The sequence below is a fragment of the Beta vulgaris genome, chromosome 8 (assembly GCF_026745355.1).
Source record: "Beta vulgaris subsp. vulgaris cultivar EL10 chromosome 8, EL10.2, whole genome shotgun sequence".
Lineage (NCBI taxonomy): Eukaryota > Viridiplantae > Streptophyta > Magnoliopsida > Caryophyllales > Amaranthaceae > Beta > Beta vulgaris.
Genome location: NC_079209.1, coordinates 30,903,845 through 30,975,933, shown reverse-complemented (window position 1 = coordinate 30,975,933; position 72,089 = coordinate 30,903,845). Strand labels below are relative to the sequence as shown.

General features: G+C 37.8%; 1 protein-coding gene, 1 long non-coding RNA gene and 1 other non-coding gene across 10 annotated transcripts; all 3 read left to right on the top strand.

Annotated features, from left to right (window-relative positions):
• Positions 1 to 24,839: 24,839 nt before the first annotated feature.
• TRNAA-UGC (transfer RNA alanine (anticodon UGC)) lies at positions 24,840 to 24,912 on the top strand. The gene has a single exon. It is a non-coding gene; the product is annotated as a tRNA-Ala (tRNA).
• Positions 24,871 to 49,977, top strand: LOC104883067 (uncharacterized). Of its 8 annotated transcripts, none has more exons than XM_057391108.1 (13): positions 24,872 to 25,066; positions 25,149 to 25,248; positions 25,352 to 25,460; positions 27,296 to 27,384; positions 27,529 to 27,585; positions 27,719 to 27,827; positions 27,914 to 28,015; positions 28,335 to 28,399; positions 28,777 to 28,880; positions 28,958 to 29,022; positions 29,490 to 29,544; positions 48,176 to 48,273; positions 49,594 to 49,977. In XM_057391108.1, exons 1-13 carry the CDS (start codon positions 25,009 to 25,011, stop codon positions 49,702 to 49,704), a joined length of 1,122 nt encoding a protein of 373 aa, XP_057247091.1. In that variant the 5' UTR covers positions 24,872 to 25,008; the 3' UTR covers positions 49,705 to 49,977. The 8 variants fall into 8 exon arrangements, 5 of the variants coding, with proteins under 5 accessions (XP_057247092.1, XP_057247091.1, XP_057247094.1 ...); XR_008967244.1 differs by having other exon boundaries at positions 24,873 to 25,066; positions 48,168 to 48,273; positions 49,594 to 49,732; XM_057391109.1 differs by lacking the exons at positions 48,176 to 48,273; positions 49,594 to 49,977 and adding an exon at positions 32,047 to 32,463 and having other exon boundaries at positions 24,871 to 25,066.
• A 17,900-nt stretch (positions 49,978 to 67,877) lies between these two features.
• LOC130589715 (uncharacterized) lies at positions 67,878 to 68,862 on the top strand. The gene is made up of 2 exons (XR_008967353.1): positions 67,878 to 68,537; positions 68,627 to 68,862. It is a non-coding gene; the product is annotated as an uncharacterized LOC130589715 (long non-coding RNA).
• The last annotated feature ends 3,227 nt before the right edge of the window (positions 68,863 to 72,089 follow it).

Below are 72,089 nucleotides of genomic sequence, written 5' to 3'. Positions count from 1 at the left end.
ATATGATGATTTATTTTTTGGGGATTTTTGATTTGCGAGCTATAGTTTTTTATCAGATCTTCTTAGGGTGGGGATGGGGGTGGTAATGGGGGTGGGGAGCGGAAAAGCAGGGCATGGGACATGGTGGGAAAGGGGGAAAGAAACCAGTGGAGAGGAAGGAGGAAAAAAAGAAAAAAGCTTTTTTTGTTTTTTATTTTTTTTAAAAAACAACCAATGGAATAACAACACGTGGTCTGATTCGTGCCACGTCAGCTAGTGACCTCCTATAACAAGTTAAGAACCGGTCATGCCCTATTGGAGGAATTTTTTACAAAAGTTTGTATTATTCAATAATAATCAAAAGTTTGTATTATTGCGAGAGAGTGGGCAAAAGTTTGTATTATTCTAGTTAAAAAATCCTTTTTTTTATTTTATTTATTTTCCTTTTTCTTTTTGGCTAAAAGGCATATGGACTATGGACTTGGTATTTGGGCTTTGGATTGCTAAAAATGGATGGACACATGTACAAAGATACCCATAACCAAATTTAAAGAGTTTAATTTATTTAGAAATAATGAAATGAATAATAAAACAAGTAAATGATTTATTTTAAACTTGTTGAATAAATCAAACTAAATGAAATCATTAATTTAATAAACATAGTTATCAAATAAAATCGCATTATCAAAAAAATAATTTTAAGGTGAAAATAATATTAAACCTTAATAAATAATAAAATAACTTCTAAAAATTCGAGGTATTACATCTACTCCTCCTTAAAAACAAAGTTCGTCCTCGAGCTTAAAAGTTAGATGTTTGATATTAACGAAACATTAGCTTTGCGCTTTGTTAGTATTATAGTTGTTGGTATGCCGGCGAGAGTGAGGGAGGGAAGGCGCGAGGGACGGGGAGGCGCGAGGGAAGGAGGGGGAGGGGAGGCGAGAGCGAGGCGAGGGGAGGGGGGCTGTCGGAAAGGGGGTCTGCGGGGATTGCCGGGGAGGGAGAGGGGAGGGGGTGGGGTTGGGTTGGGTGGTGGGACTGGGTGGTGGGACTGGTGGGTCTAGGGTTTGGGGGTAGGGTTGGGGGGTTGGGGTTGGGTTAAGGAGAATTTAGGGTTTAATTAGGTTTATTTAGGGGTTTTATGGTTAATTAGTTAATTAGTTAACAGAGTACTAACATCCGTTAGTCAAAAGGGTATTGTGGGTAATTTTTTAAAGATTTGGGGTATCTGGTGAATTTTGTTAAAAGTCAGGGGTATATGGCAAATTTTAAAAAGTTGGAGTATTTGGTGAATAAATTTTTTGTCAGAGGTATTTGGTGAAAAAACCGTAGATAAATAAATAAAGGATTAGTTGTAATATTACATTTTTGCTTTCTACTAGTTGTTGCACCGCGCGCCTACGCGCGCGGCACCCCAAAATAGTGTAATTGTTATTCATAATTCCTTAGGTGTAATTAGTATGGTACCATTTGTCTGCAATTGATTTTAAATAGGTGGTAAACACACCACGGAGAATATGTGTTTGAACTAAGACTGATCACACAGCTACATGTTTTTGTATGCATTGTATTATTATCCGAAATAGTAAAATGGTGCTATTTGTAGTCGATTAGGTGCCTCAAAATAGTAAAATGGTTTTGCACGCTATGAAACAAAGTGTAGATGTATGTTTATTGTGTTACAGATATTGTAGAATTTGCGCAATTTGGATAACTTTAAGTCTATAAGACTCATGCTCCTGGTTAGAGCAATGTAGGCAAGATGTTAATGATTTTAAAGACAAAAAAAGGCAAATGTAGAAGTTATTGTTGATAAGTTTGCAATGTTAGCATATCTCCATAAACGGTTTGCATTTTAGAAATGCTTGTGAATTTGTTTTCTTCCTACGCGCGCGGCACCCCAAAATAGTGTTATTGTGATATTCGTAATTTGTTGGCTGTAATTAGTACAAATTATTCGTAATTCGTAATTTGTTGGGTGTCATTGTGGAATTCAACTAAATAAACATAGTTAATTGAACTTTAAATAGTTAGTCCAACTTGATAAGATAAAACAGAAAAGTTAGGAGTACAAATTTCATGAGTTGATGCTAGTGCAGTAGGGGTGTTGCATAGGAATACATGACTTGTTTTTTTTACAAATAAAACGAAAGGTTGATGTTTCTATTAGAAGGCCACTTAATTCAAAAGGAAATTCTAGCAAAGTGTGCGTTAATTATAACTAATACCCAATGCAAAACAAAAAACAAACGCTTTATACAAATACCTTTCCTTAAAAGCCAATGTAAAACCGAAAAGCTTGAAACCTCCATCCCCAAACCCTTTCCTTCTTCTCTGTTCATGTTCTTCACCTTCCTTCCAAACTTTTTTACCCTAAAATTCTCCACAAAAAATGGCATCTTTCATAAACATAGATCCACTGAGGAAAGCAGCCACTGCTGCTGAAACAGAAGAAGAAGCTCACCTCTGTAGGCTTCTTGCAAACGCAATCTGCGACGGCAGTCCGTACGCCTGGAAACTGTACTATTCTCGCGAAGCAGGCAAACAATTGAGCAAGAAATCGCTCGAAGCATTGCAAGAAGTTATGGAAGAAGCTGAAAGAAAATTCGGTGTCCCTCCTTTTAGGTCCCCATTACCCCGACTCGCGAAAGCACGTCTTCCCACACACGAACCAGAATAGGGCATAAGTATTCGTGAACCGAATTCTGGTAAATGGAAAGAGAAAGTGCAAAAAAAAACACCCATAGGGAAGGGCAAAGAAAAAATGTTTGAAACACCGATACCAAACACAGGAAATCCAGTTAAAAAGGAGAAATTGCAATCGGGAAGCCGACACATTGGGAGTGGTTCATTTAAGGTACATCGCAAACCGGCTGATATGTATTTTGAGGGTAGTGATGGGGAATTACATCCTGCCTATCCTATAAATTATTGTTCCGAAGACTCCGACTACATTGAATGGTCTGCTGACGAAGGCTGCGATGATGAAGACTCCGACGATGAAGACTCCGACAATGAAGACCCTGATGATCAAGACTCTGACGACATGCCCTGCTTTTTTGTATGCAAAAAGGCAAATTAGCCTTAGGTATGAGTATAATCCCATAGAGTAAATACATTTATGCTTGAGTTTAAACTATTTAGCATTTTTTAATGTAGTTGAGCAACACATGTTTGATGAAAAGTTAGGACTCGAGATTTGATTTAATGTAGTTGATGGTGTTGTTTATGTTGTGGTTATGGCATCTTGGTTGAATTATGTTGTGGTGATGGCGTCTTGGTTGAATTATGTTAGATTTGATTTAATGTAGTTGAGTAGTATTGTGTGTCTGATTTGGGTTTGATTTCTTGTTTCCCGATCTATTATTGTTTTAAAATTTGTTTTTGGTTGTATGATTTTAACTCCAATTATAGAAAGCGAAAGGTGAACTTGAAAGTGTTGAAGATGCTTGAAATTGAGCAAAATGTTAGTCATTGAATTTAAGTTCATCACTATTTTTTAAAATTTTCGTCTACACTTGTACTTTTAGTGAATTCCTATTTTTAATTCTGCTTGAATAATTTATGTTAAATATGGAGAAGAGGGAAGTGTTGTTGTGATTGTAATTTGTAAATGTTGGTGTATCTGGAGTTGATCTTGTCTTAGAATATGAGGCTTCAAGTAAGATTTCATGAGATCTAGATTATTTGCTTACAACTAAATGCTGTTACTTTCTTTATTGTTCGTGCATCTTAGCTTGAATGTTTGTACATTGATGGATATCAATTGATGAAACCTCCTGATTAGGCCAATGCATAGTAAGTTAGTAACTATAGATCTTATTAGTTCTAAGAATGAGTTTAGTGTTTGTTAGCTTTTGAACTAAACATTCCTATTTGATGTGTTCCATATGCTAAGCTTAACTTTAGCTTATCAAGGTCTATCAGTCTCTTAGCAAGGGGCACAGCGGCAAGGCAGCTGAATTAATTACACCCTTAGGTCTTGGTGTCTGTAATTTGATTGTTACATAACATTCCTATTTGATTGTTCGTTTTTTTATTTTCCTTCACTTTCATCTCTTGGTGTCTGTCATTTCTTGTTACATAACATTTCTGCTTTTTATAACCACTCCAAGTTGCTATACTTCATTAGTTATATTTGCTTACTAATTGTCTACATCTTCTTGTAGCTTTCAAACGAACCCCAATAGCAGGCATTCAACAAAGAAGAGCAAAAGATCGTTAGCTTCTCCAACATGCTGAACATGAGCAGTATTTCCTTTTTTTGCTTTTTTGGGGGACTATGAAGGCAAATGTACAGTGGTTAATTTAGTATGGAAATATGTATGCAATTGCTAGGTGAAAGTGTATTCTTTTTTGGGCAAACAATAGAACACTCATATGTAGGAAGAGGAGAAGTTGGAAATCATTTTGCTGGTTTGTAAATAGCTTTGTAAGTGATTGCCTTTAAAACTAAGGCTTATTAACTATGCAGACAAAAAAAAACCAATGTCACTTTTTCAATTTCCCAATTATTACAAAAACAAACTGGTAAATGCCAAGTTTGACCTTGTCTTTAATCGGTTTGATAGTCGTACTATAAAACCTTTTACAACAACAACATTTCCAATCTATATGAACCATTTTTTTAGTTGTTTTTTTTACGCACACCGCTAACTAATGTTTACCGTTTAGTTGAACATCGCTATGGTTGCTATTATTAGTTCTCACATTAGTAGTATTATTATTATTATTATTATTCTTATTATTATTATTATTAGTAGTATTACTATTATTATTGATTAATATTATTATTATTATTCATCATTCTTACCTATGATTATAATTCTTATTTAATATGCATATTATTATTGGTTAAAATACTATTTATATATTTAGTACATTCAAGTTAATTTAATTTAGTTCTGTTTAGTTTAGCCTAGTTCAGTTTGGTTAAGGTTAGTTTAGTTAAGTTTAATTGTTTTTTGCTTAAAAGAACAAGGGCTAAATTGAATTGAACTAAATTTAAATGAGTTAAACTTAACTTATTGGATTTGAATCGATCCGAACTGAACCGAAAATAAGTTGGGAAGAATAGGCTGTTAGATAGTATGGTAGAGCAGAATTGTTTTGTGCAGTAGCTTTCGTATCAATTGGATTTTGTACGGATTAAGAATGTTAGTAATTTGAGTTTGATTGAATTTGAATGCAAACAATCAAATGTGTTTTTCTTCTTCTTTATTTGTAAAAAAGGAGCATAGCGATTTCATTCAAGTTTAGTCGAGTTGTGGATCTGGATGTCTAATTGCGTATAGTTTTGAACTTTAAGCAATCCTAAATAGGCGTTTGCAAGTAATAGTGTAGTCAAGTAACTTAATGCTATAGTATTGGAATGTGTATATAAAATACTCAATCTAAAGTAAATGTAGGACATAAAATGTTTATAGAGTGTGTGCTTTTAGGAGCATAATAATCAGTGTTGTTACTTTATTTGAAAGTGTTTATTTAGATGCAAAATTAATTTGCAACCAACTTTTCCTTGAACCTCTGGTTCTAAGTGACCGCTACTTATTGTTTTCACATTACCCGATTGAACTCAATTGCGCGTGAACATTTTGGGGAAGAGATAGCATTTTTTTTTTTTTGAGCTATAGCGTTTGTGGAAGGCATCTAAACTAAACTATATATAATATACTATATATAAGCTTAAGATTTTAAATCAAGCTGCATATTCTAAAACGGGGAACTATTATTGTCCTTATGGGGAGTTTTTTTGTTCTTAAGGCGTATACAGTGCCCGGGGAATGTAGTTACGGTGGAAGTACTTGAGTACTTCTAAGTGCTAAGGGTAGTGGGTAATCTGGTTTATAGCGAAATATACGAATGGGGGTTCCGTAAAATGCAAAGGAAGTACTACTAATAGAGTTATATTATACCTTCATTGGAAAACTATTACAATTAGCGGTTTTTTGTGCTGGGGTTCATAAGCATAGTGTGCACAAAACCAGTAGCAAAAATACAACATAAAGTGATGTTAAGTAGAATAGCTAAGCACTGCCCTATGTAAACTAAGAGCTAATGTTGAGATGGCGAGTGCTTGAGGTGTCTTGTAGGAACACACAACTTAAGTGTCATAGACATCACCAAAAGGGGGAAGTGTTCCTATTAGAAACCCACCAAAAAAAGCAAAAAGAACTTCAATGATAGCAAATGCGTCACTCCCAACGGATGGTCTTAGGGACCCAGCTAAGGACCTTGCTTCTTGCAAGGGAAGTTGCAGGGCCAATTTGCATAAGAAAGTGGGTAGTGCTTAGCCCTTTAGCAATGCATTCAAAGTTGAAGGTGCCCTGAAATGTAACAAAGGATTAATGTTACTTTGTTGTGGGAAGTAAAGACTAAACATTCTAATACTATGGGAATGTACATGGTATAATAGTCTGCTACTTTACACATGCAGTAGGTGTAGGTTTGGGGAAGCCTTTGCTTGAAATATTAGTGGTTATGCTGCAAAGTGTAAGTTAAAACAGTTGCTAATGGAATTTGATAGATCATGTTAGGAATGGTCACGTTAATGGAACCTTTGGCATGCACTGTATTGATGAAAGTAATATTAAACATTTTGATACTAATTGACTGAACATATATGTATGTTTTTTAGTGAGTATTAGCTTATGCATCGTAGCTTAATTGGGGGCGAATGATTTTATTTGGAGGGTAGGCTTACATCGGCAATTTGTGTATATATGTCGGTAGCTAGCTGTTTGAACAACACCTCACATTCCTGGGTGAAGGCCGTGAATGTCATTTCATCTGTATCATCACAAGCATCGAACTTGAATGTGATCCTGTTTGATAAGCAGACAAAGAGTTAGAAAGCATAGATAAGATGAGTGTTTGGCAGGAGCAACTTTTATATGCTCTGTTTAGGAATGGTTATTTTGTTTATTTACCTTGGCATTGCGGTGCACTTTTCTTTTCCACAGAACTTGCAAGTGTAGGATTCACCGGATTCTGCTTCAACGCGTTTGCCACAGTTGCTACACCCAATATATGGAACAATTCTAGATCGGTCAGGCTCAGGTATAATAACTCGGACCCAGCACTTTTCTTCTTGGAGAGTATTCTCTGGCTGCAATATAAAGCAAAGCTGTATATAAAGCACTGGTTGGGCAGGTTATAGTAAGCAGTAGTTAAAATCGCACAAACATGTGGTTAAGAAGTTGTTGGTAGGGGGGTACAAGTAAGAACGCGAGATTGAAAGTCAAGTTTTAGGATCAAACTATGCCTACACACAAGGGAAGATTCAACTATGTAGAATTATAACTTTTTTGGGGAAATTGCGGGTAGAGATTTGTGCATTAACATGGGATTTTGAGGTTTGTATGTTACCTTCTTCTTCTTAATCTCTTCAAGTGTAAGGATGGCTATGTGATCTGGTGGATTCCTCACAGCAACAACACGTGCTAGTCGATCAGCAACAAGCTCACGTTTCTCTGCAGCCCTGTAAGGGAAAGTAGGCTTAGGTTAGTTAGGGTTAAGTAGGCTTAGGTTAGTTAGGGTTAAGTTATTTCTTTTCATAACTAATTGTAAGTATGCAAATCAACATGTAGAAATACCATTTGCGAAGTGCATCTGCTCTTTCTCCAGGTGGGTTCCGGTTAAACATGGTTGCCATGCTTGTTGAAAGTGAGAAACCTGCAAAAAAATGTTATGAAGCAGAGGGTGGAAGCTGTGTTGTTTAGTATTATGTGTGCATTGGAGAAGAAGCAGATGTGTAGTGGTGGTTTTTGAACTATATATTAGCCAACTACAGGGGGTTGAGGTGTAGTTAAGTGGTTTCCTTTTAAAAAAGAACATGTAGAGAAAGGCAAGTCAAATAAATCAAAAGTAGACATATGTACTAAGTTTGTTTGTCATTTTGTATTGGCTAATCTCTAATGAACGCCATGAATTTTACTACTGTGGTTTAAATAGTTGTATAGTTAGATTGTATTATTAATGTGGTATAGAAATAAAAGTTATTAGGGAATGTCAAAGGAAATGGGGGGTGTTAAGAAAGAACAGCATGTTTATGTTAGGTGGTCTTGCATCTTTGCAAAGGCAACTTGTACAGTATTATGACCTTTGTGATTGGATGGCTTTAAAGATGTGAAACCGACGATGAGTGATGGCCCAGCCCAAGATTTGAGTAGTTCACATTCATGGCCTGTTAGATCGTCCCAAGCTGAAATGGTTAAAGGTTGCTCTGAGCTGCAAAACAGTTAAATCACATTTTAGGAACAGGCCTCAGTTGTGAAGTATTCCAAGGGATAGTGAAGGATAACTCACCTATGGTCTGTTACGATAATTTCACGAACTTGGTGCTGCACTCCATAGGTGGTTGTTATTGTACGTGTATCTTCAACAAACAGAACAATCCCCAATACATCTGTATAATATTTGCAAAGAGTGTAAGCAGTGGTATATGCTTAGGTTTAAAACAGTAATATAGTTATGAGAAGTACCAAAACGGTCGTCTTGGTCATTGGTGTGTGGGATAACATCAATTGGAATGTAGGCAGGTGGTACTATCTCAGCTGTAGGATCCACTGGCTGGATTGATGTTTGGCCACCAAAGCTCATCTGGCAATCATCAGGTCTAGTTGCATAACGCCCTACTACTGGCTTTAGAGGAGCATTTACAATTTCATACTCATGCTCATTCTTCAAAACATTTTCAAATTCATCAATTTGATTTTCAAAGAGTGCACCGCACATTGTGTTCCCCTGTAGAAGTTATCAAAAGGTAGAGAAATAGTGCTCAAAAATAGACGAAGTGTGAATCGTATGTTAAAAGAGACACTTGCATATTCAACATAACACTGTGTGGAAACACATATTTTAATTGTAGGCATGGACTAAACAATGCTGTGCAGAACTTTTTATAAGGAAAAATTATGAATAATAAGAATATTGAGATAATATATGGGTTGGGGATTTTTTCTAAGTTGTACATGCATGGTGGTGATAGAGTAGTCATCTTTACCACTAAGTTCATGAACCTCTATTCTAAACATTTAAACCACTAACTTTTTCAAGACTATAGCTCTGAGCTCAAATAAAAACTCTAATTTGATCATATTTCAACCACACATTCCTATCAAGGTTTGAACTTTGCTCCAAATCTTTCGCAATAACAAACATCCTTGTTACGTATATAGTAGATACTTACTTAACTAATTTACAATTGGTTGGAAACAGTGGCGGAGCCACATAGTAACAAGGGGTAGCACGTGCTACCCCTGTTTTTTCTAAAAAAAAAAAAAAAAAGAAAGAGAGAGAGAGAAAGCAAAGCGTGCAGTGCAATGGGTCAGCCAAACCCTAACTCCTCCCGCTTCTCTCTCTTCTTTTCCGCCTCTCTCCCTATCTTCTCTCTCTTAGAACAGTTGGTAGAGAAAGCTTCGATGCCGGCGTCAATAATCTCTAAGAGGTTGGAATCGTCCCTTAGGATAAAAATGGTTGACATTTGAAAGGAGAAAAGTGAAAACCCAATTTCTCGAAGGTTCTATTTCTCTTTCTTGGTTCGTAGCTATGGTAGCTAGTGTCACTTTGTCTTCGGCCGGTGTATTAATGTCGTGTGATGCCATTGTTGCTGCCGTGTTCTCTTTCTCTCTATCCTGTTGCTGCTCTTCTTCATTTCTTATTTTGTGTGTTATTGAAGTCTGAAGGTATAAAGTTCAATCCATTATTTTATTTTGTTTGAATTGATAAGCATAAATTGATCAGGTTTCCATGGGTTTTATTACTGGTTAGTCTTTTCTAATCTTATCATTATGGTGTGCTTTTGAATTATTTGATAAACCTTCTTAATAATTTTAACAGATTTGGTGGGGTTTGAGCATTATTAGTTAAGCAATTGTGTACACAATCCTAATAGCTAGTTTTTCCAGTTTCCCGGATTGAATTTGTTGATGTTTTTCATTCACCAACTGCCCATCTAAACTAGTTGAACTTATTTTTAGTTTTGGGTGATTATGGCTTTAAAATGCTACTAATTTCATATCATAAAAATATTGTTAGTACCTAGTGAATTATAATTGGTGAAGTGAGTTGTTGAAGTCTTTTTCGTATTCTCATGTTGAACTGGGAATTTACAATGTGATATACTACTTAAGTTGATTAGTAAACTCTTGTAACATTTGTATAAATGTATGTGAAAATCATGAAAAGAAAATAAGAGACAAATATCTGATACTTCTTTTTGTACTAGGGATGAATTGCTAAATGAAATTTTAGTTACTTATCTTGAGAAAAGATTTGTTTTTGGATCTAAAAATTGATGAAATTGTAAATCGGTTTCGAAATATGAAACGCGCCGTAAACAATCGTAATTTTCTTATGCTATTTAAGTACTTCAAAGTGGTATTTGGATTTTGTAACATTTTGAATTCATTAGTCATAGTTTTTTTATTCGATAATATCGTAAAACTACGCTACCCCTCACCGGAAATCCTGGATCCGCCCCTGGTTGGAAATGTATATTTAAAATGGTTCGAGGCATTTTTTTTTAAAAAAAAAGATAGCTGTATATATAGTGATTATAGACACACAAATGAGGCAAAAACTTGTAGGGAATGCATAATAATATTCCTTACCTTTTCATCTTCAAAGATTAGTTGTTTGTAGCGAGTTTTCTTGTGAGGTGAAATGAGAGTGCGGGATTTTTCTTTGAGCTTAACCTTGACCTTGTAAGCTTTAGTTGTAGGAGTTAGCTTATCCAGGTAGGTTTTTTCTGGCTTCATCCTATAACAAAGCAAACTAATCGTACATTAGAATTAGCATACAAATCTGAATAAGTTTATTTAATTTGAATGAAGGACATGGCTAACTATATGATGTTGGAAACGTCAATTTCAGTGCATAAGGCTTGCCAATATTTCTGACTATGCCACGGAAATAGCGAAACAACCATTTTAGCTTAGTTAAAAAGAGTTTGTTGTAAATAATTAGTTAAATCACTAAACTTTTAAAGGAAGACTCTTTTTTGTGTTAGATCTTGTAAAGCTGTCAATTGTTATAAATAGTTTGTTGTTACACTATTAATCTTTGGGATGCAATACTAAGTCAAGTAGTAAATATAAAAGACTAAGTTCGTTTAGTAGCATGCAAGAACAACTATAACATGAAAGTATAGGAATGTGTGTTTAGAAAATTTGTATTCTCTTTTTAGAAAGGTCTAAAACAGGAAAGTTTTGTTTCTTTATTTTCCTAACTTTTGTTGAAGTTTATACGTAGGATGATAGGGTTTTGGCTGTCAACACAACTTTCTTTTTGTTTTGAAAGTTAGTTGAAAACAGTTTTGTTTGCCTTTTTTGTTTTCTGTTTTTTTGCAATTTATATGTTTGACATGATAGATTCTTTGGGTGTGCAAGAATGGCAAGTGAAGATCAAACAATTATGGTAACAGCATGTTTTTAACTTAGTAGCTATTAATGCATAAAGAGAAGAAGACAAAAAACAGAGAAAGATAGGTTAAAACATTTAAAGCAAAAACAATTGAGGAAGGAAGCTTACCTTCAGTTGGTGTGTGAGATGTATTTTGCTCAAGTAAGAAACGTTTGAATTTGGTGAAGAGCTTTAATTGTTGCTCTGGAAAAAGAAGTAGATGTTTTAAATATAGACCATTGTTCAGTAGGAGAGAAAAAAGGAGGAGTAAAAGTAGAAAAGTTTAACAGTACTTTACTAATAGTAGCTGTCTTACTTTTGGCTGACTTTTGTACTTGGGTAGTGTGTGCCATGCTTTTTACATAAAGTGTATAGTAGGAGAGGACAATAGGTAAGGTGTTAAGGAGGGTCAATAGTAATGTAAGTGTACTTTTAAGAGATAGTGTGCAATAGAAGGCAAATAAGTACTTGTTGCAAGTAATCAACCTTATTTTAACCAACAAATCATGGCAAGCAGTTAATTGCAAAAAAACATGACAAAATCTTTGCAAAAAAGGAGAGCCACACACAAGTCTTGGTCTATAGTCAGATCTCTTTCTTCTTTTGGAAGCAGGCAATTAAAATTTAGATGCCTTGAAAATGATTCTATGCTAAAGAAAATTACAATCACCAATTATGTTTACCTTTTCTGAAATCTGAAGTTTCCATACAGCAACATATTTTTTTTCGTTGGCTTAATTATCATATATAAACAATTAATGAGACATGACATAAGAGATATATGACCACAACATCAAAATATAACAATCCAGCATCAAAAGAACCTAAGGCTACTGTCATATTCGCTATATTAATACTAAAAAGAGTTGGCAACACCACCAACTTATATAACTATTAATACTGGCTGTCCCACATCTCCATGAGGTTTCTGATCCATTGAAGAAACTAATAATGCCCTTAATTTGGGCAAAAGAATAGAGACAGTTGTAAAAATTTTGTTTAAAAGTTAAAAGAAAGCTCTAAATCACACGAAAGAAACATAGCCAAAAAACAGAGACTTAATAATCGCCTAGCAAATAGAAAACAAACGACGAAAACTCACTTACATCTATGCAAGAAAAATAGAACCACAACAAAAGACCGAGCCCTGGAAACTTGTACCCCATTGCAACAACGAACACAAAGTGATTAGCTCCAAATTTCCAACATTAAAAAGGAAAATAAGAGAATGTAGCAGAACAACGTTAGCGATGAACTGTAAAAGAAAACAATCCACAATTCAATTAATTCTCACTCTGAGAAGAAGGCCAAAAGGACTTCAAAGGAAATAATAGTTCATAAGGAAATCCAAACTTAGAGATAAGTCGCTTATCTCACTCCAGTCTCTTGTTGTTTAAAATACATTGATAGACATTTTCCTGAAAAGAGAGAGCAATAACTAAGGTGACTTTCTCTTATGTGTTTAAATTCAAAAGCAGTAAAGCAAATGTAAACATTCATAAGCAATAAAAAAAGATTACACAATCCAATAAAAGTGATTAGTGATTAATAATTATATAATCCAATGAAAGTGATTTGTGATTAGTGATTAGTGAAGGGAAGAGTAGCATAGTTGTATAAAGCACTAACCGAGTGTGTGAAATTATCTTTCATGCTTGGTAGGATACCATTTTGCCATTTTAAGTTCAATATTTTGCTTTACTCCAAACATAGCTTAAAACCTCTACACAGCAAGACCCAAACTGAGGGGTTGTTGATGATATATGCAAAACCTTGAAATGAGGCAATGATGTGAACTTTCCATACATGGAGGAAGCGTAAATTATGCTCTAGCTAATTGCTTATTAGATGAGTGTGTCTCACCTTAATAACATATCAATCACAATGTGTATAAAGATCCAGATTAATTAACTTACAGGTTCTAGAGTCCAGATTAATTTAATAGTGATGTAGATAAAAGGAAGTTGTAGCTAAAAAAACATGTAAATCATAATGAACAAATAAAAATAGATGCAAAGACTCTTCCTCTATTTTTGAAGAGAGAAAAATTGGAGAAAATAGAAGAAGTAATGAGAGAGATTAAGAACGTTGGCATTTTTTAATTTCTAGCAAGAAGTGATGCAAAATTGGCATTTTTCTCATCCCAGCATATCAGGTTACATTATTCTCATCATTATTCTAATTTCTAGCAAGAAGTGATGCAAAATTGGCATTTTTTCTCCTCTTAAGATAAAATACTTGTAGCAGGTCAGAACCCAAGTTTCTTCTCATCATTTCTAATTAAACACTTAGAGAGACTACAAATTATCTAAATGAAATGGAAAATCCCAGCAATCATAATTTCTAAGAATTAAACAATGGGTAATCAAAGGTAAATCTAAATGAAGTCAAAGTAAAGACTACAATCTAAAGGAAGCAAAGATGGAAAGATAAGGAGAAAAGATTAGGGAAGGAAGGAAGATAGAGACTACCTAGAGTGAGGATTAGGGTTTCGGTTCAAAGAAAACGATCCCTCTTTCTTTCACGTCTTCCTCTTTGAAACATCACCAAAACATCAAAATTTATATAGAATCAACATTGACAAAAATGTAATTGAAGATCAAAATCCTATAATAATACACTGAAATAAAAGCCTTTAGAAACTGCAATACGTAGCCAGCCAAAACAGAACCATGACTTTGGGGAGAAAGACTAAAAAGTGCATATAAATCATTGAAGAAAAAGAAAGGAAATTACCAACAAATCTGCCATATCTATAAGAATAAGTGGAGATAAGGACATACTTTTCGAATTCGAATGCCACACATGGCGTAAAGAGTTCCTTTCTTTTAGCGCTTAAACAAACAAATACAAAGGAATTTGGTGAAATCAAACCTTGTAAATCGATGAGAGGAAAAAAAAATTACCAACAAGATTAGAAGGGAAGAATTGCTGCAGTTTGGAGGTAAACATATTGATAGAAGGGATGTTATGGTTCAAGTGTATGCAAAACCATTGCAGTTACAAAACAAGAACCAGAATTACAATAAGAAAGGTTCTGTGAGCCTTTAAGACAGGTGCTAGGAAGTACAGCACAAAATAGTGTTCACTATATAGCTAGTTCTAAAAGGGAAAACAGTTGACAAAAATATACATAACTTGGATGTTTCCTTAGTGTCAAGTTTTTTTCCTTTTTAGCAGAGCAGTTTCCAGAACTAGCAAAACAGCAAAAAAATTAGAAGCTGCAGGGGAAAAGTAATGTGGTGTTATGAGATGGATACATTAAATATCAAGTACAAATGGTATGCAATAAGTGCAGAGGTAACTACACATGAAAGTAGGACATGTACCATGAATTTCAAAAAGGCTTCGTAGACATTTTGAATACACCCTCCTCTAGTGTACGTTGGGGTCAGTGTAATGTAGGAGATCCTGCACCTCCTGGGGAAAATAAGTATTGTTAATTGTTTTTAAATGCACCAGTTGAATTGCAAATCGAGAAGGAGAAAGGCAGCGTAGACGGACTACTTACATAATGGATTTATACTATACCAGCTCTTTGGAGTACCGCAAAAGAAACAACATTTTTAACAGAGGTGGCAGTTTCATGCACTGATGGTTTGGACAGGACTCAAACATTTTTTGATTGGCGTGCACGTGATAAACCAACATATAGTTGTCCATGTGAGAAGCAAGGACGGTGCAGATACAAACCAATGCGGTCAAGTGTTTGCCCTTGTGACTTATTAATAGTCATTGCAAAGCTGAGTTTAATCGGGAATTGCTTTCTTTGAAATTGGAAAGGGTAGTTATTTGAGGCAGATGGTCGGAGATTAATGCGGGGTAAAAAAACAACTTTTCCTTTGTGGTGGCCGGTTATAATCACACATTCAATGATGTTTGGGAAGAATCGCTTACAAATGAGGCGGGTTCTGTTGCATAAGCCAGATGCAGGAGCAAGGTTTCGCAAAAGGATGACTGGACAGTTTTCCTTCAAAATAAGTTCATGAGGACTCATACCAGTTGGACTAAGAGTATTTAGGAATTCAGATGGATACATATTACAGCTATCATCAAGGATCATGTCAAAACTCTTGTAGACAATAGGCTCCCCAGGAAACTTCCCAATGAGGTTCATGTTTATAGCATCAACATCTTCATTCATTGGGGTTAGTATTGCACGACCTGTGAAGATTTGGCTGCTGAAAGGGCCAGAACCAATCTCAGGGAAAACAATATTTACAAGCCTACCCAAACAATCAGCTTCTTCATCAAAGGGCACATATATTTGTGTTGGAAGCTCAACTCCTGCAATTTCAGTAGATTGTAAAGCCCCATTGCCCAGGGCTAGCAAGAAAGCAACGAAGTTTGGATCTTCTTTAGCGCGCATGTTATCAGTTAGGCTAAACCGTATGAAGTTAGGCCACAAGGCAGAAGACACAAGGCTAGCCTCCACAGCTTCATTCTGAGTTTTATGCGGGACAACTGGTAATACTTGTCGAAAGTCACCGCCAAAAACAACGACTTTACCTCCAAAAGGGGTATTAGGATCACACAAGTCTCTTAGTAATAGATCAAGTGATTCAATGTTTTCTTTTCGTGCCATTGAAGATTCATCCCAAATAATAAGGCTTGCTTCTCTTAAAAGCGCTGCAAGGGCACTTTCCTTAGAAACGTTACAAGCCTTTGAAACAGTATGGTCCAAAGGGATCTTAAAGCGGGAATGTGCAGTGCGACCAGTTGCTATATTTGATGCTGCAATGCCTGATGTTGCTGTTGGCAATGCAATTTTCCCCAGCAATCTCACTTCCGCATACAATGCCTGGTACAGATATGTCTTCCCAGTACCCCAGGACCATCCACAAAAAAAACACCTGGCTTGTTTGTATTAATACGATCCATGATACAATCAAATGCTTCTTGTTGTTTAGAATTTCAAATTCTTGCGGGCTTCTTTATATTCAGTTGGTATTGGTGCATCAAGCGCATCAACTATATCTTGAGTCCTTCTGATCTCATCAGATTCAGGTTCCTTTAAACCATCAAGATTGTATTCTTGCAAAGATTTGCCCATTCTTCTAGGAGCTGCTCAGTTACCTTTATTGTTAATTGTGCGACTTTGTGTTCTTGGCATGGATATTTTTGAGAGAAATCTTCAGACAGGTGGCGGTAGAACTGATGCCACAGGGCCAAAGGATTACTCGGCTTGCAAAAAATCAAGATTGTAGTGAACAGTCGCCGTAATGCACCTGGCATTTCAATTCCAGCAGCTTCTTCCATACACTTGATAACAGAACCATCTTCTTCGAGCAACCCTAGTTCTAATGCTGCTTCTTGGAAGTAGCACACAAATGGCCACGCACAGTGCGGAGGTCTTCAAATGATTTTGGCCCTCGGACATGGGTCAGGAGCAACCGCAGGAAATATCGTTCGCCTTCAGCAGGAACAACAAATGCTAATCGACCAACAACAATTTTTTTTGAACCCTTTTTGTCCACGCTTTTGCAGATGTAGTCCATACATAGTGTTCTGAAAATTCAGAGTATAGGTATTGCGATGCACCATTCTGAATTGCATTCATTTTAAAGAACTCGGTGAGGGAAGTCCGTGATCTGGAATCGTTGGCTAAATTCCAGCAAGCGGTTCATTAGGCTTGAATTGGATTGTCTGTCCATTAGGCAAATGAACCTGAAGAGCAAGGACGGAGGCTGCATTCAAACAGGTCAAATGAAAACAGCCGCCAAGCAGCTTCGCACGGCGACACCCACCGCAGTTTGGAATTGCTGTATTTCATCTACTGGTTTCTGCTCACCTTCTTTCGATACAGCATATGAAATCTTATCATGGCCCTTGTATACATATTTGTACATGTATTGACTGCTTGGATGGTTGAACAGACCTCAACATTCAAGTGGCAATCAAACAGCGCTGAAAGATAAGAGTTATATGGAATAACCCATCTGTTATCCATAGCAAACTTGCGAATAAGAGGAGTTTCACCATCATCTCTTCTTCTGTAGAGCGGGAAAACCATTTTCATGGCTTGTTGTTTCATTTGTAAATGCTTTTGGATACCCATACTTGCAAGTCCCAACTCTTCCCTTGTGTTTCATACAAGGACATTCAGGATTAGCATCACCGCATGGGCCATGCATCATGTGCTTCAAAACGACTTTCCGCAAATGTGGGTTACTTTTGTCAGGAATTTCAGCACTAACAAATTTGTCAAATTCATCAGGATCTTTGATTTTGCAGTGTGGCTTGAAAATGATTAAAAGGTGTGCGTGTGGCAACCCGCGCTTTTGAAACTCCACAACATATGTAAAAGCTTCAACCTCACCCAACACATGGTCTTCCATGAGCAGTTTTTTAAAGGCTATAAGTTTGCGTGGAAAACTCGGGCTACTATATCAGGGCGATGCTGTGCTTCTTCACCTGGTGCAAGGTTTTTTTAATTTCAGGCCAATTAGGATTGCATGTCATTGTGATGAATAGGTCAGGTTTCCATATCTCTGCACAAGGGCAAGAGCATTCAGATAACGACGCTTCATATCACGAGGCCCGCCAAGGAATGAAGGCGGCAAGATAACTCTGTGGCCTATGTTTGAAGCACTTTTCTCCCCACCATCGAAGCAATCATGATGCCTTGATACAATTCTGCACGGATTGTTGCTTGGTTGTTTCTGAAGAAATCAAGGCGTGTATTTTCAAGCTTCACATACATGTCAACAATGAACTGTTGAAATAAGCGACATGCTCTGAGGATGTAGTTTCTTGGCCGGATTTGAAAGAGGTATGCATAGTATTCCCTACAAGAAATTTGGGTTCTAGGCTTCTTAACCTGTTTTGAAACTGCATGTTTTCAAGCAAAGAGGCAGCAATTAAGTTGGTTGTAAGGCTGAAGAGGAGTGTAAAACAAAAAGAGAAGTGCAGCCAAACTTACTGGCAGACTCTGCATCTAAAAATGTGTTAACATCAGTAACGCCTTCAGACGTTATAGGTTGTTCAGGTACATCGACCTGCGTACGGCCACCTTGGCTCATTTTTTTTAAGCCATGGTGCCAACCACAGTCACCGTATGGCCGTAGGAGTGGATATTGTAATGGATCATAACACCCATAATAATGCATGATCCTGTGTTGCTGTGCACCCTGTCCATGAACTACAATATGAGGGCCACTATTTGCACTGGTTGCGGATTCCTCATCCCATATCACAGCAACCTCATCAGCTGTAGGGGCATTGTAAACACGCTGATCAAGAACTGGGTCTCGATTTAACCGTATTTGAGTATTCTCCACGATGTCAAGTTCTCTCAAAGATCTGAAGAACTTGGCGTATGGATTATACTGCATTACTTCCATTAAGATAGCTATCACATCAGGCCGTAGCTCAGGAAATAAATTGAGCCGGTTCTCTGATTCATGTTGAGCATCGTAGAAGTATAATTGTAAGAATTGAGGTCTTTTATCGTTAGGCAGTAGGTTAGGTATAAAATGATAGATTTGGCCGTGTAATTTAAAAACATAAATGCCTTTTTGCATACATGCATCAAAGACCCCGCCAAGTGAGCTAAAAGCAAATAGGTTGTTATACAAGCGTATATACGTTCTGAAATGAACAGAATCATCGTCTTGTGAAGTTAAAAGCCTGATTAATTCTGATGGGAAGGAATTGGAAGCAATCTCAACTTCCCCATTTGAACAGCAAAAACCAGGCGATTCAAAAGCAAATTTAATAGCCGAACACTTAGGGCAATGTTCTGCAGCAGGGAGTTCCAGTGCTGCGGTTGGCATTTGCTGGCCAACCATTAAAGCAGCCCCAACTGGACAGGGAAAAACATTGAGGACACAGATACCACAAATCTACAATATATACTATTAATAACTATTTAAAAGAATTAAGATTTACTTTGTTTGTTTTTCTTGGGTTGTTTAGCTCGGGCTCGCTTTTGTTTTGGTGCAACATCAGGATCACATTGAAGTAAGCGAGCACTTTGATACTGTGTTGGAGTGACCGCTGACCTCAAGAAAGTGGTTTCACCTAATGATGTTCATCTTGTTGTAGTGATCTCATACGCTTGCTCATGCGAGTTTTACGTTTGCTAGGCTCACCTGAGAAGCGCCTACTTATTAGGTACAACCATTGTGCTAGGCTCCATTTGCAGCAATAATTTAATGTGCAGACACTTGTTTGATTAATAATTAATAAGCAGGCCGTTGGAAACGTCGCTTTACACTACTTATGGCAAGATGTGCAACACGAGGCCGTTTAGACTATATTTAGGTGTACCATTGAAACAACTATCTAGCAGCAGTGAATAATGTGGCACTAATTTAAAACTGTATAGTAAGGAGTTTTTGGAAATACCCATCGAAAGAGCGGCTACGCCAAGTAGAATTGGCCACGGGATGTGCTGGGGCAAAGTAGCCTTACACAAAAGCCAGTGCAACTCCCAGCATCAGTGAACCTCTATAAAACAGCAGCAAATTTGAAACTCAACACAAAGCACGAGACTAAAAGGAAAGTAAAGAAAGAGGTGTTAACTGTCAATCGTGAAATGTACAATACATGTGTATGTAATTTTGCGTATTATGTGTTTTTGTTCTGTTTTGCAGGCTCCAAGGGTTATTTTGATTTTTACTTGTATTAGTGTATTGAAAAAGCATGATTTATTCCTCACGGATGTGGGTAAAGGAAGTGTTAACTGAAACCGCACCTAAAATTTTGTGCTACAAAAGTGTAAACAGTGGTAGATGAACAACATGTAAAAAAACAATTCCTTTCAACAGAGAAGCGTTAGAGGCACAGTGTTATTTTAAGGAAAACACAACAGTGGATTTCAGTACTTGCACCGAGGTGCATTTTCTTTCTTACAACACAACTACCACACTACATTACAAGCATAGAGGGGAGAGAAATAGCAAAAATACAGAGAATAAAGTTCACAAGTGTAGACAACACCATTGTTAAACTTGACTAAACCTAACCCTGAACTAAGCAAGAGATATAATCTCCGTCTGTTACAAAAGCAAACCTAGTAGGGAACGTAGCAATAATGCCTAGGTAGTTTTCTTCGGTCGCTTGAAAACAGTTTCAAGTTCCGGAGGAATAGATAAGAGGGGAACTGCAAGGGCTGGACCAAGAGATATAACATTCCCAAAAGATAGCCTGGCTTTGCGTTTCTTTGGAGGAAGAGGCGGCGATACCATTGTAGGGATTTGAAACTGGATGCCGCGCGGAGTCAAGCAATCCTGCTCTACAACCAGAGGGATAGGCTGGATTGCTTCCTGAGTCTTGAGCACGCGCTCTTTGACAGTTAAGTAGGTTTCCCTTTCTAGGGCGCAAAGAATAGAAGCATAATTAGCAGCTTTATAGTTTGCATCTAGGATAGTGAAGTTGTATTGATGCATGAGATAAAGGATGGTCTTCTTGGCTACACTCTGTTTGGCTTCACATAGGTGGGTACAAGAATCCCCAAAGATACACTCTGTACCAATCAAACTCTGAGGACATGTAACTGTCAACCAGCAAGTGTACTTGTACCCATGTAAGCAGATTGTTTCAACAGGAGTTAGCAAGGCTTGAGTGTGAGCAACTACCATGGGCAGCACACTCATGTAGTCAAGAGTGACATGTGTAGGCAAAGTTTGGCTGCTTACACATGCACTTTCAAACAGCACTTGTGCTGGCAAGCCCTTTTCAACAGCCTCAAGTTCTTGCCTCTTTAGTTTATAAAGCTTAGCACATCTGTCAAACATCAATTTCCTTTGCGATGAGAAATCTTCAACGTGCACATCATACTTATGTATGAGATCTCGCACAGCTGCTTCAGCAGCCCTTTCACATGAACCATCTAGGCTGCTAGCCTCCCCACCTACATACATGTAAGCAAGCGAGCCACATTCTGTCCTAACAGCTACGCAGGCATTATTTTTGGAAACATTGACAAAATCATAGATAGGAACTTTGAAGTTAAGACACTCAGTGATTTGTCTCAGCAAAGGTCGGAATGAGATGCTCATTAGTTTGGGTGTCATGGCTATAACCTGTGGAGGCAACAAACTGATATTATACTTGTTGTTATGGCTATAATCTGAATACAATAGTTGGAGAATGATGGTTATGAAGCAAAATACTCTAGCAAAGTCCTCTTTTACCACTATACAATGGAGGCCATAGGCTCACTTTTTAAGAGGACATGCATTGCTTTTGAGGGTCGTGTAAACTACAGAGCACAAAAGAATTTGGGCAAATCAAAACTCAGGAGGCAAGCTTAGATGTTGGACCATACTTAGTAGCTTATTTTAAAATGGAATGGGAAGTTGTGTTAACCAGGCTGAAGGTTAGCTTAGAACAAACAAACTTTGCTCATCAGTGTATTTAGCCATGCTAATTAGTTCCAAATAATTTGAAACCAAAAAGTGCAGAACAAATTCAAGAACCATAAAATTCAAGAGCCATGTTAATTTAATAACATCAATTGAAATTTCTAAGCGCAGAAATATGGATGTCGATTTTGAGAGCAATAAGATGCACAAGATTGGCTGGAACTGAAAAAGTCAGGCAACATTTTGTTGGAGGTAAAAATCAGGCAACATCAAGTGAAAATCATTGTGCAGCGATTAAATGTGTTTCAGTTCTTTCTAGAACCAATTTTGAAGCTTCAAGCAAAACTTTCTAAAGCAAGAGGCTGCATAAGATAAGCTCAAACAGGAAAAAAGCCCAGACAACAGTGAATTTTAAGTGACCAAGAACACAAAAGCTAAATAGAAACATTAAGCAAGTCCATCACGCATATAGTAATTAAATGTTCTTAAGTTCTTTTTGGTACCAATTTATTTGAATTCAGATGGATCTGTTGTGGAATTTTATAACTGTAATAGTGTTTGTATAAGCTAAGTTTAGATTTAGTTTGTGTCAAATTGAAAGAACCTGTATAATTTAAAGCCAAGATGCGTACCGAGACAAACATTATCAGAGTCTTTTGGATAGTAAATAGTGAACATAGCAAGAACCCACCAGGTTTTATGAGCAGAACGAAGACAATGAGGCAGTTCATTTGGTAGTTAGTATTTATACAAAGAGGTAGTTCGTTAGGCATGCTAATCAGGCTCATATAATTTGGAACCCAAAAGTGCAGAACAAATGCAAGCACCATAATATATTGAATCAATGCAAAACATGGCACAATAATATAGCAAGACCACATGTGTAACAGTTGAAAAGGAAGCACATTTGCAACAGAACAGTAGTAACACAAAGCAGATTAGTTTAGAAAAAGGCTTGAAAATGGAGGGTTACCAGGGATCGTTGGAGAAACTGGAACAGAGCGTTTTCCAAGTCGCAACACAAGTCCTGCAGTAAAAGTTTAGTTTAATTAGGGGCCTAAGTTCCAGTTTAACTATAAAGCAAGGCAACATGTATACAAAAGGCACAAGATAGTTAAAAATACTAAATAGCATGATGAAAATCTGAATGCAATGCAACAAAATGGAAATCACAAGGCAAACAGCAGGAATGTTGATTTAATACCATCAATTCGGAATTTCTAAGCGCAGGAATTTTAATGTCATTCTTTGAGAGCAAGAAGATGTACAAGATTAGCTAAGAGCGAAAAAAACAGGCTACATTTTGTTTTAGTTCAAAAACCACACTTAAATGAAGCAGAAACATCAAGTAAAAATCATCATGCAGCGATTAAATGTGTCTCAGTTCTTTTTAGAACGAATTTTCAAGGCTCAAGCAAAAATTGATGTGCTATTCTCTATTTGTAATTATCTCTACATTAGCTGAAAACAAATCTTGGAATGTAACATTTTCTTAAGCCAGAGACTGCATAAGATCAGCTAAAACTCAAAGAACAGACAACATTGAATTTGAAGCGAGCAAGAACACAGAAACTAAATAAAAGCATTAAGCAAGTCCATCACATACAGTAATTAAATGTTCTTTAGTTCTTTTTAGTATTAATTAATTCGAGTCTAGATGGATTTGCTGTCTAATTTTGTAACTGTAATAATGTTTGTATAAGCTGAGTTTAGATTTAGTTTGTGTCAAGTTCAAAGAGTCTGTATAATTAGTAGCCAAGATGCATAGCAAGACACACATTCTCAAGGTCTTCTGGATAAGAAATAGTGAACAGAGCAAGAACCTACCAGTTTTTAATGAGAAGAATGAAGACAAAGAGGGAGTTCATTTGTTAGTTAGTATTTATACTAAGGATCCATGTAAAAAGGACCTCTAACCTAAGATGAAGCAAGTACAATCCAGTGGGAGAAGGTGAATAAACAAAGGTGCAAATAAGTGTAAAATGTACTCCCAAGCCTTTGTGTGGAGGTAAATGAGCTTGGATGTACCCTCAAGCCTTTGTGTGGAGGGAAATAAGCATGGAATCCGGGTTGTACAGTGTCTCTTGGACAAACAGTGACAATACTCTCACAGAGGTTAACTTTTTTTTTTTTTAAAAAAAGGAAAAAATCATAGCTCTCAGCAACTGAACAAACTCAGGTAGCTTAGTACTAATTGTTCTAACACAATTTGCATAACCCAACAATATGCACTTATTAGTTAATTTCAATTTTAATCGACATATTATTTCATATAATACCAAATTCTATTTGAGACAGCTAATCTATTGATAATAGAAAGAAACGGTTGGTAGGAAATTAAGGCTAATGAATCAATTTGTGTGGCAATTCGAATTGAAGGCATCACTCATCCATGAATCAAGATCTTGATGCCCACCATTTCCACTGGTCTTTAGTGAATTTCTGGCAAGGAACTCCCCTGCAGCAAGGCGCCTGCAAAAAAACGTAAATAATGGCGGTGAAAATAGCTCATAGATCGAAAAACAGATGAACTAAGCTTCCTTGAATTTCCATGAAGGTAATTTCTGCAATGGCGGTGAGGAAAAGCCAGCAGACCCAGTGAGAGAGACGAAGGCGGGGAAAATTGACCGCGTGGCGAAGGGTTTTTTTTTGCGTGCTTTACTTTAGTTCACCACGTGGGACGCACGTGAGGAGCTTATGAACAGTAAATTTCAGCCATTTGTGACTCATAACACTATTGATTTGAATAGTGTCTAACTTTGCCACTTTTAAAAGGTTATGGATATAGAAAAAAATAACTTTAGGAAGTACTCCCTCTGTTTGTTTTTTGTTTTGTTTTTTTTTTTTTTTTTTTTTTTTTTTTTTTTTTTTATCTTTCTCACATCTCCCAATGCACATCTTTGAACTTAAATATTTTTCATTATATATTAGTAAAAATTATAACGATTGAATGGTAATTATGTACTTATTGAGAAGAATCAAACAAGATTCCACATGACTATATTGTTCATATAAATTTCCCCTCAAAAAAAATATTTTTCATATAAATTGAAAACAATTGAGAAGGTTCTCTTCAAGTATGAATAGTGTCAAGATTATAAGTGAGAAAGATAAAAATAAAAAGAGGGAGTACAAAATAATGTATTAGGGGATGTAGCTCAAATGGTAGAGCGCTCGCTTTGCATGCGAGAGGTACAGGGTTCGATACCCTGCATCTCCAAATTTTTTTTTTCTGCCTTTTTGGGCTGCCTGCTAAAGCTAGGGTTTCCAATTTTCATCAATCGACCTGTGCGAAGAGAGAGAAAAATACAAAAACATGGCAGTTCCGCTCATTAATATTGCTCCTAATCTCAGCGTTTCCAGATTATGCTTAGGTAATTCTCCAATTCACCTCTCAAATTTCATAAATTTATATATTTTATTTACAATATTTATGTAATTTGGTCGGTTTTACAGGAACCATGACTTTCGGTGAACAGAACTCGGTTGATGAATCATTTCGCCTTCTTGATAAAGCTTTTAATTCTGGAATCAACTTCTTTGATTCCGCCGAAATGTATGTTATAAAAATACTTACGTATTTACCAGTGTTAAAAAGCTTGAGGATTTTGAGATGTTTAATGTTCTTCTTCCGTATCGATGTTGTGGGCATTGGGAAGGTATCCGGTGCCGCAGCGAGCAGAGACGCAGGGAAGGAGTGAGCAATATTTGGGCCGTTGGATTAAACACCGGAATATTCCTCGAGATCGTCTTGTTTTGGCTACTAAGGTTCAACTGTTCCTTATCTTTCTTTTTGTTTCTAGTTTGCACTTTTATTTGAAAACTAAAAAAAATATATATTGACAACTGAACAGTTTTCTGGTGTCATTTTCCTGAGTTAACATGTTTAGCATAAATATAACTAATTTTAAGTTCATTATAGATTTTATATCATTTGACTTTTATTACATTAATAAAACCAAAATCTGGATACTCACAGTGATTCCGAACACGCCCTTAGCTTTTAAATTCGTTCTATTACTCATTGTTTGTTTTGCTCAGTAGTAATAATTTCTTTTCTAGTTCATGTTTTTCGATGTTTAACATGAATGCTTTGCATATGTGGTTGTTAGTTGTTACTTGTTTGCCATGCTCAGTTCTGGGGGATCACCTGTACATATCCGAGATGTATGACGGGTAAATCAAATGGCATTCTTCGTAATAAAATCTCACTATATAGTCTTTCTTTTCTTAAAAAAATAAATTAATTAAGACTGGATATTTGACTCTACAACTCAATAAGAGTAATACTATTTTATTGACAAAAATGTCCACTTTTTTTGCTTTTATTTACCATATTGCCATTTGATTTTGCTGGTACATCAAGGAGATTAATTGGCAATTTCCCCTCAGTTTGTACTCGAAAAGGTGCGGAATTAGTGAAATATGATTGTTGCGCCATTTGCGCTTTGCAAGATTAATTAACCAAAACATGGAGTAATAATAATTGGCATTCGTGTATGACTAGCATCCAGGGTGATAATAATGCAAATCATATCTCTGTTCTTCCTTTGCTCCCGAGATAAAAAATTTCTGACTAAAATGAAATTAAATCATGATGTGATTGGTTAGAAACCACAGTACAAGACCGCATGTTAAGTTCTTCGTTCCTGTAGCATGTATTTCTACCTCATCACTGTTAGCTGATGAAACACGTGGATCAATGATGATGTGATTGGTTAGAGACCACGGTACAATGGCATTCAGTTTAGATAATCAGTTGTCCAAGGATAATTTGTTTCCGGATTACTCACTTCCTATGCAATCACTTTCTCAGAACTATAGTATCTCTTTTGCAAATTTGCACCATTTTGCTTTAAAACTAATAATATAGTATTCCATAGGTTTCTAATTATACCACATTTAAGTATGGTTTTAACAACAAATTAAGTTAAAGTAACGGAAATTCCTTCACTATCTAATTATTTACTTTTTTACCATAGTATTCTATTGGAATTTTCGGAGTCGGGTGACGTATAATTTCAATATACAAGTTACTCAATCTAGAAAGTGGTGTTGCAACTTGATAATTAGTAATTATTACATGTAGACACCATATAAATACTGTTCTTTTAAAGTCCCCCTTCCTATTAGATTTCTTAAACTTGTTGAATTCGTGAATTCCGTCATCAAACGTATGTTCTAGAGTTTGGCGATTTCCATTTAAGCCCATCTTCGAAATTAGAAAACGACAGCTTCTGTATGGTGGGGAAGGATTGCTAAAGTAGGTTAGTGCTTTCTTACTTTTTTGACGATGATTGCAAAAAGCATATTCCTGATGGGTGGCAATCTTGCTTAGAATTTATCTTTCTTTTTTGTGGAAGGTCTTTACTACAGACCTTCTAGTGAAATTTTAATCTTTGGCAGAATCTTTAGATTCCAAATCCACCTAGAAGGGACATTACCTAACGGTGGCAGAACCTTTAGATTCCAAATCCACCCAAAAGGGACTATACCAAACTGGTTACATAACATGTTTCTGCATATAAGAACATAATTATTGAATTGTCAAACTTTATTTATTTTCGCTTTTGGATAGATGTGAGTAATTTTCTTATCTGCAGGTTGCTGGGCCTTCTGGGCAGATGACTTGGATTCGAGGAGGGCCAGAGTGTTTGGATGCTAAGAATATAGAGAAAGCCATAGATAATAGGTTTAGCCTCCTTGCTTTCACATTTTTCCTTTGTTTTGTACTTTTTTTCCTTGAAGGTTGTCAATGTTTAAATTGTACATCCTTCATTTCTTCTTTTGTTTTGTTTATTAAGCTCTAACATATGCTTTGAATAATATTGTACAGCCTACTGCGCCTGCAAACTGATTATATTGATCTTTATCAGATTCACTGGCCTGATCGGTTTGTATGTTGTCTTCTTTTTCCTCTTAATTATAATTGGTGACATAATTTATTTCTAGGTGGTGAAATCACCTGCATGAACAATAAATCGTGATTCCATGTGGTAGTTATGTATAACTTCTTCCTTTTCTAGGTATGTCCCTATGTTTGGAGAAATTGAATATGATCCAAGAAGGCAGTATTGCTCTACCCCTATAGAAGAACAGCTCCATGCACTCACTAGAGCTGTTGATGCTGGCAAGGTGTAGATTGTAATTTAAGCTCTGTGTCAAACTTTTCTCAGGATGGCATGTGCTGCTTACACATTGGGGTACTTTCTTGATTTTAGGTCAGATATGCTGGACTCAGTAATGAAACGCCCTATGGTGTGATGAAATTCCTACAAGTTGCTGACAGAATTGATGGTTCTCCAAAAATTGTTACCTTGCAGGTTCTGTTCACCCCTCCCCCCCAACTCACAATAAAATAGAGATATAAGAAAAAGGAGTTTATTTCTCCCCCCCCCCCCCCCCCCCCCCCAAAACCCAAAAAATAAAAAGCATCGGTCCCTGTACGTGGCTTATTCAGGATCTCTTTGTTCATTTTTTTTTATTTGCCTTTTGGATATATATAATGCTCATGTCTGAAATTTTTTTTTATATTAAACACAGCAGTAGCAAAAAAAATTCTAGCAAGAAATTTGGGATTATTGTTCTCATCTGCTGCTCTGAATCTGCAATGTGTCCTTACAATGAATCTTGGTCTAACAGAACTCATACAGCTTACTCTGCCGGACTTTTGATTCTTCATTGGCTGAGTGCTGTCATCATGAGAGGTATTATGTTATTTTAACTCTGTGCTTGTGAAGTAGACACTGGATACCTGTTCATTGAGAAGGAACTTTTTCCTATGAATTAATCCATCTGAGAATGATGTCTGATGGGTATTTTTATGATTAAAACTTTGAAAAATAATTTGTAACTGCTAAAGGTGATGGTGGATGTGACATGTGAGTATTAGCCGACTACTTACTGTTGCAACTTACCATAGATCTTTTAATTTTCCCCTTGATTGTTAAGCGCACAACTTAATAAGTTACATCTGTCCCTTGTATGTATAGGCTGCTACCTCGTCTTGGCCATCTTTCATTGCTGCTGTTAAAATTGCTTCAGCCCGAATGTTTACTGCTCCTTTCCTGTTCAACCTTGGCAGGATCTTCTTGTTGGCCTACAGTCCTTTGGCTATGGGCATACTGTCTGGTAAATACTTTGCAGGTGATGGAGGTCCAGAAAATGCTCGATTGAATCTTTTTCGAGGTATATCTTCTAATTCTTCATATGATTTTATGGAGACTTTTAAACGTATATTGATTATTTGCTTTATTGGCTAACAGGAAGATATTCAGAGGGGGAATCTAGGTATAACCTTTCCAGTGCTGCTACAAGGGCAGCCACGAGGGTATGGTTTCTTCTCAGATCTCAAAGCACTATTTTATTCTTGTTTGTAATCTGTTCTGCCGCTCAAACCTTATGTTGGATAACAGTTCGTGAATGCAACATGCAAAAATTAATGGTTTGACCATGAATCTTGTTGAATTTAAACAGCTGCACATTGTCCTGCTACTAATGATGGGATATGAAATAATTATCTTGCTGCTGGGGACAAAGTAGTAGAATGTTCAATATATCATGGATATGAAATATGTTGGTTAAGTCCTAAGCAAAAGCAAAAATAATTGGTGTCACCATGAATATTATTGTTTTCTTAAAAGCTGCACATTGTCTTGCTATTAATAATTATTTCTTGACAAAACTTAGCTACACAAAGTAGTAGTATATTCCGTAATTTTATGGGTGTGCTACTAAGTCTTGGCAGTGAAGTGTTCACACCTAGAGTTGTTCTTCAATCCTTCTCTTTTACTGCAGGAATACCTTAAAATAGCAGAAAAGTATGGCCTTCATCCAGTTTCTTTGGCAATCGGTATGCCGTATCTTCCACTATTTCATTTCTTTCTACTTCTGGTGTTTGGCGGATCATGCTTGTCTATATCTATTTTGCCTGTATAAACTTGAAAAAACCTATCTATAGGAGACTGAGATTAGGACTCAAGAAGAAAAAATGCGATAATAGTAATTTGAGGAAGCACATCTTTTGGGTGTTGCATTGTGGGGATTGTGGTGCTAATTGACAAATTCGAGAGTTTTGGAACATAACGTTCTTAGAAACTTATCTTGTACCTATGTTACTCCGACACGGACACGGGTGTCGTATCCAAGTAGGGATCGGAGGATCCGACACCCTACTTCAAAAATTTGGCCGATACGGCGACACGGTCAAGAAAGTGTCTTGACCAATACTCTAGACATGTCTATCATTGAAAGTGTCGGAATTAATTTCCTGACACTTTATTTTGATAAAAAAATAATTTTAAAATTATCTCTTTTTTAAAATGTACTAGTTCTTTTCCCCGGGCGATGCCTCGGGTCAGTTAATTAACAAAAATGTTATTATTTTTCATGTTGTAATTTATTTTGCTACTTTTCGTATTTTTTGTCCATTAAAAAATTGAAAAATTCACGTGACGACGTGATAAGTAAAAAAAAAAAAAATGAAAGCTTTGAGTTTGAAAACAATACTTTAGAAGGAATTGTGGTAGGAGAATATGATATCGATATTCTCTTGTAAGTTACGGTAATAAGAGTGTTAAAGATGTACTCCCTCCACTTTTTTTAATTGCTACATTTTTCTTAAATGATTGTTTATTTTTAATTGCTACATTTTACTTATTTCGGGTACTTGGTCTACCATAAAGTAATACTTTTATATTTGTCTTCTCTTTTTCCACCCAAAAATACAAGTTTTTCACTTTTTCTCGTTATCTTACATTAAATGGATCAAAAAGTACACTCCAAAAAGCTTGAAAGTGACATTGCATAAATTATTGTGCATACAACAATGTAGCAATTAAAAAAATGGAAGGAGTATATACTTGTTAATTCTTTTTAGTTAACTACAATTATTACAAGCCTTTATCATATTTTATTTGAAACATTAAACAACAAAGTCATAGTGTATTGATGGTTAAACTCTTACTTTTCATTTCAAAGGTCACGTGTTCGATACCTTGCACTTTTACTTTTTTTTTTTAATGTGAGGAGTACACATGAGCATAAAGCTTTTGCATTAGAAATTCGAGGAGAGTGCCACGTGGCACATAGGCGTTCGTTCGCACGCCTTTTAATATATTTGTATAGATATAAATTTAATTTTATTAAACACTCATATACTATACAAAAAATGAAAAAAAAAGAGTGAATTTTTAAAAAGGAGAAGAAAAGAAAGAGGAAGAGAGGTCACGTGGGAGATGTAGTTGGGAAAAAAAAATTTAAAAAGAAAAAGAACTCATAAGTCATCAACATTAAAATAAAAGGAAAGTTGACTAAAAAATTGAATTCAGTTCACCTTTAGTCCTTTACAGCTGTCCACACACATTTATTTTATTTTTTGTTGCACCCAAGTCCCAAGGACTAAAGCAATACACTCTTCATCTTCCCCATCACGCCATCTTTCCTCTCCCTTTTCCCTCTCTCTGGTTCTTCTGTTAATCAGTAATGGCAGAAATTTTACGGCGAGTTTTTCTGGCAAATTTCAACTCAACTCGACTACTATGACCGATACCATGCCCTAAATTACAAATTTTGAAGGCAAGTGCAGTGAATTAGGTAATTGTTCCCCCTTTTCTCTATGCATTTCTTTCTCACTTTTCCCAAATGGGTGTCTGGTACGCGACACTTTTCTGATACGCATATCGACACCCATTTCCAGGCGTGTCGCGCGTCGTGTCGAGTCGACACACGACACATGAGGTAGAACAGGGTGTCGGAGTAACGTAGTCTTGTACCATTGTATAGAAATTAGAGGTTTAAAATTTTTATGATGACTTGATTAAAAGTGTAAACTTATCTCTTATCAATACACTCAAAAGTTTTAGTATTAAATTAGCGGCTATTACACCGAGATCATGCTGCGGAGTGATATGTGAAACAAAGGTTGTGACAGGAAGTTGAAATTCCCTTATAGAACAACCTTGAGAGCATGTATAATGGTAATGACTCTACAATGAATTCTCCAATATTATCTCTTCAAGTTACTTTCAAAAACTATATCTGAAAAACACCAACAACAATAAAGTTTCTTAAAGAGTTCTCTATTGTATATCTTTATCTTACTTAGACCTCTTCATTTACCTCAAAAATTGGGTGTTGTGTCGTGTTGTGTCATATCCGTCATGATACATCACTTGGATACTTCAATTTTAAACTAAAACTTGACTTTTTTTTACAAAATAGTTGAGTCGGACGTTTAGACACCTGTATCCGAGTATATATTTAATGCGTGTCTGAGTAGCATAGGTATATTTCACTATGTAATGGTACCCATGTTAATTAATGAAACTCATTCCTTTGTGTCATGTGTCACCAATTGATTGGTTGGGGCAATGGAGAGTCATATTTCATTTCTCTCAAATGGTATCTCTTCCAAAAGACATTTTCTCTTTCCTTGGAGTCGTTGGACTGTTGGAAAGCCCGAGCCCCATTATACATGCTCTTATTAGTAACCATCGCATCTCGTGGCAGTATAGACCACATAGAAATCTAGGCATATAAAGTGTTAGAAGTGTTATGCAGTGTAAAACTAGCAATTGATATCACAACTCCCAAAGATGGGTTCTTAGAACTGGAGACTTGTGCAACAATGATTGGTTCAAATCCCGAAGCAAACTCCTGACCAGCAACCTGCACAAAAAGGGACCCACCCTGGAGGTTTGGGTGGTATTTCCCCCTCCGATGCTTAAGTCAGATATCAGGGATGTAAAGGAACTTTTAGAGAGAGAAAGTAGAGAGAGAGAGAGAAAATTTATGACAGAGTAACAGTACTATGCTCTGAAAAACGTACCTTTCACCCTGAAATCAAGGACTATTTATACTGTTTGAAATGACTGCTGTGCCTTGATGTCACCCTAATTTGGGAGCATCTGATTGGCTAATCAAAGTTTTGGGACACGTGGCAGCTGTTAACTGGTCAGTACACCTCACTTTCATATAAAGGTGTAAATCAGACTTCTGGGCCTAAGTACAGTTTTTGGGGCCAGAAGAAGGTCTTTTTAGTACGTTTCAGAGAAACGTACTTTTAGGCCTGTCACCTTCAGGCCCTTTTGTACTTTTATTCCCCTGCATTATGCCACATGTAGGGCTCAGATGAGCCACGTGTCAGTACCAGAGCCGTTTATTTTTTAGGCTACAACATTTGCCCCTTAAAAGAGGGAGTTATTATCTTTTGGGCGCCAAGACGGTTAATCTTCCTCTTTTAACCGACCTGGAACTGCTCTTCTCTTTTTCAAAAAAGAGGCGCCATTTTGCCGGTCTCCACAGGTCAACTTCCTATGAACAACGGTTACTTTTACCGGATGAGGGGGTCATTTTCACCCCTCTATAAATATGTGCCTTAGTCGCTCCTGGAATCATTTTAACTTTGCTGAGAAATTTTCTAGAGAGAGAGACTCTGCAAATTTTTACTGAACTTTTTAGAGAGAAGAACAACCCCGTCCAAGCTCTTGCTATTGGTGTTTTGCTCGTCCGAGGTTTCAAGTCATCTTCAACATTCGTCCGAATTTTCTTCTACAGGTATATTCTCAACTCTTTTCTTGATTGCACACATATTTTAAGAAAATGGATTCGTCCTCTTCCTCGAACAATTCCGGCCGCTCACGGGTTGGTGCTAACCCTAGAACAGAGGGCCTAACTTCCTCGGCATCTTCTAGAGTTGGTCCTATCTTGGCCGGGCATGCATTCTTTATCTTTAGCCATGGACGGCAAAGTCAGACGACCCAGTCTTTACCTGTGCAGGGTAATCTGGCGCGCGTCAAGCAAACGGCTCGCATCAGAAGAGGGGTAACCATGCCGGCCTCTAGCTCTGAAAGGGAGGAATCCACTGGGCGAATTCCGGCCGAAGGAGAACGAGAGACCCAAAGCGCTCGTCCTGCCTACCACACTCCTTCTCCTGAACATGCCGAGGAGGAACCAGAAGTCAGGGGCTCTCCAGAAGCCAGCCCGTCCATACATAGGACGATCTCAGATGAGCCAAGGACGGCTAGCTCTTCTGACCCTGCTAGTGGCTCAGAGGAGCCATCAACCACTTCGTCTGAAATAAGACGGCGGCTAGGTCCCCTTTCTGACCCTAGGTTCATCCTGGCCGACAACACATGGTTAGGACGATTAGGCTCGGACCTTAGTCCTTTTTCGGTGGCAATGCCCATGCCTGGCTACCACTTTGTACTTCCCGGCCGAGAGGACACTATTTTCAGTGCTCCTCCAGGCCATTTTGCAGTTTATCGGCTGGCATTAGATGCCGGCCTGCGCTTTCCCCTTCACCCTTTCATCAGCCAACTTCTTCAGTATTACGGCATAGGACATAACCAGCTTGCCCCTAACTCTTGGCAAAACATTCTTACCTTTCTGGCCGTCTGCAATTTAAAGGGAAAGGACCCTTCTCTGGCCGCTTTCACCCATATTACTACGTCGCCAAGGTCCCTAGGACCATTGAAGGAAGCTGGCTGAGCGTGTGCAACCGTCAAGGATTCTTGACGTCTTGGGATAAGACTTCCAAGATGCACTCATGGAAGGGCGAGTTCCTCTTTGTCCAGGCGCCCAGTAAAGCGGTGGCAAACCGTCTTCGGTATTTTAGCCGGACAACCACAAATACTGGACGGATGGCCTCATACTGGAACTGGAGAGTAACTCTGCCGAAGAGATGGTGGAGTACTTCCGGGTTTCGGAGTATACTATGGAAGATGTTTCTTTCAAAGGTCCGTCCAATTGGATTCCTTTTAAGGAAATGTTTTACCATGACAACTTCCTGGTCGCTGCCGGCTTAAGGCAGGACGAGGACAGAGGTATATCAACTGAGAATCTTCCAAGTACAAATTTCTAGAATTAATTATCATTCGTCCAACATTTGTTTTCTCTCTTTCAGATTCAGCCAGGAGCAACTAGGAAGTCTTGGATAGGAGATATGAGCTCATCCAGATTTGCGGACACTCTATGGAAGGAGTACAGCAAGTCAGGTGCCGAAAAGAGGGCCGACACCTTGGTAGCTTTGTATATGTATCATATTTTTTTTTTTTTTTTTTTTTTTTTTTTTTTTTTGAGCCGGCCGGTCTGCTACTTTGGAGGGTAACCCGTCAAGATGGTGCCTGGACGACTTGTCTACCCATGGGGCAATTCGTCCAGAGAAACACAGGACGAGCTAACTTCCCAAGAAGCAACTCGGCTAGTTGAATTCTTGACGGCTTGCCTCTTAGGGGACAGTCCGTCTGGTTAGCATAGGACGAGTTACTCATCTGAACAGCAACCCGTCCTGGTTGATATCTTGACGGTTTGCCTCTTCGAGGGGCAGTCCGTCTAGAATAGTGTTGGACGAGTTGCTTATTTGAGGATCAATTCGTCCTGATTGATATCTTGACGAGCATTTCAATCTTTTCTTTTTTTTCAGAAAAATGCCCCAACTTCAAAAGCTCTGGCCGAGAAAGCCGCTGCAAAGAAACGGCCAGCAGGCACCAGTGAAGCCCCTCCCCAAAAAGGCAAAGGGTTTTACTGCTAAGAGGAAGAAGACCACTCGGCCGGTTCCCAAGGTCGTGATCGACCTTCCGGCCAAGGAGGAGGCCAAAGAGGAGCCAGCTGAAGTTGACTCTCGAGCCCTGGTGGCCTATACTGGTCCGGCTGAGCAACCCGATTCTTCGCAACCTGACGAGGTTGTCATTCTGGACGACGCTGAACAATCTTCCAAGCCGGACGCGGCTGTGGACGGATCCGCCTTTTCTGGGCCAGTGGCCCAACTGGTAGGCCAGATGCCGGCCGCTTATAGGACGGCTTCCCGTTCTTCTGGTGAGTCCTACTATTCCAACGTAGTTAGAACACTACGGGTTGGCGGGCGTCCGATGAGTCCGTCCAACAAACAGACCGTGGTTATTCCCATCAGGTGTACTGACGAGTCTAACCTTTCAGATAAAGGGAAGGGTCCTGCTGTTGTCGGCTCCCCTAGCCTCTCTGACGATGAATCTTCTCCAGCCTTTGGAAAGATGTCGTCGTCTGATCGTGAGAAGCTCAAGACGGAGCTGTTCAAGTGCTTTCCCGAAACTTATATCAAGGGGTTAAGGGGAGCATCGTCTGGGCATGTAGGTTACATGTCTCAGCTTGCTGCCGAGGTACATTCTTTCCTCTTCGGACGCTTATGCTTTTTACTTGGTCTTCATTTACTTTTTTATTATCCGTCCTGACATGCCCTATCCTTTTATGTTTTCAGCTTTTTGCTCGCAGCATGATAACAGAAGACTGGGCGAAGGAGCTCAGAAAAGAGAATAAAAAGCTCGTCCATGACGTAACTGCGGCCGCCGACCATGCTCAGTTCGTCATTTCCGAGCAAGAGGTGTTGCACCAGCAAACCAAAGTTGCTTTGGAAAAAAGGTCGGCTGAGCTGGAGTCTCAGATCAAAGTCTATCTTCTTCGGTTGACGGAGATGATAGACGAACGGGCTTCGTTGGAACGTGTTCTGACGGACGAGAGGAATTCAGCCATGACTATGGCTGCCGATTTCTTCAAGGAAAACCTCGTCCTGAAGGTCAAAAACCAAGCCCTTCGAACTGAGGTTGCAGAGACAATTGCCGGCGCCAAAGAGGCTATGAACACCATCATAGATACCTCAAAAGAATGGGCGGTGAAGGCTTTTGAGATGATGGCCGAGGAGGAGGATATCCCCAGATATGCTCGTCGGCTGGAATTCCAAGAAGCCTTGCATAAGGCCACCATAACTAAAGCAGAACCTCCCGTCTTTGAAGAATCCTCTGAGGATGAAGAGGGAGAGGACAATGCAGAGGCCCAGGACGAAGAGGACAACGATCCTCCTGCCGCCTAGTTCTTTTTGTGTATCTTGGCTGTGAGCCACTTGTAACTTTTTCCTCCTTTTGTACTTAGATGAATTTAGGTTGTAATCATCTTTTTATATTTATGGGAAGCTAACTTTTTCAATCTCTGTTGTTCTATGCTTTACTGTTTTGGACGCATTGTCTTACAATTCCATGATTATACCAAGTACAAAAGTAGTTCGTCATAACATTTTGGCCGATTATACTTACAACATTCATCAATGTTCAAGTATAAAAGTAATTCGTCTTAATATTTGGCTGGTCTAATCAACTCTTTTGGCCGATTTCTTCTAGTACTATCATTAAAGCCAAGTATAAAATAATCTCGTCAATCATTCTGATCTGACTCAGTAGCTCTTTTCTGGACGTTCATAACCAGATGCTCAAGCAAAGACTTGCTTTTACTTTTTGGATTTTAAGTATAAAAGTTTGCTCGGCCAGACCCTGGGTGTCGTTCGTCTTTGGACAAAGACTTAGTCATTTTATAAATTATGTCCCTATATGCCCCCTTCTTGGACGAAGAGTTTTTATAACTTTTCCCTGTTCAAGAAGGAGTTAAGAAGATAATTTTTAAACAACTAGGACGAGCGTTTTATGCCAGAAGCAACTCGTCCAGGCTAATATTCTGACGGGCTGCCTCTTTGGAGAGCAACTCGTCTGAATGATAGTTGGACGAACTGATTCTTCGGAAAACCTCGTCCATCTTTGTGAAATCATAAAATAACTTGTTCCTTTACTAAGGTTGTTATTTCGAAGTTTTGTGGCTTTTGGACGGACAGTAAGATACCTTTACTAAGGCGTCTTATTTCCAGCCGACCTTGTTCAGGAGATGTTTAACTCTTTAAGAAAACAATCGGCCAAATCTGACATGTTTTATCCGTTTAAGAATGATAACATGTTCAGCCGAACTCCCAATGAAAGGTGCATTGTCTTTTTGCTTTGGAAAATTAGTTAGCTTTTGACGTTAGTATGTAACTTAAGCAAACAATTAAAACAAAGTCATAGAGAAGTAGAATTGTATTATATGAAGTTTGCTTGACGGATAGTCAAGGTACATGTCTACATTCTACTTTTTCATTGTAATGCATTAGGAAAAGATTACAATTTAGCTGGGTGCTCTAAACAAAGTATTTCTTCAAAGTGTCAGAATTCCACGTCCTAGGAATAGGACGTCCGTCCAATCCTTCGAGACGAAAGGTACCATTCTGAACGACTTCGATTATCTTATAGGGTCCTTCCCAGTTAGGAGTAAGCTTGCCTAACTCTTTGGTCGGCCGACCGCTTCCATCTTTCTGAGGACGAGATCTCCCATCTTTAGTGGACGTCTAGCAACTCTTTTGTTGAAGTCTCTAGCCATTCTTAACTTATATAGTTGCATCCTCAGCAGAGCATTGCCCCTGACTTCAGGAACTAAGTCCAAAGCCGTCCTAAGAGCTGCCCAGTTAGCATCTTCTGAGTACATCATTACTCTTAAGGTGGGTTCCTCAACTTCAATAGGAAGGACAGCCTCAGAAGCCATAGACCATCATGAAAGGAGTCTCTCCTGTGGAATTCTTGGCCGTCGTCCTAATTGACCATAAGACCAGCTGCAATTCTTCTACCCAAAGCCCCTTTGCATTGTCTAACTTCTTTTTTATTCCGGCCGAAAGGATCTTGTTAAAGGCCTCTACTTGCCCATTAGCCTGTGGATGAGCTACTGCTGCAAAGTGAGCCTTAACTCCTTGATCGGCCAACCATTGACGAAGCTTGGGCGTTTCAAATTGCGGCCCATTATCAAAGACGATGGACTGGGGCATGCCAAACCTTGTAATCAAGTTCTTCCAGATGAACCCTTTGACATCATTGGTGGTGATGCCCCTTAATGCTTCAGCTTCAACCCATTTTGTAAAGTAGTCTACAGCTACTATTACAAATTTCTTCTGGCCAGCAGCAATAGGAAAAGGCCCAAGGATGTCCATCCCCCATTTAGCAAAGGGAAGAGGAAAGAGAATGGGCGTCAAGTAATTGGACGGCTTTTGATGGATATTACCATGCTTTTGGCAACTATCACACTTCTTGGCATAGAGGAGTGCATCTTCTTTTAAGGACGGCCAAAAGTAGCCCGTCCTGAGAGCCCTTTCGCCAAAGCTCTTCCTCCAATGTGAGAAGCACAAGCTCCCTCTGCAACTCCTTCAAAACGTCCAGACCTTCCTTTCGGCTGATGCATTGAGAAGAGGCCGATTATAGGATTTTTGTATAAGGTCTCATTCCACAACTCAAACCACTTGTCCCTAGCTCTCACATACTTGGCCTTAATGGGATCAAGAGGCAGACGGCCGTCTTCTTGAACTCAATGATTGGACTCATCCACTCATCATCTCGGCTGAGAAACAGCACTTCTCCGGCCTCAATGCTCTTGGCCGCCTTCACCTCCCAAAAGACTGTTCTAGGAAACGTCACCTTCGCCGAGCTGGCCAGTTTAGAGAGGGCATCAGCTTGATGGTTTTCTGATCTGGGCACCTGATCTAGGACGAACCTCTTTAAAGACTTGATCTCGTCCTTGACCAAATTCATATACTTGCTCATGGACGTTCTCTTGCATTCAAACTCACCATTGACTGACTGACAACCAGCAGAGAGTCGTTTTAGCTCAATTTCCAGGCCCCAGCCGCTTTACACATTTTTATGCCGGCTAAGAGAGCTTCATACTCTGCTCATTATTGGACGCCTGGAACTTGAATTTCATAGCATATTCAAACTTATCCCCTTCAGGAGATTGAAAAATGATTCTTGCCCCACATCCGTTGGCAGTTGAGATCCGTCCACCATAAGGGTCCAATGACGCCTTCCTGCTGCTGGATCCTGGACGCTTTCTATCGTAGGCCGTGTAAGCTCTACGATGAAATCAGCCAAAGCTTGGCCCTTGATTGCCTTTCTAGGCTCAAATGTTAAATCAAACATATTCAGCTCAACAGCCCATTTTAACATTCGGCCAGAGGCATCCATCTTATGCAACACTTGCCTAAGCGGCTGATCTGTATATACAAGAATGCTATGGCAAGAAGTAAGGCCTTAACTTCCGGCTGGCCATCAGCAAAGCCAGGCCGAATTTTTCGATGGACGAATATCTGTTCTCAGCATCTTTAAGCACATGGCTCACAAAATAGACGGGTATTTGCACCGCGTCTCTTTCAGCCAATAGGACTGCACTTACCGCGAAGGGTGATACAGCCAGATATACACATACAACCTCTCTCCTTCGGCCGGACTGATCAGCCTAGGCAGCTGCCGAAGATGATCTTTTACTTGCTGAAGCGCTACTTCAGCTTCATCTGACCATTCAAACTTGGCATTTTTCTTGATGGTAGCAAAGAAATGGTGACATTTGTCCCCTGATTTTGAGAGAAACCGTCCAAGAGCAGCCAAACAGCCCGTCAACCTCTGAACTTCTTTGACTTTGGACGGCGAAGACATATTCATAATAGCCTGAATTTTGTCGGGATTTGCCTCAATCCCTCTCTGATCAACCAAAAATCCCAGAAATTTCCCAGCAACTACGCCGAACACACATTTTTGCGGATTAAGCTTCAACTTGAATTTTCTCAAGGTGAGGAAGGTTTCCCTCAGATCGTCCAGATGATCTTTCTCCTCTTTACTCTTGACGATCATGTCGTCTATATAAGCTTCCATATTTCGGCCGAGCTGCGGCTGAAATACTGTATTAATGAGCCTCTGAAATGTAGCCGGAGCGTTTCTTAGGCCGAAAGGCATCCTGAGCCATCCATACAGCCCTTTCTCAGTAAGGAAGAAGTCTTATCTTGATCATCCGGCCACATAGGAATCTGATGGAAGCCAGAGTAGGCATCCATAAAGCTCAGTAGGGCATGGCCGGCCGTAGAATCAACCAGACGATCTATTTTTGGCAACGGGAAGCTGTCCTTAGGACAGGCCTTGTTCAAATCTGTATAATCAACGCACATCCTCCAAGTGCCATTCGGCTTTGGAACCATCACAACATTTGCTACCCAATCTGGTAGTATGTTTCCCGGATGAATTTAGATTTGAGCAGCTTTTGAACTTCCTCGTCAACGGCCTTATTTCTGGCCGCCCCAGATGCCTCTTCTTCTGCCGAATAGGCTTTTGCCCCGGCTCAATGTTGAGCTTATGGACAGCCACCTCAGGGTCTATCCCAGGCATCTCCTCTACAGCATAGGCAAACACATCTTCAAATTCTCGCAGCAACGCAACTAAGGCGTCCTGAATTTCCGACCTCAAAACTGATCCAATTTTCAATGTCCTTTCCGGACGCTCTGGATTCAAGCAGATCTCTACTGGACTTTCCACAGGTTCTGGACGTTCTAGTCCCAGACTCATTATAGCCATTATCTCAGATGAATGTTTTCTTCCTTAATAGCCAAACACTTTCTCTTCTTGCTAGGCAAAAGCATGGACGGAGTGCTTTCAGGAAAGGCGACTCCTGAACCTTCTCAATTTCCTCCTTAAGCTCACTAATCTGGCCTTTAACTTTTTTGGCCGAATCATCTCCTTGTGCCCTTGGACACTCTGCTTTTTCCTTCCAAGATGATGGTTTGAGTGTGGTGAGATAGCATTCTCTGGCAGCTTGCTGGTCTCCATAAAGAGATCCAATCTTCCCACCATCGCACTCAAACTTCATCAGCATTAAATGGGTCACAATGACGGCCTTGATGTGATTTAAGGTAGGTCGCCCGAGAATGACATTATAAGCTGTCAAGTCTCGTACTACCAAAAATTTCACAAAAAGCGTCCTGGCCGCATCTTTTTCTCCAACTCTGACGGCAAGGTGACGTTCCCATAGGGTGTATGACCCCGCCGCCAAAACCAATTATAGGATGATTTACCGGCATCAAATCGTTTTTGTCAAACTTTAAACGAGACAAACAATCAGCACTGATGATGTCAGTTGAGCTCCCAGTATCAATCAAAATTCGCCTAACCCTTAGATTGGCAATCTTCATTTCCACAACCAGCGGGTCATCATGAGGCGTCCTAATATTCCCCCGGTCCAACTCGCTGACCACTATTTTTGGAAAAGGATCAGACTCGGCCTGGTTGGTGAGCATAACCTGGCTGAGTTCCCTCAAATAGTTTTTGTGGCCGCGATTTGTCGGACCTCCAGCTGCAAATCCTCCTGAGATGACCATCACTACATCATCATCCGTGCTATCTCCGTCCATTTTTCTTCCTTGACGGTTATCCCTTTTCTGAAACTTCCTTCCTGACGAGGGTAGGTAATTGTTCATCTTTCCTTTTCGAGCCAACTCTTCTAGTGCTCGCTTCAAATGCTTGCATTCATTGGTTTCATGTCCACAATCTTTGTGAAAGTGACAATACTTGCTCTTGTCCCTGTTACGATAAGGCGTCTTCATCTCGGCCGGCGCCTTTAGTCATGCTGATCTTTTATTTCCATCAAAATGGAATATTGATCTTTGTTGAACTCTATTGGTTCAACAGAGGCCGCCGGCTCTGACCGCCTACTTCTCTTGGACGAAGTGGTCATAGTAGTCATGGCCCAAGTCTCAGCCTTCTTGGGCGGATTCTTTTTTGGCTGAACAGCCTCTTCCACTTTCTTCACTTCTGGCTGTTTTGCCTCAGCACAGACCTCTGTGGCATGAATGAATGCTTCAGCCTCCCTCAGTGCTTCCGTCAAAGTAGTGATTTTCTTCTTCACCAAATCAAACTTAAAACTTCCTGGTCTTAGACCTCTGATGAAGGCGTCAAACGCCACACCCGCATTCAAATCTTGGATCTGCAACGCCTCCAGATTAAACCTCTTCACATAACCTCTCAAGGCTTCCTTAGGACCTTGGATGACTTTACCTAGGTGCATGCTTGTTTTCTGTTCTTGCCGATTAGCCACAAAGTGACTGGTGAACAGAATACTAAGTTCAGTAAAATTATTCACTGAATTAGGCGGTAAGTTGTTGAACCATTTTTGCGCTACTCCTTTCAAAGTAGCTGGGAAATTCTTACACCAAGTAGCATCGTCCACCCCTTGGACATACATCTGATGCTTGTAAGCTGATAGGTGATCGTCCGGATCAGTAGTTCCGTCAAAAGGATCAATGGTAGGGAGCTTAACCTTTGGGAAAGGAGGGGACTCCATGATCCTGACCGAGAAAGGAGTGGGCCAATTGATCTGGAGTGCCGCCACCTGCCCCTCAATGGGTATGTGCTCCTGACGGTACTCTTTCAAAACCGGATTAGATGAGGTGTTAGCTAAGGCTTGACGCCTGTACACCATAGGCTGCAGAACTGTCTTCTCTTGCCTGGGCTGGAAAGCCGATGGACCACGGCTTCGCACCACTGTTCTGGACGGGAGCCTTAAGGACGGATCCTTCATATATGGCGTGGAGCCAGAGGCTGAACGCTGCTGCGCTGCCGCCCTCTTGGCCTCCAAGTACTCCCGAGCATCAGTCTCCATCATGTGACCAGTAGGAGGGATATTATCTGCTGGACGGACCACCAGCTTCCAGTCCATCTTCCTCCTAGAATCACTGACTGCCGGCTGCTTTCCTTTGGAAGGCGGCTTAGTCAATTCTGGCCGAGGTGGCCGACTAGGTCCTGGACGACCCTCTTGGGATCGCCCTTTAAGTGGCGCAGCTGCCTCTTCTCTCGGACTCATCTGAAAAAATAGCATGTTGTTCTTAATCTGCTCTTCCATAACAGCGGCCATCCTGGCCTGGAAGTCATTTAACACATTTTCCAAATGACCAGCAGTCACTGGACGGTCAAGATTTTCTTGGATGACTGGAGTTACAGTCCTACCCTCGAGGTGAACGGCAGCATGGCCCTGATCCCTGCCTCGAGGTGGCCTCTGTCATCAACGGTATCATCCACCTGAACTCTAAAACTTCTGTTCCTTGCCACATTCGAAGAGTGACAGTCCGTCATTGTTGCGTCTCCCCACAGACGGCGCCAAATGTTATGCTGTGTAAAACTAGCAATTTATATCACAACTCCCAAAGATGGGTTCTTAGAACTGGAGACTTGTGCAACAATGATTGGTTCAAATCCCGAAGCAAACTCTTGACCAGCAACCTGCACAAAAGGGACCCACCCTGGAGGTTTGGGTGGTATTTCCCCCTCCGATGCTTAAGTCAGATATCAGGGATGTAAAGGAACTTTTAGAGAGAGAAAGTAGAGAGAGAGAGAGAAGAATTTATGACAGAGTAACAGTACTATGCTCTGAAAAACGTACCTTTCACCCTGAAATCAAGGACTATTTATACTGTTTGAAATGACTGCTGTGCCTTGATGTCACCCTAATTTGGGAGCATCTGATTGGCTAATCAAAGTTTTGGGACACGTGGCAGCTGTTAACTGGTCAGTACACCTCACTTTCATATAAAGGTGTAAATCAGACTTCTGGGCCTAAGTACAGTTTTTGGGGCCAGAAGAAGGTCTTTTTAGTACGTTTTCAGAGAAACGTACTTTTAGGCCTGTCACCTTCAGGCCCTTTTGTACTTTTATTCCCCTGCATATATGCCACATGTAGGGCTCAGATGAGGCCACGTGTCAGTACCAGAGCCGTTTATTTTTTAGGCTACAACAAGAAGGTACACGTGTACCTCTCAATATGTATTGAGGGTGTTACCTTCTTTTCTTATTACTCCCTATGTCTTTTTATACTGGCTACATTTTCCATAGGTGAATCTCTCTTTTTACTTGCTACCGTTCTTTATTTAGTAACCATGACCTACTAAAGAGTACCAATATTCCTCTTTATTTTGTTATCTTCCTTCCATCTGCATCATGATGATCCCATTATAAATTTGCTATCTCCAAGTTCCTAAAAGAAATATAACACCATGATTCTCCTTTTGAAGCTCCACTAGCTATCATATGCTTTATCTGTTTCACTTGGACGATCCTCATTAACCAAAGCATATACTCTGTGCGTTTTTTTTGATTGCTACATTTTCCTCAAATGTTTGTTTCTTTTTAATTGCTACATTATCTTAACTTTCCTTATTTGAGAACCTGGCCCACCAAAAAGTGATAATATTATACTTGTTTTTTTCTTTTTGCACCAAAAAGTACTTTTTTTTTTTACTTTTACCTTGTTTTAGATTACATTGGTCAAAAAGTACCCTCCAAAAATATTCAAAGTGACATTGCCTAAACTCTTGTGAAAAACACAATGTAACAATTACAAAAAATGAAAGGAGTATATGAAGTAACCTAAAACTTACCAATGGCAGTTGTGAATTAATTTAACAGATTTATAGTAAACATTAGGATTGTCAAGAACACAAAGAGCAGCGAGGACATATCATGGTCCCCAGATGGTCAGATTCCCTAAAGCTCTTGCTCACACCCAACTCCCTTTCTTATATGTGCAAATTAGAGTGTTGTCACTAGAAATGGTAAGTATTGAACCTTGTGATGCAAATTTTGTGTCATGCTCATATTTAACTATTGGAAGCAGCAATGGATGTAAGAGTAAGAGGAAGAAATTCTTTTGGTCCAGAGTTGTTGCTCATAAGGGAGCTTGAAGTTCTTTTTTGAGTTAATCCTTGAGGATGAGGACCCATGAGTGGCCACGACCACAGCCACAGAATAAAATTGTAGGTGGTTGTAGGCTACTTCATTTGTTTTTTTAATAAAGGCATCATATTAACTTTTTACACTATTTGAAATTCAATTTTGATCATTTATAATTATTAATAGGAAAAATTGACAATAAAGGTCTGAACTTTGGGTGATAATTTTTAAAAGGTCTGAACTATTGATTAACCTGTGTAAGTCCCAACTTTAGGGGGTCTTAACTTTTAGCGGGCCTCGACGACTTAAAACTTAAGATTTCTTTTTTAAAATCTCACCTAGTTCCTACATCTCTCCCTCAATTAACCCTTCTGATGTGACCCAAGTTTTACAGTTGATGACCTATTAAGCTAGTTTTAAGTCACTAAGGCCCGCTAAAAGTTAAGACCCCCTAAAGTTGGGACCTACACAGGTTAATCAATAGTTCAGACCTTTTAAAAATTATCACCCAAAGTTCAAACCTCTATTGTCAATTTTTCCTTATTAATATGTAAAGATAAATGTCATTATCTTAATTGTTGTTGGGTTAATCTCAATATTTATTTTCAAATTATTTTTTTATAATTTTTAATACGGTTTTTTTACCAGGTACCCCTGTGGTTTTTCAAAATTCATGGGGTACCCCTGGTTTTAAAAAAATGCACTAAGGTACCCTTACTGTTTCAAACAAATGTACGAAATGCCTTTAATGACTAACAGTGTTAAGTTTTCGTTAGTCATATTTACCATTTTGCCATTGTTAACCCCCTAACCCTAAATCCTAACCCTAACCCTAACCTTAACACCCTACCACCCCCACCACCCCAGTCCCCTCCCTCCCACCCCAGCAGCCCCACCCCTAACCCAACCCTAACGCCTCATCTAACACCTCACACCCACCGCAGCCGCTCTGCCCTCCCCTCACCCAGAGCCCCTCTACCCTTCCCCCAACCCACAACCGCCCCGCCCTCCCCCTCACCGCAAGTCGACCCAGGAACTCCTTCTTCTTCATTTCTTTTTCTCTCTCCTTCTTCTTCATTGATTTTTTTTATTTCAAAAACTGATTTCGAAAATGGTTTTGAAAATGGTTTTTGCAAAAGGTTTTCGAAAATGGTTTTCGAATATTTTTCGAAAATGGTTTTCGAAAATTTTTTCGAAAATGATTTTCGAAAATGTTTTCGAAAAAGGTTTTCGAAAATAGTTTTCGAAAAAGGTTTTCAAAAATAGTTTTCGAAAATGATTTCGAAAATGTTTTGGAAAATGATTTTTGAAAATGATTTCGAAAATGATTTTCGAAATCAGTTTTAGAGGAGGTGGTGGTGGTTTGGTCTACAGGGAGGTGGTGGTGGAGGTGGTGGTGGCTGCTACTAGGGGAGGGGGGATGTTACCGGTGGTGGTGGTGGGGGTGGGGGAGAGAGAGTTACCGGGGGGGGGATGGCAGTGGGGGTGGGGGTGGGGGTGGGGGAGGGGGCCGGGTATGCTGCCGGGGGTGGAGGTGGGGGTGGGTTGGGTGGTGGTTGTGGGGTTAGGGTTTCAAGTTATGGGGTTAGGGTTTAGTTAGTTAATTAGGGCTTAATTAGGGTTTGATTAGGGTTAGAGGAGTTAATTAACCCTAATGACTAACGGAAACTTGACACCGTTAGTCATTAAGGGTATTTGGTGCATTTAACTTAAACAATAAGGGCACCTTGTGCATTTTTTTAAAACCAGGGGTACCCCATGAATTTTGAAAAACCACAGGGGTACCTGGTGAAAAAACCCTTTTTAATAATATATAATCAAAGATAATGATGTTCAAACTTGTGCATTGGCAAGTGTGCCTAGTCCATATGATGCATCTATTAAAAAACAGAGGTAGTATAAAGATAAACGATGTCAAATGTAGAACCCAAGAGGACCTTTGCTATGGATAATTTCTACACTGCCATGATTATCGTAAATGGAGTAGGGTTTTATAATCAGAAGATCCAGATTTAAGTACAGAGGTAGCTGCAGTAACATTACGTACAAAGACGTTAGCAGAAGTTGATTAGTTACTAGTTAGGTTCGGTATTGGATTGACCTATTTGGCAACGACATAGAATAAGAGTGGCTGACACATCCGTTAGAGAACAATTTGGGGGTAATCTAGCTTCATATTGAATTGAGATCGAGGGTTAGTAAAGTGCATAAGAAGTCGACAACAAATTAAAGGCATTTATAGATGATAGTCAAATTATTTACTATTTACAAATAACATACAAATTATATATCATTATCGTATTAAACGAACCATTAGGGGTTGATCTAATCATAGTGTTACGTAGTGCTTGATTAGTAAATACAGTGTTATCCCTTAGCGGGTTCTATAATGGGGACTTGTGCACCGATGTCCTAGTCAGATAATTCCTTTTTTTTTTTTTGCCGCTTTCTTAGAAAGATCCTAACAAACAGGTCGGCTTAGACCAGGACGGTTCCCTGGGAATGCCCCCTAAGAGGATAGATAGCGATTGGATTTGGGTTTACTTGAAAAAAACAACATATTTTTCTTGATCTGTTCCTTGATGACTGCAATCATCTTGGTCTAAAAATCATTCAGGACGTTCTCGACATAGACAGCAGTCACAGACAAACCTGAATGATAGGTTCTCGAAGTGGCCTTTCATCATCCACAATATCCTCCAATCGAACTTCAAAACTTCGATTCCTTAATATATTGGACGAGTGTCACTTAGTCATCGTTGCGTATTCCCACAAACAATGTCAAATGTTACGTAGTGCTTGACTAGTAAATATATTGTTGTCCCTCAACAAATTATACAATTGAAACTTGTGCAACGATGTCCTAGTCACATAATTCCTGAGTTTCGTTCTCGAACCTGGACCCACCCTGGAAGTTTGGGTGGTGGCTCCCCCTTTCGAAGCTTAAGTCTGGTATTAGGAGTAATAAAGAAAAGTAGAGATAAAGAGAGAAAGTGAGAAAGAGTTTTCACAAAGTAATAAAGAAAAAGTACCTTTCTCTTGAATTCAAGGACTATTTATAGTGTTTGGCGTCTGATTGCTGTACTTTGATCCTAATTTAAGGGCCCTGATTGGCTAGGCAATCAGAGCTTGACACGTGGCGGACAATGATTGGGAAGTACACGTCAACCAATCTTATGCAGCCGTTTTTTGAGATATGGGCGCAGACATGTCAGGCCAAAAAGGTGGGTTTGGTACTTTCCCTAAATTAGTACTCCCATCCTTTTTTCCTGTACTTCTCTCTTATTGACTAGGCAATCAGAGACATGTGGACGCGCTAGATGAATCCACTTGTTCGTTGGAGAGCCACTGATTTCCAGGCTACAACACATAACATGTGGCAAAGATGGGACCTATGTAGTCTAAGACCAATCGTCTTAAAAATTAGTATTTTTATTATGTCAATATATATATATATATAAGTGAATTCATATGAGAATGCATACTTACATGAGAAATAAGAATGATATTTACGCGCTATAACTCTTATGAATAAGTGATGTAACTCCAAAAAAAAAGTTTATTAGAAACAAAAATTCAAATTTCAAACTTTTTTTTTTGGCTCTAATTTTTTTTTAGGTGGGTATAACTCTAATGAACAAGTGTTGTAACTCTAACCCAATCGTGTGGTTGAGATTCATTCTCATTTCTCATGTAAGGATCATTCTCATCTTCCCCTTATATATATATATATATATATATATAATATATATATATATATATATATATATATATATATATATATATAGCTTCACGTGAAAACCACTTTTTATGCTGAAAATTGAAAATTTCAACATCAAATGAGCAAAGCCTTTGAAAATGAGTGAAAAATCAAAATGAGCAAAAAGTTCTTAAAATAAGCGAAAATGTAGAATGAGCAAAAAAACATAAAATGAACAAAAGTTTGTATAATGAGGAAAAAACTTCGTAAAATGATCGAAAATTTGCTAAAATGAGCAAAAGTTTGTTAAAATGAGCAAAAACATAAAATGAGCAAAAATCTGTAAAATGAGCAAAAAGGTCGATTTTTAATAGTATCACGTGAAACTGATAAAAATTGAAAACTGTAACATAAAATGAGTAAAAAGTTTCTTACAATGAGCAAAACACATAAAATGAACAAAAATTTGTAAATTGAGCAAACGTTTTTAAAAATGAGTGAACATAAAATGAGAAAAAAACATAAAATTAACATAAGTTTGTAAAATGAGCAAATTTTTCGTAAAATGAGCGAAAGTTTGCTAAAAGAGCAAAAACATAAAATGAGCAAAAAAAAAAAAAAAAAAAATGAACAAAGATCTGCAACATGAGTGAAAAATGCCGGTTTTCAGGTTAAGGTTAGTTTTAAGTTGATCCTACCATGTCCCTCTCTATGTATAGAGGTAACAAGAGTGGCTAGGTGAATTGATTAAGGTTTATTCTTACTCTCTCAGCTAGCCGTTTACTCGGAACTGCAAGATTACATGATAGTGTTTTCGTGATTGAATTTGATAAATTTATTACAGCGTTTATTTTGGAGCACTCACTTGTTGCAAGTGCTGTTTTTGGAGCAACCAAGATATGGCAGCTTGAAGAGATTCTCAATGCTAGCCACATTGAACTGGGAGCTGAAGTAATTGCCGAGATAAATATGGTTCATTCAAGATATCCGAATCCATGCCCTTAACATTTGCTCATGTGGATTTTTTTTTTTTTTTCTCTTGCTATTGATTCTTTTTGGCCATTTGAGTTTTGGCTTTGTTTGTAAATGTAGTGCATCTTTCTGATTGTTGATTGGAGATTTGGAGTACGCCATATGCCTTATTGAAATTTTGTATGAGAGATAAAACCCATCAAATTGAGTTTGTTTAAGGTCATGTTTGGTAATCAGAGGGTATTTGTTTCATTAACTGTTTTGACCAGCGGATTATATTAACTTATTTGCCTAGCAGTTTATGTCAATGTGATAAACAAACGGATAGCTATAGGGGTTGATTATAACAAATTGACACAATATAACAAATTGACATGTTCTACAATTGAAAATGCTCCAAACAGATGATAGCACGAGCTTGATTGGAATCTCACAAAAATAAAAACACAGGACTAATTAATCAAGTTAAACAAATGATCAAGCAACACGACTTTGTTTTCTAGGTTGTCAACGAGTTTAGGCTAAGGCTATGTTCAGTTCACCTTATTTTTGCTTATTTCAGATCTAATCAGATCAGAAAAAATAAGTTCAAATCAGATCAGAAAAAATAAGTTCAGATCAGATCAGAAAAAATAAGTTCAGATCAGACCAGATTAGATAAGTTCAGATCAGATTATGTTTATATTTAAAAACTCATTATTACTATTAAATATCTTTCATTACATGTTAGTAAAAATTATACTAATTGATTATTAATAAAATACTCATTGAGACGAATCAAAAAAGACCCCACATGACTATATTTTTTCTTATATGTCGAGAAAAATATAAAAGATTCCCTCTAATTGTGAATAGTGTTAAGATTCTAAGTGAGAAAGATAAAAAAACACAAAGGGAGTATTATTATTTACTTGTACATTTGTTCAAAAGGATTATTATTGTTGTTGTTGTACTTATTAATATTGATAATTATTATTAATCTTGTTGTTACCATTATAAATGTCATTGTTATCATTATATTAAGTTATTTTGTTGTTATTAAATAATAGAAAATTAAAAGCCGCGTGTTAAGAACATAAGATTGACGCAAAAATAAGAAATATATATAATATGATAGCTCAAATCTATGACAACGAAACTACTAAGTTCGGATTACATTTCAAAATAAGCTAAGTGTGAGATACAAATTATAAATTTAGATTCGGTACACCTCTTCCTACCGAATTCCAAATCAATCTAGCTATTTGAAGTTGCACGCTATTTATTTCTTTTATGCGCAAGTCATAGTTGTTTGTATATCTTATTTTATTTTATATGAAAAAAAGAGTTGAGCTTGCCGACTTCTCAAGTGTGAAACATTTTTTTTAAGGGAAAGTGTGAAACATTGTATAAGTGCTCTTATAAATTAATGACTTGAGTTATATAATTATTTTTAGTAATAATAATAATAATTATTATCATGATTATTATTGTTGTTCTTATAATAATATAAAAAATAATAACTATTATTATTAATAAAAGTTGTGTAAAAGTTGTAATAGAAAAAAAATGATAATAATAGTAATACTATAAAGAAGATCTTATAATGTATTGCATAATAATGAATTACAAAATAATAATATAATAGTAATAATATATTTTATAAAAGACAAGATCTTATAAATCAGATCTGATCACATCAGACAAGATCTGATCAGATCAGACCAGATCAGATCAGATCAAATCAGATCAGATTAGATTAGATCAGATCAGATTAGAAAAAATAAGTATAGATCAGATTAGATTAGAAAAAATAAGTTCAGATCAGATCAGATTAGATAAGTTCAGATCAGAAAATTTCAGGTGAACTAAACATAGCCTAAGTCTTGCTTTCTCTCTCCGCTTCTCTGCTCACTCCTCACATTCAACTAATTAAGAACCAACACTTATCTCAAATTTGGGTGCGATCATACTAGCACTAATGCACCGGATCCCATCAAAACACTTATCTCAAATTCCTTCTTTTTTTCTAAATGGTATAGATCATCAATTTTTCTCTTATACTTTTATAATATCTGCTATATATTCTCCATCATATCCATTTATTTTTTATTCTACAAAACTAATATTTTATGTTAGTTTCTTCACAAAGACCAAGAAACAGTGTTGTTCTTACTGAACCAATCTCCCTCCTAGTTTCTCTTACTTCCTACGATGAATAAGCTAAATGTCACGCTCTTTACAGCTCATATCTACTAAACAAGACTTATATTTATACGTTATTATTTTTCACTCTTTCTCCCTCATCCACTTATTCCTTTTTTATAACCTACCACTAACCTATTATTTCACACTTATTATGGAACGGAGGAAGTATTAAACATTAAGCAACTTTTCAGATTTCACTAATTTTCATCAGATTCGAAACTCAAACAAAAAAAAAAATCAGACCAAAGTTCATCATAACATTCGAAAATCAAACATCTTACCTAAAACAAAAAAAAATAAAAAAATGGAAATTGAAAAAATTAGAATCAAACACACTCTTAGGAACTACATAGTTTGTTTGGCATATTAAAAAACTATGTCATTAATGGAGCTTGCATTAATGCATACCTATAATTCTTCTAGCTTATTTGGCATATTAAAAAGCTATGTCGTTAATGGAGCTTGCATTAATGCATACACAGAATTCTTCTAGCTCAAAGTGATTCCTTGACAGTTTATTCACCCGATAACTCAGGCTCCGCCAGTTACAAATATCACAACCGACTTCTTTCCTTCAAAATCTATTATATTATACACTTGCAGAACAAATTTCCCCCACCCACAAAAGGAGTATCAAATCAAAATCTTCAACTAAAACCCATAATTAAAAACGAAAAAAAACCCATAAAATCAAGTTAAGATCTACTTGCACAAAAATGCCTCCAATAGTAGCGGCCAGTGGAGGAGATGACAGCGGCGACGGTGAAGTGCAAGGCTCCGGCGAACGTTAACTGAGACAAAGAAGAGAATTGTGCGAGTAATGATGACATTTTTCGTTTTTCTTTTCTGTTTCCAGGTTTCATCTTTTTCTTCATTCTTCTTTCGAATTTCCTCTTTGTTCTGCTTTGGTTTTGGAGAATCACTCACTCAGAACATGCTTAATACAATTCCAATACGAGGACTCCGATGGTGCGGGATGATACGAGTTGAGAGGGAGAAAGGAGAGGGGAAAGAGAGGAGATGGGGGCGAGAAAGAGAATATGAGGCATCACTTTGGATATGAGGGTAATACGAGGGGAAAGGAAACGAGTTTGGGGTAAAAGGATTTTTTTAAAGGCCTAAGGGTTGCGGTTAGCCCAAAAACGCAACCCTTTGTAAAATACGAAGGGCTGCATTTTTGGGCTAATCGCAACCCTTCACTTAAAGGGATTCAGTTTTTAGGCTATCCACAACCCTTCACTATTAAGGCTGTGATTTTCAAAAACGCAACCCTTGCACTGTAGCCCTTGCGTTTTTTTCCATTAGTGCAAGCTACCAAATACCATATTACTTGCAAAACTTAGGATAATATCCCAACTAAATTCCTAAAATCGCTTGTTTGTAGTGATGGTGCGTGCACCAATATGAATAACATATATGCTTAGAGGGGAAGGAGAAAAAGCATGACAGGAAGACAACACAGTAACAATAACAATAACAATCAAACAATAACATATATGCTCATTACCATTGCCAACATTCAATATTTTCTGCTAAAGGGACACATTAAGGGATTGTTTTTGGTATTTCAAATCGCAAATTCCCACAGTTTTTTTTCACTAAAGATACGAATAACATTAGGGGTAAACATTTTCTTATCTTTCAACAAATTTAAGGTATAGGAATCATTGAAAAATTTCAGTTGGTCCAATCTCTTATGGATATGCTGACTAGTAAAGTAAGAAGCTACCTCAATTTGCAACGCATCCTAAGTCATGTTAGGAACTACATAGTTTTTGTTGGCATGTTAAAAAACTATGTCATTAAAGGATCTTGCATTAATGCATACATAGAATCCTTCTATCCTAATTTACTAGCTCAAAGTGATTCCTTGACAGTTTATTCACCCGATAACCCAGGCTCCGCCAGTTATAAATATCACAACCGACTTCTTTCCTTCAAAATCTATTATATTATACACTTGCAGAACAATTTTCCCCCACCCACAAAAGAAGTGTCAAAATCTTCAACTAAAACCCATAATCAAAAACGAAAAAAAACCCATAAAATCAAATTAAAATCTACCTGCACAAATATACCTCCAATAGTAGCGTCCATTAGAGGAGATGATAGCGGCGACAGTGAAGTGCGAGGCTCCGAAGAATGTTAACTGAGAGAGAGAAGAGAATTGTGCGAGTAATGATGAACACTTTTCGTTTTTCTTTTCTATTTCTGGATTTCATCTTTCTCTTCATTCTTCTCTTGAATTTCCTCTTTATTCTGCTTTGGTTTTAGAGAATCACTCACTCAGAACATGCTTAATACAATTCCAATACGAGGACTCCGGTGGTGCAGGATGATACGAGGAGAGAGGGAGAGATAAAGGGGTGAAAGAGAGGAGATGGGAGGCAAGAGAGAGAATACGAGGCATCACTTTGGATACGCGGGTAATATGAGGGAAAAGTAAGTGAGTTTAGGGTACAAAGATTTTTAAAAGGCTTAAGGGCTGCGATTAGCCCAAAAACGCAACCCTTTGTATAGACGAAGGCCTGCGTTTTTAGGCTAACCGGATCCCTTTGCCCTTCAGTTAAAACGCTTCGGTTTTTAGGCTAACCACAACCCTTCACTTTTAACGGATGCGTTTTTCAAAAAATACAACCCTTGCACCGTAGCTCTTGCGGTTTTTTCAACTTGTGTGAGCTACCAAATACCATATTACTTGCAAAACTTAGGACAATATCCCAACTAAATTCCTAAAATTGCTTGTTCCAAGTGATGGTGCATGCACCAATATGAATATACCCCATGCCCGACATAATCAAAGTTGAATGTTGGCTTAGACAAACCAAACAACTTTATTCACTGAAAGAAATATTGGGGATAAATTTAACAAAGGACTTGTGTAACTCAACATTTGGCCCAAAATGTCGCATAATCTATTGATGACTAAATCGACCGTCTGACACGCAGTAGTTTTGATCTCAAAGAATAAGAGGGCGTCGTCTGCAAATTGCCCCCTAATTACTGGAAAACCTTTCAATTGTTTAACATTAGTAAAAATTGAATTCATTCTCGATAGGATGTCCATACTAAATAAGAACATGTGTGGGGACATAGTGTCCCCCTATCGTAAACCGCATATCGGAGTAAACGGTTGGGTAGCAGAACCGTTGATCAAAATTTTGATAGATACTGTAGACATACACTGGTAAACCGGCTGGATCTACTGCGGTGGAAACCCATATGCGTTGAGAATCTTCAGGATGCATTCAAGCAGCTTTTGAGAATGGATTCCAAGCCGAACATAGGCTCTTATCTGGGAGCTCCTATTGATATCCTAGATACAAAAGCAAAGCATTTCACCTATCTACCAATTATGATTCTTCTACAATCACATCATGGAATAATTGTAAATTGGGTTAATCTAGTAAGCTCATCATCATTAGCTCTATTTTGGTTTCCTCCCTTAATCATGTCCTATTTTTGAATCTGCCAGCTATGATCAACAACAAAATAGACTCTATGATTACCCGATTCTTTTGGTCAAAAGAGGTTAATAAAGGTCTTTATTTGTGTAAATGACAGAAAGTGCAGCAGCCAAAATATTTAGGTGGGTTGGGTGTCCGGAATATAGCACTCTTCAATCAGGCTCTCCTGATGAAAAAATTCTGGAGGATTCATGAACATCCTCAGCTTATTCTCGGGCAGATAATGAGTTATAAACATTCTTCGAGACTGCCCCTTCGCCAAATGAAATTAAATATATCTTGGAGCCTCAAATGTTTAAAAGAGGCAGAAAAGCTCCTTGATTAGAATTGTGCTTGGAAGATAGGAAATGGACATCTTATTACAATAACGAATATGAAATGGGTTAGTGGTGAACCGCTAGTTTATAGGGACCGCATCCCAAAACCAGAGATTGGGAACAACAAAGTCCAAGAGCTTATTCTTCCGGATAAAAAATGGAACATTTCCAAAATACATTACCTAGTTCACTCATGCTTCGGCTCCCAGCATTAAGAGTATGGAGCTCTAGAGTAGCAGTTCTGTGAAAGATTTGCAATACTGGAAATCCACGACATCCGGTGAGTACTCCACTAAATCCGGATATGCTTTCCTTTTAATGCACCAACAAAAGGAAATTTGTAGCGTGATTGCTCTTCCTAATATGAAAATATTTGGTATCATTTGGAGTCAGAACATCATGCCAAAATGGAAATTATTGCTTTGGAAATTATGGAATAATACTATAGCCACAAAGGCCTATCTTCTTTGACAAGATATTGGCCAGGATGCGATATGCCCAATCTATAAAGTGGCGACTGAGGATACACAACATTTATTCAAAATATGTCCATTGGCCATAGGAGCCTGGATCACCAGTGACTTGACCATCAACTCTCAGCAAATGGCCATATACCTTTTCGACAATGGCTCACAGATTGGTTAGTTTATCTCAACAAATTAGACGGACTAGATAGTGATCATATCCCAATATTTGTAGCCACCCTTTCGGGCATCTGGAGGATGCACAATTAGGTAGTCTTCTGCCAAACACATGGGAACCTTCTTGAGATTAAGTATCAGGAAACCACCTCACTATAAGAACATCATATTTTTGTTAAGGGTCAAACGTTGACTCGGCGAACGGTGGACGACCACAAATTTCGCCCGGGTTCGTAGTTGTAAATATTGGGAATCACCGACATGCGGCTAAGATTATAATACAAATAGATGGTTCGCGGAGTAAAACTTCTAACAAAGATTGTGCAGCACGGATCATTTCCCAAGCTCCTTCAAACCAAGGAAAGGGAGAAGTGGTGTTGCTTCATGCTAACAACACACTCTTAGGAACAAAATAGTTTGTTTGGCATATTAAAAAACTATGTCATCAATGGAGCTTGCAACATACATAGAATTCTTCTAGCTCAAAGTGATTCCTTGATAGTTTATTCACCCGATAACTCAGGCTCCGCCAGTTACAAATATCACAACCGACTTCTTTCCTTCAAAATCTATTATATTATACACTTGCAGAACAAATTTCCCCCCACCCACAAAAGGAGTATCAAAATCTTCAACTAAAACCCATAATTAAAAACGAAAAAAAACCCATAAAATCAAGTTAAGATCTACCTGCACAAAAATGCCTCCAATAGTAGCGGCCAGTGGAGGAGATGACAGCGGCGACAGTGAAGTGCGAGGCTCCGGCGAACGTTAACTGAGACAGAGAAGAGCATTGTGCGAGTAATGATAACATTTTTCGTTTTTCTTTTCTGTTTCTGGGTTTCATCTTTCTCTTCATTCTTCTCTCGAATTTCCTCTTTCTTCTACTTTGGTTTTGGAGAATCACTCACTCAGAACATGCTTAATATAATTCCAATACGAGGACTCCGATGGTGCGGGATGATACGAGTAGAGATGGAGAAATGAGGGGGCGAAAGAGAGGAGATGGGAGGCGAGAAAGAGAATACGAGGCATCACTTTGGATATGCGGGGTATACGAGGGGAAAGGAAGCGAGTTTAGGGTAAAAGGATTTTTTTAAAGGCCTAAGGGTTGTGGTTAGCCCAAGAATGTAGCCCTTTGTAAATACGAAAGGCTGCGTTTTTGGGCTAATCACAACCCTTCACTTAGGGAGTGTTTGGTTCATATGATTTTGGTATGAGGTATGGGTTTAGAATGAGCAAAACCCATACCTAGTGTTTGTTTAATAATTTTATAGATTTAAAACCCATACTTCAAACCCATATGGTATGGGGTTTAGACACCCAAGGGGGGAGGTGGGTTTGACTCATACCAATACCTCTAGGTATTAAATAGAAGAAAAAATTCCATTCCCAAATAAAGCCAAACACATGGTATTAGGTATCAAGTTCCAAACCTACCACCTTGATTTCATTCCTGATTCCAAACCCATACCACTATGTGAACCAAACGCCCCCTTAAAGGGATTCAGTTTTTAGGCTATCCACAACCCTTCACTATTAAGGGCTGTGATTTTCAAAAAACGCAACCCTTGCACCGTAGCCCTTGCATTTTTTCTCCACTAGTGCAAGCTACCAAATACCATATTACTTGCAAAACTTAGGATAATATCCCAACTAAATTCCTGAAATCGCTTGTTTGTAGTGATGGTGCGTGCACCAATATGAATATACCCCATGCCTGACATAAGCAAAGTTGGATTAGATAAACCAAACAACTTTATTCACTAAAATAAATATTGGGGGATAAATTTAACAAAGGACTTGTGTAAAATCAACATTTGGCCCAAAATGGCGCATAATGTATTTGATGACTGAATCGACCGTCTCACATGCAGTAGTATTGATCGCAAAGAATAAGAGGGCATCGTCTGCAAAGAAGAGATGCGACACTGATTGCCCCCTTACTTACTGGAAAACCTTTAAATTGTTTAACATCAGTAAACATTTAATTCATTCTCGATAGGATGTCCATACTAAATAAGAACAGGTGTGGGGACATAGTGTCCCATGTCGTAAACCGCATTCCGGAGTAAAGGGTTGGATAACAGAACCGTTGATCAAAATTTAAAAGATACTGTAGAGATACACTGATGAACCAGCTGGATCTATTGCGGTGGAAACCCATATGCGTTGAGAATCTTCAGGATGCATTCAAGAAGCTTTTGACAATGGATTCCAAGCCGAACATGGGCTCTTATCTGGGAGCTCCTGTTGATATCCTAGATACAAAAGCAAAGCATTATATCTTCTGAATATGATTTCTTCTAAGATAGCATCGTAGAATAATTCAAAATTGGGTCAATCTAGCAAGCTCATCATCATTAACTCTATTCTGGTTGCCTCCCTTAATCATGTCCTATTTATTTTTAAGCAGCCAGCTAGGATCAGCAACAATATAGACTCTATGAATACCCGATTCTTTTGGTCAACAGAGGTTAATAAAGGTCTTCATTTGTGTAAACAACAGAAAGTGCAGCAACCAAAAGGTTTGGGTGGGTTGGGTCTCCAGTTTATAGCACTCTTCAATCAGGCTCTCCTAATGAAAAAAGTCTGGAGGATTCATGAACATCGTCAACTTCTTCTCGGGTAGATCATGAGTTATAAACATTCTTCGAGAACACGCCTTCGCCAAATAAAATCAAATATATCTTGGAGCCTCAAAGGTTTAAAAGAGGCAATTTTTAGGGACCGCATCCCAAAACGAGAGATTGGGAACAACAAAGTCCAAGAGCTTATTCTTCCGGATCAACAATGGAACGTTTCCAAAATACATTACCTATTCACTCGTGCTCCGGCTCTCAGAATTAAGAGTATGGAGCTCTAAAGTAGCAGTTATGTGAAAGATTTGTAATAATGGAAATCCACGACATCGGGTGAGGACTCCACTGAATTCGAATATGCTTTCCTTTTAATGCACTAGGAAAATGAAATTTGTAGCGTGACTACTCTTCCTATTATGAAAATATTTTGTATCATTTGGAGTCAGAACATCATGCCAAAATGGAAATTATTCCTTTAGAAAATATGGAATAATACTATAGCCACAAAAGCCAATCTTCTTCGACGAGATATTGGCTAGGATGTGATATGCCCAATCTATAAGGTGGTGACTGAGGATACACAACACGTATTCAAAATATGTTCACTGGCCATAGGAGCCTAGATCAGGAGTGACTTGACCATCAACTCTCAGCAAAATGGACATATTCCTTTCTGACAATGGCTCACAGATTGGTTAGTTTATCTCAACAAATTGGACGGACTAGATTGTGATCGTATCCCAATATTTGTAGCCACCACCCTTTCGGGCATTGGAGGACTCACAATTGGGTAGTCTTCCGCCTAACACATGGCAACCTTCTTGAGATTAAGCAACTGACAACCAGCTCACTATAAGAACATCATATTTTTGTTCAGGGTCAAACGTTGACTCGGCAAATGGTGAACGGCCATAAATTTTCCCCCGGGTTTCTTGTTACAAATCTTGGGAGAATGGTGCTGCTTCATGCTAACATCACACTCTTAATAGAAGCCTTGTTGAAAATCAAACTTCAATTTAGGATTACTATAATTAGTTTACTTTTAATAACTTTTGTTTAAATTATATAAGAAAATTAGTTTAATCCTTTATTTGTTTAGTAAATCAGAAGTTATATATATGTAGAATTGTTATTTCATTGAAATAAGAAAGTAAAAGAAAAGAAAGAATAAGAGAGAAACAAAGAAAGGATAGACATAAGTGGGAGAAGTTTTATATTTGAAATATATATACAAGAGAAATATATTCTTGGGTTGTAACCCATTTCAGAGTCTCCTTAATACAATTCTTATAATTATTTGATTTAGCAATTTGTAAATTGTAACTCCTACATTAGGTACCAGAACCATGTTATTTTAAGTATTTCAAATTGTCTACCAACTTTGTTTAACCACCAGTATCCCAATTATCCAAAGACCAATATGAAGATTGGTGCATTAAAATGAAAGCACTACTTGGTTCCCAAGATTGTGGGATGCTGTTAGTGATGGTTTCAGAAAATCGTCTGATGAGGTAAAAGCCTCATATACACAAGCACAGAAGGACGAGTTAAAGGAAATTAGGAAGAAAGATCAAAAGGCATTGATTTTGATATATGCAGGATTAGATCGAAAGACATTTGTCAAGATTTCAAATGCTACCACTAGTAAATAAGTTTGGGATAATTTGACCAAAATATTCAAAGAAGTCGAGAAAGTTCGGAAAAATTCGCCTGCAAGCGTTATGAGGTGAATTCTAAGAAATAAAGATGACAGATAATGAGTCGATTTCAGATTATTTTTCTCGTCTACTTACAAATGTTAATCAACAAAAGTTGAATGGAGAAAAGATTGAAGACGTTAAGATTGTCGAGAAAATATTACGTCCTTGTAATAAAATCATATATTGCCAGCAATAGAAGAATAAAAAGACATTAAAACATTGTTTGTAGATGAGCTTATGCGATCACTTCAAGTGCATGAATAAAGAATTCTGAAGAATGATGGACGAGATTTAATCGAGCAAGCAATTGAATCAAAGTTGACATTTAATGAACAAAGAGGTAGAAATCAACGACGCGGTTTTCGAGGACGAGGTGGTAGAGGTCGTGATAAATACCAACCTCATGACCAAAATAATGAGAAACGCTTTGGCCGTGGAAGAGGGTCAAACAGAGGAGGAAGAAGTTTCAATGAATGTGGTAAAACAAAGGACATTCAATGCTATAATTGTCAAAAATATGGACATTATGCATCTGAGTGTTGGAACAAACAAAAAGATCAGGGAAATCATTTGAATTTTGCTAAATCGTCAAAAAACAATGAGGAAAGTCCTACATTGTTGCTAGCGCATGAAGAAGCTAGTAATCAACAAAACATGTGGTTTTTCGATTCTGGTGCGAGTAACCACATGTGTAGTAGAAGAGAATTTTTTATTAACTTTGATGAAAAGATTAAAGCTAATGTAAGTTTGGGAGATTCATCCAAACTACAAGTTGAAGGTAAAGGGAAAATACGAATATTTTTTAAAAATGGAAATGAAGAATTCATTTCTAATGTTTATTATATGCCTAATATGAAAAGTAACATCCTTAGTATTGGGTAACTTTTGGATATAGGATATGTTGTTCGTATGGAGGGTAATATTCTTCATCTGAAAGACAAAGGAGGAAGACTTATTGCTCAATCGAGATGGCGAAAAATGCATGTTTTCGCTGCAACTTAACACCAAGGTATAAAAGTGCTTTTATGATGTTGTAGAAAATGAGTCATGGAAATGGCATATACATTTTGGCATTTTCATTTCAATGGCCTAAAACTCTTGCAATCAAAGAACATGGTGCATGGATTGCCTACCATTGAATACCCAAAAAAAAAGGTATGTGAGTTTTGCACAATTGGGAAGCAAGCTAGACTTTTGTTCTAGAAGGGATTTTCTTGGAGAGCAAAATCACCCTTAGATTTGGTACATACAAATATATGTGGACCATTAGAAGTAGAATTGTTAGGAGGTAATCGTTATATTATTACCTTTATTGATGATTATAATAGGAAAGTATATATGGTTGTACATGTTCAAGGAGAAATCAGCTGCATTTGAAACATTCCTGCGATTCAATGCTCGAGTAAAGTTAGAAAGCGGATGTAAGTTGAAAACACTTAGATCTGACAGAGGGGGTGAATACACGTCAAATGCGTTCAAGGATTTTTGTAGAAATGCAGGAATTCGATAATAATTTACTGCCTCCTATACTCCACAACAAAATGAAATTGCGGAAAGAAAGAATCGAACAATTCTAGACATGACAAGAAGCATCTTGAAAGAGAGAGGATTATTGAAACAATTATGGGCAGAAGTTGTTGCATGGGCAACTTATATTCTAAATCGTTGCCCTACAAAAAGTGTGAAAAATGACTCCACAAGAAGCATGGAGTGGTGAGAAGCCTAATATTGAACATTTGCGAGTATTTAGGCGCATTGCTTATGCTCTAATACTTGAGGTAAGGAGGAAGAAGTTAGATGATCGATGTGAGAAGTGTATCTTCATTGGATATAGTTGACAATACAAAGCTTACAAACTCTACAACCCAATCACTGGAAAATTGATTGAGAGTAGAGTTGTAATATTTAGCGAAGGAGAATCATGGAAATGGAATAATCAAGGAAAAGAAGCGGAACATGTTCTATTTGAAGAATACAATAATAATAAGATTACACAAACGAGCTCCAAAAATAATCAACCCGTGACACCTTCATCCTAGATAAGAGACAATGAGCCAAACTTAACTACATCTGGAGGATCAACTTATAGTCAAGAAAACCTGTGAAAATGAGAAGCCTTAGAGATATCTACGAAGAGACAAATGAAGTTAACGAAGTTGATTTATTTTGTCTATATGCAGACCATGAACCCATAAATTTTGAAGAAGTTGTTGGAGATGAAGAATTCATATCTGCTATGAAAGCGGAGATCCACTTAATAGAGAAAAGTGATACATGGGAGCTGGCTACACTGCCAAAGGGCCAGAAGGCTATAGGTGTAAAATGGGTTTACAAGATCGATCAAAAGAGGTACAGATGGAAGCATCGATAAATACAAGGCAAAACTTGTAGCAAAAGGATACAAGCAAAAGTATGGTGTTGATTATGATGAAGTATTTGCTCCTGTAGCTCATTTAGATATTGTGAGAATGATGCTATCACTTGCGGGACATCACAGATGGAAGATATATCAACTTGATGTTAAGTCTGCATTTTTAAATGGAGTTTTAGAAAGAAGTTTATATAGAACAACCAGAAGGTTTTATAGGGGCAAGAAGATAAAGTGCATCGTTTGAAAAAGGCACTTTATGGGTTAACGCAAGCTCCTCGTGCATGGAACTCACGCATTGATGGATATTTAAATTACAGTGGTTTTGTTAAGTGCCCATATGAACATGCACTTTATGTGAAAAAGAAAGGTGATAATGCTCTTATAGTTTATTTATATGTCGATGATCTATTGTTCACGGGAAATAATCAAGATATGTTCGATAAATTCAAGGCAACAATGTTCAAGGAATTTGAAATGACTGACTGTGGTCTAATGAATTTCTTTCTTGGCATTGAAGTGACTCAGTGTGAAGATTGTATTTTTATTTCTCAAAAGAAGTATGCAAAAGAACTTCTTGAGAAATTTAAAAATGAACTCATGCAAACCTATGAGCACCCCTGTTTCAATGGGGACAAATATTACAAAGGTTGGAGATGGGAAATTGATTGATCCAACCTTGTACAAGAGGTTAGTCGGAAGTCTAAGATATTTAACCATAACCAGACCCCACATTGTATATGGAGTTGGGCTTGTGAGCAGATATACTGAGAACCCTAAAGAATCTCATTGGTGTACTACGAAAAGAATAATGAGGTATATTAAAGGTACATTAGATTTTGGAATGATTTATTATTATGCAGATGAAGCAAAACTGTTTGGATATTCTGATAGTGATTGGACTGGAGACCAAAATGAGAAGAGAAGCACAACAGAATATGTATTTTATTTTGGTTCAACTGCTTATACGTGGTGTTCTAAAAAACAACCCGTTGTAGCATTATCAAGTTATGAAGCAGAATACATAGGAGCTTCATCTGCTGTATGTGAAGCAATATGGTTAAGAAATCTCTTGCAGGATCTTGATCATATTCAAGATGGGCCGATTAAAATATATGTCGATAACATGTCAGCTATAAAACTTGCTAAAAATCCTGTACAACATGGAAGAAGCAAGCATATAGATATGAGGTTTCATTTTCTTCGACACCAAGTAAAGCAAGGCATGATCGTCCTCGAGTATTGTAATACCAGAGAGCAAATTGCGAATATATTTACGAAGCCATTGTCTCATGATACTTTCAGAAGATTAATTAAGGGAAATGCTTGGAATAACAATTAAAGCTTGAGGGGATGTGTTGAAAATCAAACTTCAATTTAGTATTACTATAATTAGTTTACTTTTAATAACTTTTGTTTAAATTAAATAATGGTTTAAAATGAGAGTTAGATTAATCCTTTTTTTGTTCAGTAAATCATAAGTATATATGTAGAATTGTTACTTCATTGAAATAAGAAAGTAGAAGAAAGAAAGAATAAGAGAGAAACAAAGAAAGGAGAGACATAAGTGGGAGAAGTTTTATATCTGAAAGATATATACACGAGAAATATAGTCTTGGGTTGTAACCCATTTCAGTGTCTCCTTAATATAATTCTAATAATTATTGAGTTAGAAATTTGTAAATTGTAACTCATACAAGCCCAAGTCTGTCTTCATACACTCCAATGGATCTGAAGACAACATTATGATCGGGTCTCCATCGTTACTGGTTGTGCCCAACTCGTCTAATACCTTGTTATCCAGAGGACCCTTGATATCCATACCCAAAACACAGTCATGGATATCAAACAGATTGCTCAATCCCTACATTGGTGCACTATTACTAAGGTGTCTCAGGAGCAAGTTTAACAAGCGCACGATCTAGCAACTTACTGAAGGATTTTGTCCTCGATCAAGTGTAATAAACTAAATAATATTAGGATAAGTTATGGAGATAATATATTCAATAATATTAGATGATCACAACGTTGTGCTAGAAGCTAATTGTGGTTTGTTGGACTAATATGATTAGGGTCAACTACTAATATCATTGAGTCCTATAAGGTCACACGAGTAATGACATTTGGATATTTACCCAAATCCATTTGTGAAATGGGTTGCACGGTTTGATGATGGATGGGAAGAGTTGTAACTCATGAGTTTATTAGGCTCATAATGTATGACATTATGAGGCAAAATAAAGCCTCATGAAACACCTCTTTTGTAACCACCTTATATATTGATATGGGGTTACAAAGGTGTACATACTTTTACAACTTCTAGAGTGAAAACTGATTTTTCCCTTAGTCTTTTCACACTCATTTTCGGCCCTCACCACAAAAGTAAGAGAGTGCTTTTCTCTCTTCCGTACTAGCATACGTGGTGATCCAAGTGTTGTTCGTGGACCAACATTAGAGGAACGACGCTTGACGTTCTAAGGTGATCTCCACCAGAAGTTTGGTGAAAAGAGGAACATACATCAAAGGTATAATTCTATACTAATGTCTGATTCATACTAATTTATGCAATGATCTTGGGATAGATGTACAAGTATTTGATACTTGATTTTCCGCATTATGCATCTAAGTTCCTACAGTGGTATCAGTTAGCCTATTGCATAGATTAATATGATCATGATGATGCATGTTTTATTTCATTTTTTAATTCAATTAAGGGAGGGCTTTATATATGAGTTTATTTGCAAGATTAATATTGTGATATTAATTGATTGGAAACATAAAAATTGGATTTTTATGTATATATAAATATATATTATACTCAAAATTGAAATCTCACATCACAAAATATCAGATTTTGTGTGTTAGTTTATGTTTTTTTTTTAAAAAACAAAATAATATGAACCCTAATTTTTTTCCCCAAATCAATTTGTTGTAACTTCCATTCACTTATGCACAAGGGTTGTTGATAATTGAAAGGGAAGGGGGAAGGACCGCCGGAAAGTCGCCGACGTGATGGTGGACCGCCGGACGTGGCCGCGTGTGGTGGCGCGGCGGGTTCGTGCGCGCTGGGCAGTTGTCTGCCGCGCGTCCTGCTGCGCAGCACAGCTGCCGCCGGTTCGGTGGTGGTCGCCGTGGCCAGGCGCCGGTGCTGCTGGTTTGGCCTTTGTCGCGGTGGAGGGCAGGCTGGGTGGCAGTGCATACTGCTGCCTTGGCAGCCTGTTTTTCTTTTTTTTTTTTTTTTTTGTTTTGTTGAGTATATTCCAATATTGCAAATTAATTAATTAATGGTGATTAATTTTTATTTAAGTCATAATTGAATTAAAATAATGAGCTTTAATTTTATTAGTTAATTATATGTGATAATTGACTAGTTAATTTTAAAGGGGTTACTAAGGAGTTAGTAACTACTTTATTATTATTTTTTTTATGATGTTAATTACATTTTAGGTTGTTAGTATTAATAGTTGATTAATTCTTCCATGCCTTTTATGTGGTTAGTCATCATGTTAAGTTTTTTTTTAATATGATTAAATTATATGTGGTGCCTACAATTGCTTTAATTTTTCTTTAAGTTTAATATGATTAAATTTGTTAGATTAATATTTTAAAGCCTTTGTGAGACGAAATTCTAATATGATTAAATTTTGTCTTAAGGTACCAACCATAGGATTTAATGTGTGATTAAATCTTCATGGTTTATTATGTTTTAAAGTTGTTAAAACATGATAATTTATTTTAATAGTTGATTAAAATGCATGTTTATATATGATATTATGAATGCATGCGGTGACTAGTATGGCCCAAAACTTGGATAGAAAATACGATCTGCGTATCGTTAATGTATTTTTGTAATCTAAATACGATCTACGCATCGTTGGTATTTTTGTAATATTTTAGTTTATAATTCCAAAAATATTTATTCAAGTATTAATAAGAAGAATGGTGATTCAATCTTATCCTATGAAGCACAAGGATGGAGATCCATGGTGATTCAACAAGGGAGCCTTAAAGAGTAGTCTTTAGGTTTAGGGGCTACTAGGATCACATTTTATTTTATGCATTTAAATATTGCTTTTAAATGCTTTCTAAGTTTATTATGCTTGTGATTTAATTATTTAAATGTTCACTAGTAATTAAATCAACATAATAATTTACTTAGGTCCCTTAAATAAAATATTGGGTTTTTCTATTCCAAATAAACACCTACTAAAACTTGATCGTTAGTAATAGGTTCTGCCAAAACAGAGTGTTACTTTCAATCTTGGGCTAAGTAGAGTAAATTTCCGAAATTTGCAAGTTTAGTTTGGTTTGGCCCAACAAAATCATCAAAAGGTTTTGGATTTTGTAGCAAAGTTATGGGTTTTGTGTTTGGGTGACATGCTCTGTCTAGGATTAGGAAGGCTCTCCCCAACGTTGTGGGTAACTTCCTTACCTGGGAGCGTAATCACCTTAGCAATCACCCATTAACTAAGAGTTACAATTGTTGTAATTAGTAAAGGAGTTTACTTACCTTTTAAACTTGGTTTTAAGTTGAGGCCAAAGTCCACTTATAAATCATGTTTGATAGGATCTTAGAACCACTTGATTCAAAAGGGGACACGTTAAAATTGGTCAAGTGCATAGCTTTTATTTTAAAGTGTTTAAAATTTGTTAAAAGCTATTATGATAAACATACTTATACTTTTTGCATCTTCTATGTAGATATCATGTCTGGTAACAACAATAATTCACCTTTTAACTTACGTTCAATCCTTGAGAAGGATAAATTGAACGGGAACAACTTCCTTGATTGGGAAAGGAATCTAAGAATTGTTCTTAGGTCCGAAGGTCGAGAGGATGTTCTTGAAACCCCGATCCCAGTTTTAACTACTACCTCTACTGATGCTGAAAAGAGGCCCATAAGGCCGTTGCAGAAAGGTCAGTAATTGTTACTTGCCTTATGCTAGCGGCTATGGAACCAAGCCTTCAAAAGAGGTTTGCAAGCTTGGATGCCTATAGCATTATCCGACAGTTGAAAACCATGTTTCAACAACAAGCTCGGATAGAGAGGTATGAAACTCACAAGGCTATTCTTGAGTGTTCGTTAGTTGAAGGCAAGCCGGTCGCCACTCATGTCTTCGAAATGATTGGTTATTTCGAAGCCATGGAGAGGTTGGGCTTTCCTTATAGCCAAGAGTTGGCTACTGACATCATTCTGCACTCACTTCATAAGGGGTTCAATACGTTTCGATTGAATTTCAATATGAATGGGGTGTCGAAAACCCTTGCTGAGTTACATGGGATGCTCATGACTGCCGAGCAAAACATCACTATTGCACCTAAGAAGGAAGTTCTTATGGTTCAAAAGGAAAAGGGTTTTAAGAAGGAATGGGCTGGCAAGAAAAAGCAAGATAAGGGCAAGCAAGTTGCCACTAAGACTGCTATTAAGCCACAGGCAAAGGCAAAGCCAAAGGTGGCCGCAAATGCCAAGTGCTTCTATTGTGATCAAATAGGTCATTGGAAGCGTAACTGCCCAAGTACTTGAAGGATAAGAAGTCTGGGGCTTCTTCTTCAGGTATCTATGTCATTGACATTAATTTAGCAACCTCTACTTCTTGGGTATTTGATACCGGTTGTGTTTCTCACATTACTTCGAATGTGCAGGGACTAAGAAGGAGTAGAACCTTGGCTAAAGGAGAGGTGGAACTGCGAGTTGGAAATGGTGCAAGAGTTGCCGCCGTTGCAGTTGGGACTTATAGTCTACCTTTGCCTTCTGGATTAATATTAGAGCTTAATAATTGTTATTACGTTCCTGCTATTACCAAAAACATTATTTCTATTCCTGTTTTGGATAATGAAGGGTTTTCATTTACAATTGAGAAAGGTTGTTTCTCTGTTTATTTGAATTCAATGTTTTATGCCACTGCTAAAAGTCTAATGGTCTATTTCCTAGACTTATACAAAGATGTCCTTAACATAGACAGCAAAAAAATAGATCAAGCGATACTAATCCTACTTACTTATGGCACTGTCGTTTAGGACACATAAACGCAAAACGCATTCAGAAGTTACATAAAGATGGACTTCTAACATCTTTTGACTTTGAGCCATTTGATGTGTGTGAATCATGTTTAATGGGTAAAATGACAAAGTCACCTTTTACTGGAAAGGGTGAAAGGGCCAGTGATCTATTGGGCCTAATACATACTGATGTATGTGGACCAATGAGCACAAAAGCTAGGGGAGGGTTTGGATACTTCATTACTTTTACGGACGATTTAAGTAGATATGGATATGTCTATTTAATGAAGCATAAGTCGGAATCATTTGAAAATTCAAAGAATTCCAAATGAAGTCCAAAACCAGCTTGGCAAAACAATCAAAGCACTGCGATCCGATCGTGGTGGTGAATATTTGAGCCAAGAGTTTATGATCACTTGAAGAGTTGTGGAATTCTTTCACAACTCACTCCGCCTGGAACACCTCAGTTGAATGGTGTTTCGAAAGGAGGAACCAACTCTACTTGATATGGTTCGGTCTATGATGAGTTTTGCTGATCTTCCAATATCCTTCTGGGGATATGCTCTCGAAACTGCTACTTTCACACTTAATAGAACTCCATCAAAGGCAGTAGATAAGACACCATATGAGATATGGAGTGGAAAAGTTCCAAACTTGTCTTTTCTACGTATTTGGGGATGTGAGGTTTATGTAAAGCGTTTACTTTCAGATAAACTCGCCCCTAAATCAGATAAGTGTTTCTTTGTGGGTTATCCCAAGGAAACCAAGGGCTATTACTTCTACAATCGCACTGAGGGCAAAGTGTTTGTTGCTCGTCGTGGTGTCTTTTTGGAAAAAGATTTTATTTCCAAAAAGGCAAGTGGGAGTAATGTATTTCTCGAAGAAGTTCGAGAAGAGCAACAAATGGACATAGTTCATCCTATGTTAGAGACAACGACACAAGAGCCAGATGTTGGGCTTGAAGTAGTTCCTCCTTTGGAGGAATCTTCTCCCATAACTGACCAAGTGTTGGAGGACGTGCATCCCGTACACGAACCTCCTACTGTCCCACTCGAATCTAATTCGTGCGAAAATTCTCAAATTGTTGAGAAGAAAATTTCTCCTGTTGCAGCCCCTCGTAAGTCTAGTAGAACAAGAATACCAACCAAGAGGTTTGTTGATTTCTTGTTAACCGAAAATTCTGAGATAATGATTTTAGAATTTGAGGAACCTACTACTTACAAGCAAGCTTTGATGAGTGAAGACTCCGAAAAATGGCTTGAAGCCATGAGGTCCGAAATGGCATCCATGTCTGAAAATCAAGTATGGGACTTGGTAGATTTGCCCGATGGGGTTACACCTATTGGTTGCAAATGGGTTTTCAAAGTGAAAACAGACAAGGATGGTAATATTCAGGTTTACAAAGCAAGGTTGGTTGCAAAAGGGTTCAAGCAAGTTCATGGTATAGACTATGACGAAACCTTTTCACCGGTAGCCATGCTTAAATCCGTTCGGATACTCCTAGCGATCGCCGCCTTTTATGATTACGAGATTTGGCAAATGGATGTCAAAACCGCTTTCTTGAATGGGTTCTTGAAAGAGGATGTGTATATGACACAGCCGGAGGGTTTTGTGGATCCAGAAAATCCTAGGAGCGTATGTAAGCTTCAAAAATCCATTTATGGATTGAAGCAAGCATCTCGGAGTTGGAATCTTCGTTTTGATGAGACAATCAAACAGTTTGGTTTTCTCAAAAACGGAGAAGAGTCTTGTGTTTACAAGAAGGAAAGTGGGAGTAACATAGTCTTCTTGGTCTTGTATGTAGATGACATACTTCTCATAGGAAACGACATTCCCATGCTTGAGTCAGTCAAGGAATGGTTAAAAAGTTGTTTTTCTATGAAAGACCTTGGAAACGCTGAGGGGATCAAAATCTATAGGGATAGGTCTAAGAGGATGATCGGACTTAGCCAACGAACTTATATAGATAAGATCGTCACTAAGTTCAACATGGAAAACTCTAAGAGAGGCTTCCTACCCATGCAACATGGAGTGTCGCTTAGCAAGACTCAGTGTCCTTCTGGGCCTGATGAGATTAAGCGAATGAGTAATGTTCCTTATGCGTCAGCTATAGGGTCCATTATGTACTCCATGATTTGTACTCGCCCAGATGTTTCATATGCCTTGAGCATGTGTAGCAGATTCCAATCAAATCCAGGTGACGCACACTGGAGTGCAGCTAAGAATATCCTAAAGTACTTGAGAAGGACTAAGGATAATTTCTTAGTGTATGGAGGTGAAAGTAAGTTAATTGTTGAGGGTTACACAGATGCAGTTCCAAACTGACAAAGATGATTTCCGATCCCAATCTGGTTTCATCTTTTGTCTAAATGGAGGGGCAGTGAGCTGGAAAAGTTCAAAGCAAAGCACTGTCGCTGATTCTACGACAGAAGCTGAGTATATTGCTGCAGCAGATGCAGCAAAGGAAGCCGTTTGGATGAAGAAGTTCATTCTGGAGCTAGGAGTAGTGCCTAGTGTTGGAGATGGTATTGTTTTACATTGTGATAACAATGGTGCCATAGCTCAGTCTAAGGAACCAAGATCACATCAAAGATGTAAACATGTACTTAGAAAGTTTCATCTCATTCGAGAAATCGTTGAGAGAAAGGATGTAATAGTTTGCAAGGTTCATACGGATAGCAATGTCGCTGATCCTTTGACTAAACCTTTGCCACAGCCCAAGCATGAGAGTCATACTAGGGCTATAGGGCTTAAGCATATAGGAGAGTGGGTTTAATTGTGTACTATTTACTTTTAATTAGTTCACAGTTATAATTACTCGCTTTGATATGTTATGTTTATGTTTATCAATAAAAGTTTTGTTCTTATTTAATCTTGGTTTAGTATTAAATAAAACGTTCAAAGTATTTTATAACGTTTGATAGAATTGTCAAATACGTGATTTGACAAATGGAACTCTATCCAGTGAACAGGAGTTATAATATACCTTAGTCCCTAGTTCGAATCATTAAGTTGAACGTAAATGATTCAATTTCATGGACTAGATTACAAGTTGATTGATAGCGCAGTTTCATGGGCTATAGGGACATGGAGATGTCTAGTCATT

Bases quoted from the DNA above. Each gene is read 5' to 3' on its own strand.
- LOC104883067 (XM_057391108.1), top strand. From the start codon at position 25,009: ATGGCAGTTCCGCTCATTAATATTGCTCCTAATCTCAGCGTTTCCAGA. The intron at 29,023-29,489 runs GTATGGTTTCTT...CTTTTACTGCAG, and splicing joins CTACAAGGGCAGCCACGAGG to GAATACCTTAAAATAGCAGA. The intron at 29,545-48,175 runs GTATGCCGTATC...CTAGGCAATCAG, and splicing joins TCCAGTTTCTTTGGCAATCG to AGCTTGACACGTGGCGGACA.